The sequence below is a fragment of the Somniosus microcephalus genome, chromosome 10 (genome assembly GCF_052327205.1).
Source record: "Somniosus microcephalus isolate GS21.2 chromosome 10, FLI_Smic_1.0, whole genome shotgun sequence".
Taxonomy (NCBI): domain Eukaryota; kingdom Metazoa; phylum Chordata; class Chondrichthyes; order Squaliformes; family Somniosidae; genus Somniosus; species Somniosus microcephalus.
The window spans coordinates 5,978,282-6,050,370 of record NC_140996.1 but is presented as its reverse complement, the minus strand read 5'-3'; the positions used below and the strand labels follow the sequence as shown (position 1 = coordinate 6,050,370).

The following is a 72,089-nucleotide window of genomic DNA, read 5'->3' as shown; positions in this document are numbered from 1 at the left end:
GTCGGAGGGGCAGTACTGAGGGAGCGCCGCACTGTCGGAGGGGCAGTACTGAGGGAGCGCCGCACTGTCGGAGGGGCAGTACTGAGGGAGCGCCGCACTGTCGGAGGGGCAGTACTGAGGGAGTGCCGCACTGTCGGAGGGGCAGTACTGAGGGAGCACCGCACTGTCGGAGGGGCAGGACTGAGGGAGCGCCGCACTGTCGGAGGGGCAGTACTGAGGGAGCACCGCACTGTCGGAGGGGCAGTACTGAGGGAGCGCTGCACTGTCGGAGGGGTAGTACTGAGGGAACGCCGCACTGTCAGAGGGGCTGTACTGAGGGAGCGCTGCACTGTCGGAGGGGCAGTACTGAGGGAACGCCGCACTATCAGAGGGGCTGTACTGAGGGAGCGCCGCACTGTCGGAGGGGCAGTACTGAGGGAGCGCCGTACTGTCGGAGGGGCAGTACTGAGGGAGCGCCGCACTGTCGGAGGGGCAGTACTGAGGGAGCGCCGCACTGTCGGAAGGGCAGTACTGAGGGAGCGCCGCACTGTCGGAGGGGCAGTACTGAGGGAGCGCCGCACTGTCGGAGGGGCAGTACTGAGGGAGTGCCGCACTGTCGGAGGGGCAGTACTGAGGGAGCACCGCACTGTCGGAGGGGCAGTACTGAAGGAGCGCTGCACTGTCAGAGGGGCAGTACTGAGGGAGCGCTGCACTGTCGGAGGGGCAGTACTGAGGGAGCGCCGCACTGTCGGAGGCGCAGTACTGAGGGAGCGCCGCACTGTCGGAGGGGCAGTACTGAGGGAGCGCTGCACTGTCAGAGGGGCAGTACTGAGGGAGCACCGCACTGTCGGAGGGGCAGTACTGAGGGAGCGCCGCACTGTCGGAGGGGCAGTACTGAGGGAGCGCCGCACTGTCGGAAGGGCAGTACTGAGGGAGCGCCGCACTGTCGGAGGGGCAGTACTGAGGGAGCGCCGCACTGTCGGAGGGGCAGTACTGAGTGAGTGCCGCACTGTCGGAGGGGCAGTACTGAGGGAGCACCGCACTGTCGGAGGGGCAGTACTGAGGGAGCGCTGCACTGTCAGAGGGGCAGTACTGAGGGAGCGCTGCACTGTCGGAGGGGCAGTACTGAGGGAGCGCCGCACTGTCGGAGGCGCAGTACTGAGGGAGCGCCGCACTGTCGGAGGGGCAGTACTGAGGGAGCGCTGCACTGTCAGAGGGGCAGTGCTGAGGGAGCACCGCACTGTCGGAGGGGCAGTACTGAGGGAGCGCTGCACTGTCAGAGGGGCAGTACTGAGGGAGCGCTGCACTGTCGGAGGGGCAGTACTGAGGGAGCGCCGCACTGTCGGAGGCGCAGTACTGTGGGAGCGCCGCACTGTCGGAGGGGCAGTACTGAGGGAGCGCTGCACTGTCAGAGGGGCAGTACTGAGGGAGCGCTGCACTGTCGGAGGGGCAGTATTGAGGGAGCTCCACACTGTCGGAGGGGCAGTACTGAGGGAGCGCTGCACTGTCGGAGGGGCAGTACTGAGGGAGCGCTGCACTGTCGGAGGCGCAGTACTGAGGGAGCGCTGCACTGTCGGAGGGGCAGTACTGAGGGAGTGCTGCACTGTCAGAGGGGCAGTACTGAGGGAGCGCTGCACTGTCGGAGGGGCAGTATTGAGGGAGCTCCACACTGTCGGAGGGGCAGTACTGAGGGAGCACTGCACTGTCAGAGGGGCAGCACTGAGGGAGCGCTGCACTGTCAGATGGCATTACTGAGGGAGCGCCGCACTGTCGGAGGCGCAGTACTGAGGGAGTGCCGCACTGTCGGAGGGGCAGTACTGAGGGAGCACTGCACTGTCGGAGGGGCAGTACTGAGGGAGCCCTGCACTGTCGGAGGGGCAGTACTGAGGGAGTGCCGCACTGTCGGAGGGGCAGTACTGAGGGAGCACTGCACTGTCAGATGGCATTACTGAGGGAGCGCCGCACTGTCGGAGGCGCAGTACTGAGGGAGCCCTGCACTGTCGGAGGGGCAGTACTGAGGGAGTGCCGCACTGTCGGAGGGGCAGTACTGAGGGAGCACTGCACTGTCGGAGGGGCAGTTCTGAGGGAGTGCTGCACTGTCGGAGAGGCAGTACTGAGTGGAGAACCGAGGGTCTAGCGAGAATGAGGAACTGAAAGAAATTACTATTAATAAAAAAAAGTACTGGAGAAGTTAAGGGCACTCATAGCCGATAAATCTCCTGGACCTGATGGCCTACATCCTAGGGTTTTGAAAGTGTTTGCTATAGAGATAGTGGATGCATTGGTTGTCACCTTCCAAAATTTCGTAGATTCTAGAATGGTTCCCACAGATTGGAAGGTAGCAAATGTAACCCCACTATTTAAAAAAAGGAGGGAGAGAGAAAACGGGGAACTACAGATCAGTTAGCCTGACATCAGTAGTGGGGAAAATGCTGGAATGTATTATTAAGAACGTGGCAATAGAACATTTAGAAAATAATAATAGAATTGGGCAGAGTCAACACGGATTTCTGAAAGGGAAATCATGTTTGACAAATCTGTTAGAGTTTTTTGAGGTTGTAACTAGCAGAATAGATGAGGGGTGTGCCTCAATGAATCCGAGACTCAACGTTAACGGAGCAAAGCAAGGCTTTTATTAACTCAGAAAGTAATACACAGTGGAGAAGTGTCTCTCATCCAGAGATCTGCTGTACTGCCTGTGAGACACGCTGGGGCCTGCTTAAGTAGGGGCCAGGTATGGGCGGAGCCCTACACACAATACAATACCGGTAAGGAAATGAAACTGAAACTAAACTCCCCTGCTTGTCACAGTCACAGGCACAATCAAACACAGAGAATACAGAGTGCCTGATGAATGGCATATTTCATCACAAGGGGGAACCAGTGGATGTGGTGTATTTGGATTTTCAGAAGGCATTCGATAAGGTGCCACACAAGAGGTTATAAAACAAAATTAGGTCTCCTGGGATTGGGGGTAATATGCTAGCATGGATTGAGGATTGGTTAACGGACAGAAAACAGAGAGTAGGAATAAACGGGTCATTTTGGGTTGGCAGGCTGTGACTAGTGGGGTACCGCAAGGATCAGTGCTTGGGCCTCAGCTATTCACAATCTACATCAATGATTTGGATGAGGGGACCAAATGTAATATATCCAAGTTTGCTGATGGTACAAAGCTGGGTGGGAATGTAAGTTGTGAGGAGGCTGCAAGGAGGCTTCAAGGGGATATAGACAGGCTAAGTGAGTGGACAAGAACATGGCAAATGGAATATAATGTGGAGAAATGTGAAGTTATCCACTTTGGTTGGAAAAATAGAAAAGCAGAGTATTTTTTAAATGGTGAGCGATTGGGAAATGTTGGTGTTCAGAGGGACCTGGGTGTCCTTGTACACGAATTACTGAAAGTTAACATGCAGATACAGCAAGCAATTAGGAATGCAAATGGTATGTTGGCCTTTATTACAAGAGGATTTGAGTGTAAGAGTAAAGACGTCTTACTGCAATTATACAGGGCCCTGGTGAGACCACACCTGGAGTATTGTGTACAGTTTTGGTCTCCTTACCTAAGGAAGGATATACTTGCCATAGAGGGAGTGCAACGAAGGTTCACCAGACTGATTCCTGGGATGGGGGGATTGTCCTATGACGAGAGATTGAGTAGACTGGGCCTATATTCACTAGAGTTTAGAAGAAAGAGAGGTGATCTCATTGAAACATACAAAATTCTTACAGGGCTTGACAGAGTAGATGCAGGGAGGATGTTTCCCCTGGCTGGGGAGTCTAGAACCAGGGGTCACAGTCTCAGAATAAGGGGTCGGACATTTAGGACTGAAATGAGGAGAAATTTCTTCACTCAGAGGGTGTTGAATCTTTGGAATTCTCTGCCCCAGAGGGCTGTGGGGGCTCATTCGTTGAGTATATTCAAGCCAGAGAGCGATAGATTTTTGAATATTAAGTGAATCAAGGGATATGGAGATAGTGCAGGAAAGTGGAGATGAGGTTGAATCTTCTTGATTGGCGGAGCAGGCTCGAGGGGCCGAATGGCCTACTCCTGCTCCTATTTCTTATGTTCTTATTACCTCGCAGGTATACAATACTGTCGTTAACACACCGTTATTGTTCCAGAAAGTTCTGGACTAATATCTGAAAAGAGAAACTCTTAGGCACCAACCTGTGAGATGTGGACAAATTCTCAGAGAGTCCTGGCACAGTAGCTCACTTGATGGCTTCAGGGGTCAGTGTGCTCAATCCACAGCCTTTCTCAACTTCAGTCATTAAAAGTAACAACCAGAAAATTGAGAGGGTCACAAATTGACCGAACTACCTTGTGATATTCACCCCTGTATGGTTAGTGCTGGCGTTAGTGTTAGGGTTAGGGTTAGAGTTAAAGTTAGGATTAGAGTTAGTGTTAGAGTTAGGATTAGAGTTAGTGTTAGGGTTAGGATCAGGGTTAGGGTTAGGGTCAGGATTAAGGTTAGAGTTAGAGAAAGGGTTAAAGTTAGGGTTAGGGTTAAGGTTAGGGTTAAAGTTAGGGTTAGGGTTATTTTCAGGGGGTTATGGTTAGGATTAGGGTTTGCGTTAGGGGGTGAGGGTTAGGGTTCGTGTTAGAGTTAGGGTTTGGATTAGGGTTGGAGTTAGAGTTAGGGCTAGGGTTATGATTAGGGTTAGGTTAGGGATACGGTTAGGGTTAGGGTCAGTGTTAAGGTTAGAGTTAGAGAAAGGGTTAGGTTTAAAGTTAGAGGTAGGGTTAGGGTTAAAGTTAGAGTGAGGGTTAGGGTTCGGGTTAAGGTTAGGGGGTTACGGTTAAAGTTAGAGTAAGGGTTAGGGTTAGGTTTAGGGGTTAGGGTTACGGTTTGGGTTAGAGGGGTTAGGGTTAGGGTTAGGGTTAGGGGGTTCAGGTTAGTGTTAAGATTAGGTTTAGGGTTAGGGTTAGGGTTAGGTTTAATTTTAGGGGGTTAGGGTTAGGGGTTAGGGTTAGGGGTTAGGGTTAGAGATAGGGTTCGGGTTAGGGGTTAGGGTTAGGGTTAGGGTTAGGGTTAGGTTTAATTTTAGGGGATTAGGGTTAGGGGTTAGGGCTAGGGATAGGGATAGGGTTCGGGTTAGGGGGTTAGGGTTTGGGTATGGGTTAGGGTTAGGGCTAGGGTCAGGGTTCGGGTCAGGGTTCAGGTTAGGGTTATGGTTGGGGTTAGGGTTGGGGTTAGGGTTGGGGTTAGGGTTAGGGTTCGGTTCAAGGTTAGGGTTAGGGTTACCTCGATTTTCATTCAACCTCAGGGCTGTCATTATTATTCCTTTATTTTTTTGAGTTAATTAAATTAACTTTGTACAGAATCTTACAGGGAATGAGTTTGGATTATTGCTCCATTTGGAGTTTGACTCCTATTCCAGTGTGTAGCTGTGGCTATCACAATTTACAACATATTTAGGTCTCATTAAAAAGGGTGCAATCTCAAGTCTAATTGCTAATAATTAAGAGCAATGCAGAAGACTGAGTCAAGGCAGGAAAGTCCAACAACGCCAGGCGAATTTTTGAAACACGTGTTAACATGAATCCTGAATACATTTATTCCTTAAACAACCGTCTGAATTTCCTAACTGTTATGAAACTTCCCCTTTGTGGTAAACCACTGTTATACCTGTCTGTATGTGTATGTGTATTCCACTAGGTACAGGTCTGGACATGCCTCGGCTGACTCCTCCCACTATTCCAGGTATATAAGTGACTACCTCCCAGTCCCTTAGTATTCTGGACGGGTCGACCACTCGAGACAAGACCTTCATTCTTTAGTTAATAAAAGCCTGGTTGTTACTCGCTCAACCTCAGTCTTTGGAGTAATTGATGGCGCATCAATTTTATTAACTAAATTTTTTATAATGGAGAAGATCCTCACACCAGCATGCCTGGACCTGGACACTCGGGAAGCGGACGCTTCCACCAAGTTTGCTCACTGGCTCACGTGCTTCGAGACATTCCTGACTGCCTCCACTGCGGTCGAAACGGATGCGGACAAACTGTCTGTCCTGTTCTCCAAGGTGAACCACCGAGTGTACTCAGTCATCCGGGACGCGACCTCGTACACAGCCGCCCTCCAGCTCCTCAAGACCCAGTACACGCGCCCTGTGAACGAAGTATACGCTAGGCACCTTCTGGGGAGTCGCAAGCAACAACCTGGGGAATCGACTGAGGAATACCTCCAAGCACTGTCCGTGCTTGGCCGGGCCTGTGGGTGTAAGGCGGTAACGCCCACTAAGTACACGGAGGAACTGATCCGGGATGCCTTCGTAGCGGGCCACAGGTCCAACTACACCCGACAGCGACTGCTGGAGCAGAGTGACCTCACCCTCGACAAAGCCTCCGACATCGCACTAACGCTGGACGCAGCCTTCCGGGGCATGGATGCCTACTCCTCTGCACCGTGGACGCCGTGGGGAACAACAACCTGGGACACGGTAGGACAGCCCCATAGCACCGTGCCACCCCAGCCACAGCCCAACAACGGCCCAACTACCGCAGCAGTGTCCCAAAGCCAGACAGCAGTATCCCAAGGCCAGAAATGCTACTTCTGTGGCCAGGCCAAACACCCCAGAGCGCGCTGCCCGGCGAAGAATGCGACCTGCTCGGGCTGCGGGAAAAAGGGACACTACGCCAGCGTCTGCAAGGCCAAAGCCACCCCGAACGCCAGCAGCGCCGCGTGTGGGCCGTGCGAGCCGCCATCTTGGGCCTCCCCAGCCATGTGCGAACCACCGCAGCAGCAGCCATCTTGGACGACTCCAGCCACATGGGAATCATGGACGCCGCCATCTTGGACACCAGCCGGGACGCAGCAGACCACCAACCCCCCCCCATCTGATACTCGCAGCGACACACCGACCCCTACGCTGGCCTCTGTGACGCTGGACCAAACGAGACCGCACCAGCTAGCTCGGTCCAAAATGGACGTTAAGGTAAACGGCCATGCAATAAACTGCCTTTTTGACTCCGGGAGCACAGAGAGCTTCATCCACCCCGACACGGTGCGGCGTTGCTCTCTCCCAGTCCTGCCTGCGCACCAGCGGATTTCTATGGCCTCCGAGTCCCAGTCAGCGGACATTGGCGGCTACTGCGTGGTGACACTAGTAGTAGACGGGACTGTGTTCAATAATTTTAAACTCCTGGTCCTGCCCGACCTCTGCGCTGCCGTTCTACTGGGGTTGGATTTCCAGTGCCACCTCAAAAGCGTTACGATGGCGTACGGTGGCCCCCTCCCCCCACTCACAGTCCGCAGCCAGCAGCCTCCAAATTGCCCGCCGCGCACCAGATGCAACCTCTCCACACTCAGAGTCCCACCCCCCCCACTGTTTGCTAACCTCACCCCCGACTGTAAGCCCATCGCCACAAAGAGCAGGCGATACAGTGCCAGGGACAGGGTTTTCATCAAAACCGAAGTGGAACGGCTCCTGAAGGAGGGGATTATTGAGGGCAGCTCCAGCCCCTGGCGAGCCCAGGTTGTGGTCGTTAAGACCGGCGAGAAACAACGCCTGGTCATCGACTACAGCCAAACAATAAACCGCTACACCCTGCTGGACGCCTACCCACTCCCCCACATAGCTGACATGGTCAACCAGATCGCGCAGTACCGCGTCTTTTCGACCATTGACCTGAAATCAGCGTACCACCAGCTCCCCATCAGCCCTGAAGACCGCCAGTATACTGCTTTTGAGGCAAACGGCCGCCTCTATCACTTCCTTAGGGTTCCCTTCGGCGTTACCAACGGGGTCTCCGTCTTCCAAAGGGAGATGGACCGGATGGTCGATCAAAACGAGCTGCAGGCCACTTTCCCTTACCTAGATAATGTGACCATCTGCGGCCATGACTTGCAGGACCATGACGCAAACCTCGAGAAATTCCTCCGCACCGCCCAACTCCTGAACCTGACATATAACAAGGAGAAGTGCATATTCCGCACAGACCGCCTCGCCATCCTTGGCTGTGTTGTAGAACACGGGGTCATCAGTCCCGACCCGGACCGGATGCGTCCCCTTATGGAACTCCCACTGCCCCACTGCCTAAAAGCTCTGAAGAGGTGCCTAGGGTTTTTTTCCTACTACGCTCAGTGGGTCCCCTACTATGCAGACAAAGCCCGTCCGCTGATCAAGTCCACCTCTTTTCCCGTGACGGCAGAGGCCCGCTTAGCCTTCCACCGTATCAAGGAAGACATTGCCAAAGCCACCATGCACACAGTGGACGAATCCATCCCCTTCCAGGTGGAAAGCGATGCGTCCGACTTCGCTCTGGCCGCCACCCTTAATCAGGCGGGGAGACCTGTGGCATTCTTCTCACGATCCCTCCAGGGCCCGGAGACCAGACACTCCGCGGTCGAGAAGGAGGCCCAGGCTATCGTGGAGGCTGTGCGTCATTGGAGGCACTACCTGGCCGGAAAACGATTTACCCTGCTCACTGACCAGCGTTCAGTTGCTTTTATGTTCAACAACAAGCAGAGGGGCAAAATCAAAAATGACAAGATCTTGAGGTGGAGAATCGAACTTTCCACCTACAACTACGAGATCTTGTACCGGCCTGGGAAGCTCAATGAACCCCCAGATGCCCTATCGCGTGGCACCTGCGCCAGCGCGCAGATCGATAGGCTGAGGGCCCTCCACAATGACCTCTGCCACCCGGGGGTCACCAGGTTCTTCCACTTCATCAAGGCCCGCAACCTGCCTTACTCCATCGATGAGGTCAGGACCATGACCAAGAACTGCCAAGTCTGCGCTGAGTGCAAACCGCACTTTTATAGACCAGACAGAGCCCACCTGATAAAAGCCACTCGCCCTTTCGAACGCCTGAGCATCGATTTCAAAGGGCCTCTCCCCTCCTCCGACCGCAATGTGTACTTCCTCAACATCATTGACGAGTACTCCCGGTTCCCGTTCGCTATCCCCTGCCCGGACATGACCAGTGCCACGGTCATTAAATCTCTGAACAGCCTCTTCACCCTGTTCGGTTTCCCCAGCTATATCCATAGCGACCGGGGCTCATCGTTTATGAGCGACGAACTCCGCCAGTACCCGCTCGCTAGGGGTATTGCCACAAGCAGGACCACCAGTTACAACCCCCGGGGGAACGGACAGGTGGAAAGAGAGAATGCAACTGTTTGGAAGGCCGCCCTACTAGCCTTAAAGTCTAGGGGCCTTCCGACCTCCCGCTGGCAGGAGGTGCTCCCCGATGCGCTCCACTCGATTCGGTCACTTCTCTGCACTGCCACCAATGCCACCCCTCACGAGAAAATGTTTGTCTTCCCAAGGAAGTCCACATCGGGGACATCGTTACCGCCATGGCTGACGTCCCCAGGGCCGGTACTACTGAGAAGACACGTGAGGGCCAATAAAACAGACCCCCTGGTCGAGAGGGTCGACCTCCTCCACGCCAACCCCCAGTACGCTTACATTGCGTACCCGGACGGGCGGGAGGACACAGTCTCCATACGAGACCTCGCACCCTCGGGGACCGCTGTAACCCACTACCCATTACCACCCCCCCCACGACACCCTCGGGGACCGCTGTAACCCACTACCCATTACCACCCCCCCCCACGACCCGATATCCAACCCCAGCAGCCGGCTCGCCTTGGACCGTCACCCACGAGGACTACACTCCAGTGCCCCAGCCTACACGGGACGCGACGCCGGAAGCTCCACCACCCCTGCCGTCGCCACGTTGATCACAGCGGCAGATAAGACCTCCAGAGAGACTCCAATACACGAACTTTTAAATACACTTCACCCCGCCGGACTCATTTTTAAACAAGGGGTGAATGTGGTAAACCACTGTTATACCTGTCTGTATGTGTATGTGTATTCCACTAGGTACAGGTCTGGACATGCCTCGGCTGACTCCTCCCACTATTCCAGGTATATAAGTGACTACCTCCCAGTCCCTTAGTATCCTGGACGGGTCGACCACTCGAGACAAGACCTTCATTCTTTAGTTAATAAAAGCCTGATTGTTACTCGCTCAACCTCAGTCTTTGGAGTAATTGATGGCGCATCAACCCTTCATCTAATTTTTGTTTAGTTTGCAGGAGAATCTGTGCCCCTTTAGGTCTTCAATGCTTTAAATATAGCAAGTCAAACTTAAGTTCAGTGCTCAAAGGGGCTGGTCTGATAAGAGTGATTGAATCGGGGACAGTGCAGTAGCTGAGTGGGCCGATTTTATTTTAAATCCACAGACAGAAGTTTTGGGCAACTTGATTTAACAACAAGCAGCTCGTGGATGATCTCATCAGAACCAAAAATCTGAAAGAATGTAAGGCAGTTTGCAGGCAATTCAACCTGTTAACCTTTGTGGTTCAGTGGGCAGTACCCTCACCTCTGAGTTAGTAGGTTGTGGGTTCGAGCCCCTCTCCATGAGACTTGAGCCCAAAATCCAGGCTGAGACTCCCAGTGCAGTACTGAGGGAGCGCTGCTCTGTCGGAGGTGCCGTATTTCAGACGAGACGTTAAACCGAGGCCCCATCTGCTCTCTCAGGTGGATGTAAAAGATCTCACTGCACTATTTAAAGAAGAGCAGGGGAGTTCTCCCTGTGTCCAATATTTATCCCTCAACCAACATCACTAGAAAGCAGATTATCTGGTCATTTATCGCATTGCTGTTTGTGGGAGCTTGCTGTGCGCAAATTGGCTGCCGCGTTTCCTACATTACAACAGTGACTACACTTCAAAAAGTAATCCATTGCTTGTGGAGTGTATCGGGACTTCCTGAGGACATGAAAGGTGCTACAGAAATGTAAGTTCTTCCTTTCTTCTTTCTGCTAAAATGTTTATGTTCCGATGAGATCGAGTATGGATGAAGCTGGGAGCACAGGCTTCCATTGGACTGATGTCAGTTTGTAGAAGGGCACGAAAAAAGTTTGCAGGCAATATTTCTGGAACGTTGTCTTCTATCTCCAGGAGCTTAGCAATGCAAATAGACCCAACTGCAACTTGCCTACTTTGTACTGTTGTTTTGGAAGGGCTTGCCTTCTCTATAATTTATGAATAATCATTATGTTCAAATTGTAAGAACTTCTATTGTCCCTGTTATCTGAAACTTCTATGATGCAAGAACACTCCTGTTAATAGCAGGGACCTTGAACACTGTGAGTAGAGATTAATTTGATGCTATCTGTTGCCTAGGATCCTGTTTTTCCATTATTTAATGCAACATTATTAATCAGGTGTAACCTCAGAAGTGTCCTGCGATCAGAGACCGTAGAACAGTTTGCCTTTGTTACTTTGAGTAATTCGTGTTGATAGTAAACTTGCTGCAGCAATTGAGGTCAGACGGACTGCGAGGGTTGTTGTGCTGATACCTGATCAGGCGTATCCTGGTGTCTCTGCTCCCCTTCCTCCTCTTCCTCCCTCCTGTGCAGCTGATCTATATGTTCTCAGAGTTTGTGATATCCACGAAAGTCCCAGGAGCAACTCTTCCCCAGTCGGTTGATGTTCCACAGAGGGCGTGAAATTGGATTTAGGCAGGGGCACGAAACAGGCGGAAACACTGTCCGCCCGTTAGACCACACAACCAATATTCACTTCTCTGGAAATCAACGGAACCAAATTTCGGACCAGCGACCAATTTGATTTCGCCTGTTTTGCCTCCCTGGCCATGTGCAACTTCTCCCCAGACTCTCTCAGGCAGCGTTCACACTATAACTGAAAGACCCCGATTAGATGTCCCTTTAACTGTCTAAGCTCAAGGATATACAACTGAGTTTATACAACCTAACCTCATAATTTAACCTTTTAGCCCCGGTACAATTCTGGTGAACCTGGTTCTGAGGCCAATGTCTCCTCCCTGAGGTGTGGTGTCCATAACTGAACACAGTGCATAATGAGACATTTTTTAAATGGTGAGAGATTGGGAAATGTTGGTGTTCAGAGGGACCTGGGTATCCTTGTACACGAATCACTGAAAGTTAACATGCAGGTACAGCAAACAATTAGGAAAGCAAATGGTATGTTGACCTTTATTACAAAAGGATTGGAGTATAAGAGTAAAGACGTCTTACTGCAATTATATAGGGCCCCGGTGAGACCACACCCGGAGTATTGTGTACAGTTTTGGTCTCCTTACCAAAGGAAGGATATACTTGCCTTAGAGGGAAGGCAACAAAGGTTCACCAGACTGGTTCCTGGGATGGGGGGATTGTCCTATCCGGAGAGATTGAGTAGACTAGGCCTATATTCCCCAGGGTGGATGCAGGGAAGATGTTTCCCCTGGCTGGGCAGTCTAGAACCAGGGGTCAAAGTCTCAGAATAAGAGGTCGGCCATTTAAGACTGAGATGAGGAGAAATTTCTTCACTCAGAGGGTGGTGAACCTGTGGAATTCTCTACCCCAGAGGTTTGGATACTATGGGAACCAAGAGATATGGAGATAGTGCAGGAAGGTGGAGTTGAGGTAGAAGATCAGCCATGATCTTATTGAATGGCAGAGCAGGCGTGAATGTTGTAATGTAGGAAACGCAGCAACCAATTTGCGCACAGCAATGTCCCACAGATAGCAATGTGATCATTTCCTACATTACAACAGTGACTACACTTCAAAAGTACTTCAATGGCTGCATTGGATTTCCAGAAGGCATTTGATAAGCTGCTGCATAAAAGGTTACTGCGCAAGATAAGAGCGCATGGGGTTGGGGGTAATATATTGGCATGGATAGGGGATTGGCTAACTAACAGAAAACAGAGAGTCGGGATAAATGGGTCATTTTTAGATTGGCAACCAGTAACTAGTGGGGTGCCACAGGGATCAGTGCTGGGGCCTCAACTATTTACAATCTACATTAATGACTTGGATGAAGGGACCGAGTGCACTGTAGCCAAATTTGCTGATGATACAAAGATAGGTGGGAAAGCAAATTGTGAGGAGGACACAGAGTCTGCAAAGGGGTATCGATAGGTTCAGTGAGTGGGCAAAAATTTGGCAGATGGAGTATAATGTGGGAAAATGTGAGGTTATCCACTTTGGAAGGAAGAATAAAAAAGAAAATTATTATTTAAATGTAGTGAGACTACAGAATGCTGCGGTACAGAGGGGTCTGGGGGTCCTCGTACATGAAACACAAGGTTAGCATGCAGGTACAGCAAGTAATTAGGAAGGCTAATGGAATGTTGGCCTTTATTGCAAGGGGGATGGAGTATAAAAGTAGGGAAGTCCTGCTACAACTGTACAGGGTATTGGTGAGACCGCACCTGGAGTGCTGCGTATAGTTTTGGTCTCCATATTTAAGGAAGGATATACTTGCATTGGAGGCAGTTCAGAGAAGGTTCACGAGGTTGATTCCTGGGATGAAGGGGTTGTCATGAGACGAAAGGTTGAGCAGGTTGGGCCTATACTCATTGGAATTTAGAAGAATGAGAGGTGATCTTATTGAAACATATAAGATTCTGAGGGGGATTGACAGGGTGAATGCTGAGAGGATGTTTCCCCTCGTGGGGGAATCTAGAACGAGGGGGCATAGTTTCAGAATAAGGGGTCGCCCATTTAAGACGGAGATGAGGAGGAATTTCTTCTCGGAGGGTCGTGAATCTTTGGAATTCTCTACCCCAGAGAGCTGTGGAGGCGGAGTCACTGAATATATTCAAGGTGGGGATTGACAGACATTTGAACTACAGGGGAGTCGAGGGGTCAAGGGGTATGGGGAGAGAGTGGGAAAGTGGAGTTGAGGCCAAGATTGGATCAGCCATGATCTCATTGAATGGCGGAGCAGGCTCGAGTGGCTGATTGGCCGACTACTGCTCCTGTTTCTTATGTTCTTCTTAAAGCACTTTGGGACATCCTGAGGTCATGAAAGGCGCTGTAGAAATGCAAGTCTTTTTTTTAATGACGAGATCATCTGTTTTTTTCAGTGATGTTGGCTGAGGGGTAAATATTGGCCCCAGGACACCGGGGAGAACTCCCCTGCTCTGCTTCAAAATAGTGCTGTGGGATCTTTTACATCCACCTGAGAGGGCAGACGGGGCCTCGGTTTAACGTCACATCCGAAAGACGGCACCTCCAACAGTGCTGCACTCCCTCAGTACTGACCCTCCGACAGTGCAGCACTCCCTCAGTACCGCCCCTCCGACAGTGCAGCACGCCCTCAGAAATGCCCCTCCGACAGTGCAGCGTTCCCTCAGTACTGCCCCTCCGACAATGCAGCGCTCCCTCAGTACTGCCCCTCTGACAGTGCGGCGCTCCCTCAGTACTGCCCCTCCGACAGTGCGGCACTCCCTCAGTACCGCCCCTCCGACAGTGCAGCGCTCCCTCAGTACTGCCCCTCCGACAGTGCAGTGTTCCCTCAGTACTGCCCCTCCGACAGTGCAGCGCTCCCTCAGTACTGCCCCTCCGACAGTGCAGCGTTCCCTCAGTACTGCCCCTCCGACAGTGCGGCGCTCCCTCAGTGCTGCCCCTCCGACAGTGCAGCGCTCCCTCAGTACTGCCCCTCCGACAGTGCAGCGCTCGCTCAGTACTGCCCCTCCGACAGTGCAGCACCCCCTCAGTACTGGCCCTCCGACAGTGCGGCGCTCCCTCAGTACTGCCTCTCCGACAGTGCAGCGCTCGCTCAGTACTGCCCCTCCGACAGTGCAGCACCCCCTCAGTACTGCACTGGAGTGTCAGCCTAGATTTTTGTACTCAAGTGCTCTGGAGTGGGTTTCTCTACTGAGAAAACCATAATCGCAATTAAGAACCAGTCCAGGAATTCTGGTTACCAAAAACCCAATTCAAGCACCAGAGAGAAGACCCAGGAGATTGATCCCAGTGATTGATCCCAGTGATTGATCCCAGTGATTGATCCCAGTGCTGGGGGTTTAAGCTATAAGAAAAGAATGGAGAGACTCAGCCTTTCAACCTGGAATGGAGGAGCCCAAGAAGGACATGTTATCGTTAAGGGTATGGAAATGATTCATCCAGAATACTACATTAGATTAAGGTGTGGGAGTAGAACAAAGACACATAAGTTCAAACTAGTCAAAGGTCATTTTAGGACTGATAGCTGAACTTTTCTTTTTGTCGTCAACACAAATAATGATTAAAAACCCAGATAAAATGGTAGAGGTGAAACCCCAGTAGGGTCTTTCTGGTTGGATGAATTAAGATGGTCCGAATGGCCTTCCTCATCTATAAGGATCTTGAGACAGGAACATAGGAACAGGAGTTCAGTGAGCCCCTCGAGGCTGTTCCACTATTCACTGAGATCATAGCTGATCTGCGACCTAACTCCATATACCTGCCTTTGGTCCATATCCATTAATACCCTTGGTTATTTGTTAATTGTTATTTGGTTATTAGTACCTTTGTGGAAGAGAGTTCCAAACTTCTACCACCCTTTGTGTGTAGAAGTGTTTCCTAACTTCACTCCTGAAAGGTCAGGCTCTAATTTTTAGACTCTGCCCCCTAGTCCTAGACTCCCCAACCAGCGGAAATAGTCTCTCAGTTCACCTTCATACCTTGAAAACTTTGATCAAACCATCCATTAACCTTCTAAATTCTAGTTTGTGTATTTGCTCCTTGTAATTTAACTCTTGGACTCCAGGAGCTGGATTTTAATTTCCGAGGCGGGTTGGAGTCGGGTTGCATGGTGGGCGGGTTCGGGAGCCGCTTCGGGCGGGATCAGCTGCTGATGTCCGATTTTGATTCACTGAGCTTGCTGATTTCAATGGGACGCACTGGCCGGTCCAATGAGTGGGATCGGGTCGGCTGGCCGCCTCTCATGATGTCATAATAGCAGCAGCTTTCAAAGCTGCCATCCAGCCTCAGCCTTCCTCTTGTGGATTCCTGGGCTTGATTTATACGCTATGACTTCTTCCAGAGGCAAGGCAGCTCCTCGTTTTAATGAAGAGCCCCTCCAAGTACTTGTGGATGCTGCCAGAGGGCGCAGGGAGATTCTCTTCCCTCCTGATGGCCGGAGGAAGCCTCCTCAGCTGACCAAGGCAGCCTGGCTGCGCTTTGCTCAGGAGATGAGCGCAAGGTCCATATGTTCACGCTCATGGATCCAGTGCCGAAAAAGGTTTAATGATCTTGTGCGAACATCAAAAGTGAGTATTCCATCACACTTGCCTTCAATCTTCTTCCCTTCTCTTCTCATCACCAGCACTCTGCGTTGTAAGCCTCCTCCTTCACATCCCACCTTACTCATACTTCCATTGTACCCTTACCTATCCATCTCTGTCTCTGCACTGAATCACTTCAGCATCCTGCTTATACACCCCTTAGACTCGCTCTCACTGTCATGCAGTGACAACAACTAACAATGCGCAGGGAGCTAGCTTCCTCTTGGCACCTTACCCCATCTTCGTCTCCCTCAAAGCTTCTATGGTAGGGATTATTCACACTCAATCCATCACTGTGGCTGAAACACTGCTTGTGTCCCTCCTTTCAGGAAAAGATAGCCCACAATAAGAGGGAGAGAGCAATGACTGGAGGATGAACACCTACCCTAGCAACATTGACCAGTGCTGAGGAGGCTGCAAATGAGATTGTTGGCGGTGGTGAGGACCTGGAAGTGGGCGATGAAGAGACGGGCACACTAGAGGAAGCTGGTGACATAATAGAGTTTCATCCCTCTCAGACTGCAATGGCATATGATGTTCATAGAGAATCGCATTATATCATCTGCTCAAAAGGATGTGTCTGCTACATCAATATCAGATGTCTAAATCATGCCTTTACTGTCCCACAGGACCATCGAGCGCCCCCCTCCCCACGATCCAGGATGAAGAGCTGGACATCTCCTCAGAGGAACCTGAAGCCTCTGAGGGACCAGCGTCACCAGGACTCAGTGCACCCAGCACCAGCGCAGCAACGCACACCTCGGTGGAGCCCTCGCGAGTTAGAGTAGTGTTGCCACCTGGTTTATCACAGTGCACAAGTGAGCATCAGCAGATGGTGGAGACAGCAACAGCAGTGGAGAGTCCTCGGCGGAGGTCGCAGGACTCTCCTAGCTCTGCTGAGCTGCATGCAGACGCTGTGACTCTGGGGCCATCCAGAAAAAGAGCATCTCGGGAAATACAGGAACAAGTGCAGGAGTCTCTGGAAGGGTTTGCCTCCAGGGTTAGTGCGAGTGTGGAGAGAATGGAGGAGTCCATCTCTAACATCAGCACTGCCAGAGTCAGGAAAACATGGTGACTGTTCAAAATAGAATGTCATCTCTTGAGGAGCGATGGGCAGTTATTGAGCAGAGAGACCAGAGCTTCATGGACATCCTTTTGATGAGGACTGCCAGTGCAGATACGGGTCCTCACGGTCCCCCTGAAGCGCAGCAAGGTGCTCTCCTGCAACTTGCCAGCACTGAGGTGCGGCTGACCCATGAGAAGGATGTTGTTGGCAGGACAGAAGGTAGTGTGGGCTCCTCTCAAAGCCCTCCCACAACCATGCCACTGCGGAGCCCTTGGTCAGAGATCCACTTTGCAGAGACAACTGAGATGGCCGTTTCAGCCCCTGCACAGCCGCAGGAAGAGCAGACTGTTGAAGAGCCCTCCCAGGCTCCCAAACCCAGAGGACGCCCGCCAAAGGTGTCTAAGCAGGCGCAGCATCCTAGTCAGCAAGGTGCCTCTACATCTGCTGAAGCCACAGGGGAAGCACCACGTAGAAGCACGCATAAGAGAAAGGTTAAGCACCTATACTCACAAGGAGACTCACTTGGGTGATTTATCTTATTTTTCTGACTATTGTTGGTTTATGATCCTTTTGTCATGTGTAAAAGAAAAATTATGGCAAACAGTTGATTGTGTGGCCTATGTGTTCTGGGAAATGGCAAAAGCGCATTGAGGGCTCAGGGCGACTTGCTTTTGTAATGCTGATGGTAAAAGTGATAGGAAATAACAGGGTATAGCAGAGATGAAGTATGATGTTGGACAAGTGTCGCCTGCAATTACAGAGCCATATGGTTGAAGAGTAAGCTTATGCTAATGTGGCATGGCAGTGTGCATACCCTGCTTGACGGGCAGCAGTGACTTGGAGGCATGCTGCTCTGGTCACAATAGGGCATGCAAGGCGCCCCTCATCCTCCTCCTACTCCTCTTCCCAGGAAGATCTGCGCTGAGCCACATGGCTGCTACTCCTCCGATTATGAGGACCAGGATGAGAGGGCATATATGTTTCCCACTCCCTTGCAATAGATTTCATTTGAGGCAACAAGCTTGTCGAAGTGGCCTGAAATTATTCCATTCAAGTCACACTGCAGATGGGTGTCAGCTTGAACAGTCAGAAGGTCAGTAGGTGTGCAAAATCTTATCCCTTACCTACACCGCAAAGTTTGAATTTGAATGTCAGCCATGTTTCAGGGGCATTTTTAAAGCACTCCACCAATGACTACAAATCATGTCCTCCAGCAACTTGTCTCCTTGAACCTGACCTGTTTCTGACAAGTCGGGAAACAGGTGCCAGAAGCACGAAAATGGGAAACCACAATCAAAATAGGATTAGCAAGTCAGTGAACAGGCTGTTAACTGCCTTAACTACCTGTCCCACCGGTTCCAGTCGGGTCAGTTTGGGAGCGGCTGAACAGACACTCACGAAAATTGGGTGGGGGCGGGATGGAGGTGGGTTGGGTGTCTGAAGCCATTTTTTTCGATTGTCGCGACAGACCCGCCTCCAAACCTGCCTCCTCAGGGCTATTAAAATCGAGCCCCAGATATCATTCTGGTAAACCTACGCTGCACTCCCTCCAAGGCCAATATATCCTTCCTAAGGTGTGGTGCCCAGAACTGCTCCCAGTGCTCCAGGTGTGGTCTACCCAGTGTTTTGTACAGCTGCAGCATAACTTCTACCCCCTTGTATTCTAGTCCTCGAGATATAAAGGCCAGCATTCCATTAGCCTTTTTGATTATTTTCTGCACCTCTTTATGACATTTTAATGACCCCCAAGCCTCTTTTGGACCTCCACTGTTTTTAGCCTTTCACCATTTAGAAGGTACCCTGTTCTATCCTTTTTAGGTCCAAAGTGGATGACCTCACATTTGCTTACATTGAAATCCATTTGTTACGGTTTTGCCCATTCACTGAATCTATTGATATCTTTTAGAAATGTTATGCTTTCTTCTACACTGCCTACAATGCTGATTATCTTTGTGTCATCAGCAAACTTGGATATGTGGCTTTCTATCCTATCATCTAAGATGTTAATAAGTACGGTGAATAGTTAAGGCCCCAACACAGATCCCTGCGGGACACCACTAGTCACATCCTGCCAATTTAAGTACCTACTCATTATCTCTACTCTCTGTCTCCTGCCGCTCAGCCAATTTCCTAACCAGGTCAATAATTTGCCCTCAATTCCATGGGCTTCAACTTTAGCTAACAGTCTCTTATCATAGAATAGTACAGCACAGAAGGAGGCCATTCAGCCCATCGAGTCTGCGCTGGAGGGACTTATGAGGGATTTTATCAAATACCTTCTGGAAGTCCATATAACTAACATCCATAGACATTCCCCTGTCCACTACTTCAGTCGCCTCTTCAAAAAACTCAATCAGGTTCGTCAGGCATGACCTGCCCGTTACAAATCCATGCTGGCTCTCTCTGATCAACCGAAAAGTTTCAGTGTGTTCAGTCGCCCTATCCTTAATTTTGACTCTAGTAATTTCCAACAACAGATGTCAGGTGACTGGTGGGGATAATGGGAAGTACCGTAAAGTTTAAAAAAATCAATTATGAATCATCTAATATTGCACAATGTGTTGGGCTGGAGGATTAAATGAGAACATGTTTAACAGATAATTTGTTCCTGTACATTATGCTGCTCACATTCCTCACTGTATTACTCTATTGCATCAGAGTTGGCACCTTTTTTGTATATTCATTTCCTCTTGATCTCTTCCCAGAAACGAACGAGGTTCAATTATTGAAGAATAGCACCTCTTCCTTGACACCTTTCCCTTGTGGAGAGTTGTAGAGCTGGTATTAAATAATTGCCTTTGAGAGGAAATAGCGGAGGCTCTGACCATCATTTTCCAATCCTCTCTGGCTACAGGTGTGGTGCCGGAGGACTGGAGGACTGCTAACGTAGTACCGTTGTTTAAAAAGGGAGAAAGGGATAGACCAAGTAATTACAGGACAGTCAGCCTAACCTCGGTGGTGGGAAAATTATTGGAAAGAATTCTGAGGGACAGGATAAATCTTCACTTAGAAAGACATGGATTGATCAGGGACAGTCAGCATGGATTTGTCAAGGGAAGGTCGTGTCTGACTAAGTTGATTGAATTTTTTGAGGAGACAACAAGGAGGGTCGATGAGGGTAGTGCGTTTTAAAAAAAATATTCGTTCATGGAATGTGGGCGTCGCTGGCAAGGCTGACATTTATTGCCCATCCCTAAGTGCCCTTGAGAAGTGGTGGCGAGCCACCTTCTTGAACCTCAGAGGGCAGTTAAGAGTCAACCACATTGCTGTGGGTCTGGAGTCACATATAGGCCAGACCGGGTAAGGACAGCAGATTTCCTTCCCTGAAGGACATTAGTGAACCAGATGGGTTTTTACGACAATCCGGTAGTTTCATGGTCACCATTACTGATACTAGCTTTTTATTCCAGATTTATTTAACTGAATTTAAATTCCCCAGCTGCCTGTGGTGGGATTTGAACTCACGTCTCTGGATCATTAGTCTAGGCCTCTGGATTACTGGCCCAGTTTGAGGTAGTCTATATGGACTTTAGCAAGGCTTTTAATAAGGTCTCGCATGGCAGACTGGTCATGAAAGTAAAAGCCCATGAGATCCAAGGCAAAGTGGTAAGCTGGATCCGAAATTAGCTCAGAGGCAGGAAACAAAGGGTAATGGTCGAAGGGTGTTTTTGTGACTGGAAGGCTGTTTCCAGTGGGGTTCCGCAGGGCTCAGTACTGGGTCCTTTGCATTTTGTGGTATATATCAATGATTTCGATTTGAATGTAGGAAGTATGATTAAGAAGTTTGCAGATGATACAAAAATTGGCCGTGTGGTTGATAATGAAGAAGAAAGCTGTAGACTGCAGGAAGATATCAATGGACTGGTCAGGTGGGCAGAACAGTGGCAAATGGAATTCAACCCGGAGAAGTGTGAGGTGATGCATTTGGGGAGGGCTAACAAGGCAAGGGAATACACATTAAATGGTAGGACACTGAGAAGTGTAGAGGAACAGAGGGACCTTGGAGTGCATGTCCACAGATCCCTGAAGGTAGCAGGACAGGTAGATAAGGTGGTTAAGAAGGCATACGGGATACTTGCCTTTATTAGTCATGGCATAGAATACAAGAGCAGGGAGGTTATGCTTGAACTGTATAAAACACTAGTTAGGCCGCAGCTAGAGTACTGCGTGCAGTTCTGGTCACCACATTACAGGAAGGATGTGATTGCACTAGAGAGGGTGCAGAGGAGATTTACGAGGATGTTGCCTGGGCTGAGGAATTTTAGCTGTGAGAAAAGGTTGGATAGGCTGGGGTTGTTTTCTTTGGAACAGAGGAGGCTGAGGGGAGACCTAATTGAGGTGTATAAAATTATGAGTGGCCTAGATAGAGTGGATAGGAAGGACCTATTTCCCTTAGCAGAAGGGTCAATAACCAGGGGGCACAGATTTAAAGTAATTGGTCAGAGGTTGAGAGGGGATTTGAGGAGAAGTTTTTTCACGCAGAGGGTGGTGGGGGTCTGGAACTCACTGCCTGAAAGGGTGGTAGAGGCAGGAACCCTCATCACATTTAAAAATGACTTGGATATGCACCTGAAGTGCCGTAACCCACAGGGCTACGGACCAAGAGCTGGAAAGTGGGATTAGGGTGGATAGCTCTTTTCGGCCGGCACGGATACGATGGGCCGAATGGCCTCCTTCTGTGCTGTAAATTTCTATGATTCTATGATTCTAATACTAGGTCTAATTTGAATTTACATCTTTTCTGTTTATCATCTCTCTTTCTTTGTTTCTTCCTCTCTTCCTCCCATTCCTGTATCTGATGTTTCTCACCCTCTCTATGATGTTCACTCCGCTTTCTCAGAATCATCCTTGGCTCAGTGGAGAAATACTTGAAAAGAAAAACATTTTGCAGGGCTGTGGGGAAAGAGCAGGGGGGAGTGGGACTAATTGGAGAGCTCGTTCAAAGAGCCGGCACAGGCTCGATGGGCCGAATGGCCTCCTTCTGTGCTGTATGATTATATGCTAGAAATTCGTTTTAGCCAAGAAATGGGCAGTGTTTTTGGACTAAAAATAGTTAAGTAGCGCTACCTGAAAATTGTCTGGAATGCACGCAAAATTCACCCCCGCTCCTCATTAAAATGATTGCAGTCATGATTCTAGTCTAAAAACCCAAGCTCATTGGCGTTACACTGAAAAGATGGACCAATATCAGATGGGGGAAGAAGAAGAAGAAGAAGAAGAAGAAGAAGAAATAATAATAATTTGGAGAAGGGGGGAAGGAGTTGTTGCTTTTTGCCTCCACTACTTGTAGTGCTTTGTCTTACAGGTAGATATTTAATTTCAGTTCTCAAAAGAGTGGTGTGGGAGGAAGGGGTTTCGGTTCATGGGGCACTGGCACCAGTATTGGGGAAAGAGGGAGCTGTTCCGTTGGGACGGGCTCTACTTAAACCGTGCTGGGACCAGTGTCCTGACGAACCGAATAACTAGGGCAGTAGACTGGGCTTTAAACTAATGGGGTGGGTGGGGGAGCAGGGGCGGGAGGATTTAGGAAAGAGTAAAGTTAAAAGCAGCGAGAGAAATGTCAAGGCTCTAGAGCAGAGTATAGGTTTGGTTAAAAATAAGCAGAGTGGGTCAGGAAGGGACAGAGAGAGTAACAAAGGTAATAAGGCATCAGTGACTAAGGTAACATCAGGGAAAAAGAGAAATAAGTCAAAGCTAAAGGCACTATATCTGAATGCGCAAAGCATTTGCAACAAAACAGATGAATTAATAGCGCAGATCAAAATGAACAGGTTTGATCTAATAGCCATAACAGAGACGTGGTTGCAAAGTGGCCAAAGTTGGGAACTAAATATTCCAGGATACTTAACTTTTAGAAGAGATAGGCAAAATGGAAAAGGAGGAGGGGTAGCCCTGATAATAAGGGATGGGATAAAGACAGCAGAGAGAAAGGATCTTAGCTCCGAAAATCAAGAAGTAGAATCAGTTTGGGTGGAGCTAAGAAACAGCAAGGGGCAGAAAACATTGGTGGGAGTTGTTTATAGGACCCCCAAACAGTAGTTGTAATGTAGGGCAGAGTATAAATCAGGAAATTAGAGGCACATGTAACAAGGGTAATACAGTGATCATGGGGGACTTTAATCTACATATAAACTGGGCAAACCAAATTTGCAGTAATAGTGTGGAGGATGAATTCATAGAATGTATGCAAGATAGTTTTCTAGATCAGTGTGTTGAGGAACCAACTCGGGAACAGGTTATTTTAGATCTAGTATTGTGCAATGAGAAAGGGTTAACTAATAACCCTGTAGTAAAGGGGCCTTTAGGGAAGAGTGACCATAATATGATAGAATTTTATATTGAGTTTGAAAGTGACTTAGTTAAATCCGAAACTAGGGTCTTAAGCCTAAACAAAGCAAACTACATAGGTATAAGGGGCAAGTTGGCTAAGGCAGATTGGGAAAATACATTAAAAGGTTTGACAGTGGTCGAGCAATGGCTAGCATTTAAAGAATTAATACATAATTTACAACAAATATACATTCCTTTAAGGCACAAAAACCCCATAGGAAAAGTGGTCCAACCGTGGCTAACAAGAGAAGTTAAAGATAGTATTAGATCAAAGGAAGAGGCTTATAATGCTGCCAAAAAAAGTAGTAAGCCTGAGGATTGGGAGGATTTTAGAATTCAACAAAGAAGAACCAAGATATTGATAAAGAAAGGGAAAATAGAATATGAGAGTAAACTAGAGAGAGACATAAAAACAGCCTGTAAAAACTTCTATAGGTATGTAAAAAGGAAAAGATTAGCGCAAGTAAATGTGGGTCCCTTACAGGCTGAGACAGGAGAAATTATAATGGGGAGTAAGGAAATGGCAGAGAAATTAAACAAATACTTTGGCCCCGATTTTCTGCCAGCCGTTGGGCGGCTTTCCAGGCGGCCGGGGGCCGAAAATCGCCGAAAAAGCGGGTCGTGACCCCCCCCCGCCTGATTCCCCGCCCCGTCCAACTTTCAGACCGCCGTTTCTCCGCAACCCACTTCAGTCCCGGCCGCCGCTGGCGGGACTGGCCGTCGGAACACAAATCACCAATTGTTACCTTGTTTAAGTAGATTTTAAGGGGCCGTTGCGATTTTGGGGCTTTCCCCACGTGAAACACGCCTGCGGGGAACCCGCTGATGAGACCTGGTGTGAAAACAGTTGGCTTGCTTGCTTGCAGCTGCAGGTCAATGAGGACTGAAGAGATTTAAACAGGCAGCATTTGCAGGCTGCAGGACTTTGTTGATGAAGGCTTGGGGGAACTTTTTGAAGGCTTAGGCACAGCTGTAGAAAGTTGGAGCCTCACACACTTCTCCAGTGTGAGCTCCTGGGAAGCCCCTCTCACCACCCTAACTCAGCACCTCCTCAACGGAGGCATCTGCCAGAAGCATGGGAGGCCGTTGGTACCTTCCCTTCCTGGCATTAGAGGATCTCCAACAGCAGAGGAGGCTGGAGCAACTCCAGCAACAGCATCACCAGCAACACCAGCAGGAGTGGCAGGCTGCGGCTCACCCACCTGAGGCAGCACAGGCCAGAAGGGGTCAGCGCATGGAAGGCCGTCGGCGCAGAAGATACCCCACAAACAGGGTGTACAGACACAGGGTCAGCTACCTCAACATGACTGAGCAGCAGTGCCAGAGGCGGCTCCGACTTTCGCAAGAGGTTGTGACTGACATCTGCGCAATGCTGCGGCAAGGCCTGGAACCCAGAGGAACAGGTCCACACTACTTGCCAGTGGCCATCAAAGTCACCACCGCACTCAACTTTTAAGCCTCGGGCTCCTTCCAGGGATCAGCAACAGACATCAGCGGCATCTCCCAGGCTGCCGCACACACATGCATCACCCAGGTAACCGATGCCCTCTTTGCCATCGCGCACAATCACATCCATTTCACCAGGGATCGCGCAAGTGTGAGGGCGCGAGCGCGTGGATTCGCTCAGCTGGCAGACTTTCCAAGGGTGCAGGGCATCATTAACTGCACACATGTGGCCCTTAGGGCACCCCACCGCAATCCAGGAGTTTTTGTCAACCGCAAGGGCTTCCACTCCCTTAACGTTCAGCTGGTGTGTGACCACAAGAAGGTGATTTTGCATGTATGTGCCAGGTTCCCTGGTGTTATATTCATTAATAAATAGACATTTTTATTATGAACACAGCTAGCTTTTGCTAGTTACTTTATTGAGCCATGTGGACTTGGTACAGTATCTGTAGAGATGCAGCATTGTGCTCCTGTGTGCAGGCTGCCATCTTGACTATTGCCTTCTGGGTAGCCTAGCCTCATGGGTAATGTAGTCTTAATGTATGTATAGCTGGGTAGTGTAGTTTTATACATACAGCTATATACAGCTCTACTGCTCCACCTAGTGTCCACCACAGAATGACATGTTATTGATCACTACACCCTGGCAGCTGCCATGACTCCTTCATACTGCGCCAGTCTACTGTGCCTCTGCTATTCAGTCCGCCAAATGAACTTCAAGGATGGCTACTTGGAGACAAGGGATATGCCCTGCGCTCTTGGCTAATGACGCCGTTGAGGAGACCAGCCAGCGAAGCTGAGGAGCGCTACAACTCCAGCCACATTACCACCAGATGCATTATCGAGCAAACCATCGGATTGTTGAAGATGCGCTTCAGATGCCTCGATAGATCAGGTGGAGCCCTACAGTACTCATCAGCCAGGGTCTCCAAAATCGTTCTGGTATGCTGTGTGCTTCACAACATGGCACAGCGTCGTGGCTTGCCGATTCCGCAGGACCAAGAGGCTCCTTCACAGAGCCGCCTCGGATGAGGATGATGCTGATGAGGAGGAGGAGGACAGAAACGAGCATCCTGCAGAGGCCCGCCAACCAGCGGCACCAGTGCGCGAGAACATTGCTGGGCGGAATGCAAGGAACGCACTCATCCTGGGCAGATTTGCGTAGCCTGGAACACCAAACACTGCAGCCTCACTGCTTCTGAATTGACCATGGACAGTGGCCCATGCCTGCACTTTCCAACAACTTTGACCAGCTTGCAGTCATCTGCAAGTTATCCTAAGGCCTCTATGTGACATCCCCATTCGCCAAATGACAGACGCCATAACTGCAGCAGCTGGCACCAGATTTTTTATGTACAGGAAAATGATGGCATTAAAACTATTTACAAGACTGGATGGTGGAATAGTTATGTGAATGTGAGCAGCGAGAGAGACGGAATGGGTAAGGGTGCATGGATGTGACTGTGAAGTGGGATGTGGAAGAAGGGATTGCTGAAGCTGAGTGCTGTTGGGGAAAGGCAATGGGGATCAGGTTGAGGGTGATGGAAACTTCATACTTGCTTTCCCTGTGCGGTGAAGGTCATGGAAGCGCTTCCTGCACTGCAGCCAGGTGCGACGGGTGACATCCAGAGAGTTTACCCCTGCTGCCCCCTCCATCCAGGCAGCTGTGGACTCTTTGGGAGGCCTCTTCCTCTCTGAGTGAGGGTAGAGGACCTCCCTGTGGGCCCTTACCCCATCCACCAAGGCCTGCAATGATGTCTCGTTGAATTTGGCCACAGCTCGGCCTCTGCCGCTGGCAGCAGCTGGTGCAGGCTCCTCTGCCATTGTGCAAGAGCGGTTGAGAAGCCTGCAGAGGTGGAGAAGCTTGCTGGACACTTTGAAAGCAGCACGAATGATGACATCATACTGTGGGGCTTTCTGACACGAATTGGACAATTAGCAAGGCTGCCCACATGCTGGGAATTAATTGGCCACTTGAGGGAAAATTGCGTGGAGCTGGCTGACACATTTTTTGTGTGTGTCAGAAACCCCACATTCGGGGAAACCCGACCATTTCCCACACAAGCCAAAAATCGGGCCCTTTGTGTCTGTCTTCATGGAAGAAGACGCAAAAAACTTCCCGGAAATAGCGGAGAACCAAGGGTTTAGCGAGAATGAGGAACTGAAAGATATTAGTATTAGTAAAAAAGTAGTACTGGAGAAATTAATGGGACTGAAAGCCAATAAATCCCCTGGACCTGATGGCCTACATCCTAGGGTTTTGAAAGAATTTGCTATAGAGGTAGTGGATGCATTGGTTGTCATTTTCTAAAATTCCATAGATTCTAGAACGGTTCCCGCGGATTGGATGGTAGCAAATGTAACCCCACTATTTAAAAAAGGAGGGAGAGAGAAAACGGGGAACTACAGACCAGTTAGCCTGATATCAGTAGTTGGGAAAATGCTGGAATCTATTATTAAGGACGTGGTAACAGGGCACTTAGAAAATAATAAGAGGATTGGGCAGAGTCAACACGGATTTATAAAAGGGAAATCATGTTTGACAAATCTGTTAGAGTTTTTTGAGGTTGTAACTAGCAGAATAGATGAGGGGGGAACCAGTGGATATGGTGTATTTGGATTTTCAGAAGGCATTCGATGAGATGCCACACAAGAGGTTATTAAACAAAATTAGGGGGAGAAATTCAGTATCGCCTCATTTGGGGCGCAATTATCGGCTGGGCGCAAAGATTAGCGCCTTGCGCTAATTATCGCCTCTGACTGCAAACTTGGCTTTTATCGCCCCTGGAGGTGATTGGAGCGCTAAATCAGGCGCTACACACCTGTCTTAAGGTGGAAAGGCCGAGGAGCGAGGCGCTACCTCAGAGCGCTGGCGAAGCTCTTGTGATGTCAGTCAGCAATGGAACACAGACACACTGGCGCCAGCCTGGTCTTAAAGGGGAGTTCTGACGAAAGGTCATCGACCTGAAACGCTAACTCTGTTTCTCTCTTCTCAGTTTCTCCAGCATTTTTCTGTTTTTATCTTAAAGGGGAGGGTTGATTTTGCACTCCATCCACATCCTGCTCATTGCAGCCTTGAATCTCGGCCTGAATCTCAGCCTGGAGAGACCTGTACATCAAATCTGCTGGAAAGAACAATGGAGAGGCCCAGGGAAAGAACTCAGAGTGCAGCCCCCACAGTCTCTTCTAAATCGATACCAGGAAGGGCAAATCAAAACCAACCTGCAAAGTGCTGCTCAGTACCCTGATGCGCCTCAATAACTTCAAGGCTCAAAGTTAACTGGATAAAACAAGGCTTTTATTAGCAAAGAAAGATGCCTGTGTCTTCACCTAGCTTCACCTAGCATTCTGGTGTTCTGCTGCAAGACAAGCCTGGGCTTGTCTTAAGTAGGGCCAGGTATGGGCGGAGCCAACACACCCAATGGGGAGAAAGGGGGCGGTGCACTATATACAATACAAGGTAAAACACAGGAGCAGGCAATACAAACACAGGAGCAGGCAATACAATATATGTAGTTAAATACAGAGTCTGATGAATGACATATTTCATCACATTCACCCCTTCTACAGATTTAGTCTGTCTGGGGGTGTGATAGTCCTCTGTGACCGACGTAATGGTTGCGGTGCCGCGGGTGCCGGCTGGGTGTCCCGGGTGACCTCCTGGGTCTCTGCCGGGGGCGCCACCGGGGTTGTTGAAGGAGTAGGTGGTGGGGGTACCGTTGGCTGGTGTTCTTCCGGGGGTGATGAAAAAATAGTGGGTGGAGTGGGTGGGTAATAGTTGTTGTGGTTGTTGTCGTTGTTGCTGTTGTTGTTGTAGTCATTGTCATTGTTGCTTTTGTTACCGGCTGGGGCGAGGTCTTTTATGGACACAGTGTCCTCCCGTCCGTCGGCGTGCCGGACATACGCATATTGTGGGTTGGCGTGGAGCAGGTGCACTGGCTCCACGAGAGGGTCCGTCTTGTGGCCCCTCACATGCTTCCGCAAAAGTACCGGACCTGGGGTGGAGAGCCATGACGGTATGGATACGCCTGAGGTGGATTTCCGGGGAAACACAAACATTAGCTCATGAGGCGTGGCGTTAGTGGCGGTACACAATAGTGACCGTATTGAGTGGAGCACATCTGGGAGGACTTCCTGCCAGCGGGAGATAGGGAGGCCCTTGGTCCTTAGAGTTAGGGTGACTGCCCTCCATACTGTCCCGTTCTCTCGCTCCACCTGACCGTTACCCCGGGGGTTGTAGCTGGTGGTACGGCTCGTGGCAATCCCCTTGGACAGCATGTACTGGCGTAGCTCTTCACTCATGAAGGACGCCCCCCTATCCGTGTGGATATAGCTTGGCATACCGAACAGGCAGAACAGGCTGTTGAGGCATTTAATGACTGTGGCGCTGGTCATGTCTGGGCAGGGGAAGGCGAATGGGAAACGGGAGTATTCGTCCACAATGTTCAGGAAGTAAATATTGCGGTCGACGGACGGGAGGGGGCCCTTGAAATCTAAGCTAAGCCGCTCAAAGGGCCGTGTAGCTTTGATTAGGTGGGCTCTATCAGGGCGGTAGAACCGAGGCTTGCACTCAGCGCAAGTGCGGCAGTTCCTGGTCAGAGACCGAACTTCCTCAATCGAGTAGGGTAAGTTGCGGGACTTTATGAAGTGGAACAGCCGTGTGACCCCTGGGTGGCAGAGGTCGTTGTGGAGGGTCTGTAGCCGATCCCCGGTGGCGTTGGCACACATCCCTCGTGAGAGGGCGTCGGGGGATTTGTTAAGGGCCCCCGGCCGGTATATGATGTCGTACTCGAAGGTGGAGAGCTCGATCCGCCACCTAAGAATCTTATCATTTTTAATCTTCCCCCTCTGTTTATTATTGAACATAAACGCTACCGACCGCTGGTCGGTAAGTAGGGTGAAGCGTTTGCCAGCTAGGTAGTGCCGCCAGTGGCGCACTGCCTCCACGATGGCTTGGGCCTCCTTTTCCACGGAGGAGTGTCTGATCTCGGGCCCCTGGAGGGTGCTCGAGAAGAAAGCTACGGGCCGCCCCGCCTGGTTGAGGGTGGCCGCCAAGGCAAAGTCAGATGCATCACTTTCCACTTGAAAGGGAGTGTTCTCGTCCACTGCCTGTAGCGTGGCCCGCTCAATATCCTGCTTAATGCTTTTGAAGGCAGCATGGGCCTCAGCAGAGAGCGGGAAAGAGGATGCTTTCGAGAGGGGGCGCGCTTTATCGGAGTAGTTAGGGACCCATTGGGCATAGTACGAGAATAACCCCAGGCACCTTTTCAGGGCTTTGGGAGTGTTGGGCAGGGGGAGCTCCCGTAGGGGGCACAATCGGTCGGGTCTGGTCCGATTTCCCCATTCTCCACCACGCTGCCTAGTATGCAGAGGCGCGTGGTGTTGAAAACGCACTTGTCCTCGTTGTAAGTGAGGTTGAGTTTTTGTGCGGTTTTCAGAAACCTCGCGAGGTTTGAGTCGTGGTCCTATTGGTTGTGGCCGCAGATGGTGACGTTGTCGAGATAGGGGAAGGTTGCCTGCAAGTGGTGGTCATGCGGTCCATCTCCCTCTGAAAGACCGAGACCCCATTCGTCACCCCAAAGGGGACTCTGAGGAACTGGTAGAGGCGTCCGTTTGCCTCGAAGGCGGTGTACGAACGGTCCTCTGGTCTGATAGGGAGCTGGTGGTACGCTGACTTGAGGTCGATAGTGGAGAACACCCGGTACTGGGCAATTTGGTTCACCATCTCGGATATGCGGGGTAGCGGGTAGGCGTCTAGTTGGGTATAGATGTTGACTGTTTGACTATAGTCAATCACCATCCGCTTCTTCTCGCTACCCCTCACCACCACCACTTGGGCGCGCCACGGGCTGTTGCTGCGTTCAATAATGCGCTCCCTCAGGAGCCTGTCTACCTCGGTCGCGATAAACCGCCTGTCCTCCCAGCTGTACCTCCTGCTTTTGGTCGCTATTGGCCGGCAGTTAGGGGTAAGGTTCGCGAATAGCGAAGGCGGCTTTACCTTCAGAGTAGCCAGACCGCACACTGTGAGGGGCGGCTGGGTCCCACCGAAATTGAGCGTGATGCTTTGGTGGTGGCACTGAAAATCCAGGCCCAAGATCACGCTCACACATAAATCCTTCATAATTAACAGTTTAAAATTATTATATACAGTGCCTTTAACGGACAATCGTACCGCGCAGTAACCCGCAATAGTCGATATCTGGGTTTTGTCGGCCATAGAGATCGTGCCCTGAGTAGGGACTATAGTCAGAGAGAGTCGTTGTACCAGACCAGGGTGAATGAAGCTCTCCGTGCTCCCGCTGTCAATTAAACATTTAACCTTGCACCCGTTTACCTCGATGTCCACCATCGATTTGGATAGTGGGTGCGGTCTGGACTGGTCCACTGTGATCGACGCCACTGTAGGGCCCTGATCGGGACAAGATGGTGGGCCACACGAGGCCGGGTAAGATGGCGTCCACGATGTCTGCTCGCGAGATGGCGGACCCCACGAGGTCGGACAAGATGGCGTCCAAGATGGCCGCTCCCACGGCGCGCACGCGGCGGTGGTGGGTTTGCCTGCGGGGTTCCCTCTGCACACCTTCCCAAAGTGCCCCTTATTACCGCACTTACAGCAGGTGGTGCCTTTCGCCGGGCACAGGTTCCTGGTGCGCTTCGGCTGCCCGCAGAAGTAGCATTTGGGGCCCCAATGCGTCGCGCCGGTCGTAGGGCTTCTGGGAGGAGAGCAGGGCCCCGACGGTGTTGGGCTACCGGGCGGGGAAGCAGAGGCGGCGTGGGCTGCGCGGCCTGAAGAGTAGGAGTCAGAGTTCTTCTGAGCCACATCCAGCGATCGCGCTGTGTCCACAGCCTGTGTCAGATCTAGGCCCGTTTTCTCTAGCAGTCTCTGCCGGATGTAATTAGAGCTAAGGCCTGTGTGATACGTTTATCAATTATTGCATAAAAGGCGATGAATTAGGAAAGTAATGAAAAGGTTTTTATTAACTAAAGAACAGAGCATGCCTCTCGTGGACGACCGGTTCCAAGAAGGAAGTGGGCTGCCGAGCAGCCACCTTTATACCAGGCCATGTAGGCGGAGCCATGGGCGGAGCCAGCTGAGGCATGCCTTGGTACACAGTGAGTGGCAAGAGGTAACAATGTGCAATAACGATAACAGTAGTGAACAACAGTGAACAACAATGAAAACGATAACAGTGGTTTACCACATTCACCCCTTGTTTAAAATTGAGTCCGGCGGGGTGAAGTGCACTAAAAGTTCCTGTAGGTAAGTCTATCAGGAGGCCTTGTATGCCGTCCTGATCGTCGTAGCAGCGGTGGTGGTGGTGCAGTATCCAACGTCGAATCTGGTGTCTGGGTGGTCAACGGAGGGTCCTGGGCCTCCGGCATGCCGTCTACAGGGGTTGGATTGGGAGAAGTGGTGGAGGATAATGGTGGTGATTCAGGGGCGCCCGAGGGTGCGAGGTCTCGTATGGAGACCGTGTCCTCCCGCCCGTCTGGGTATGCCACGTAGGCATACTGGGGGTTGGCGTGTAGGAGGTTCACCCTCTCGACCAGGGGGTCTGTTTTATGGGTCCTCACGTGCCTCCGCAGTAGGACGGGCCCAGGAGAAGTCAGCCATGTCGGTAGCGAGGTTCCCGATGTGGACTTCCTGGGGAAAACGAACATTTGCTCATGAGGGGTGGCATTAGTGGCAGTACAAAGCAGTGACCGGATGGAGTGGAGCACCGCAGGGAGGACCTCCTGCCAGCGAGAGGTCGGAAGGCCCTTAGATTTTAAGGCTAAGAGGACGGCCTTCCAAACCGTCGCGTTCTCTCTTTCCACCTGGCCGTTCCCCCGGGGGTTGTAGCTGGTGGTCCTGCTCGTAGCAATACCTCTCGCGAGCAGGTACTGACGAAGTTCGTCGCTCATGAAAGATGAGCCCCTGTCGCTATGTATATAGCTAGGGAACCCGAACAAGGCGAAGAGGTCATTCAGACATTTGATGACCGTGGTACTGGTCATGTCTGGGCAGGGGATGGCGAAAGGGAAACGGGAGTACCCGTCAACTATGTTGAGGAAGTACACGTTGCGGTCAGAGGAAGGGAGAGGCCCCTTAAAGTCGATGCTCAAGCGCTCGAAGGGGCGAGTGGCCTTGATCAGGCGTGCTCTGTCTGGCCTATAAAAATGCGGTTTGCATTCGGCACAGATTTGGCAGTTCCTGGTCATAGTCCTGACCTCCTCGATGGAGTAGGGCAGGTTGCGGGCCTTAATGAAGTGGCAGAATCTGGTGACCCCGGGGTGGCAGAGGTCATTGTGGAGGGTCCGCAGTCTATCAACTTGCGCGTTGGCGCATGTACCTCGTGATAGAGCATCTGGGGGCTCATTGAGTTTCCCGGGCCGGTACAAGATATTGTAATTGTAGGTGGAGAGTTCAATTCTCCACCTCAAGATCTTGTCATTCTTGATTTTGCCCCTCTGCTTATTATTGAACATAAAAGCAACTGAACGCTGGTCAGTGAGCAGGGTAAATCGTTTTCCGGCCAGGTAATGCCTCCAGTGTCGCATCGCTTCCACAATAGCCTGGGCCTCCTTTTCGACAGAGGAGTGTCGAATCTCGGGGCCCTGGAGGGTCCTTGAGAAAAAGGCCACGGGTCTCCCCGCCTGGTTAAGGGTCGCAGCTAGGGCGAAGTCGGATGCATCGCTCTCCACTTGGAAGGGGATGGACTCATCCACTGCGTGCATTGTGGCCTTCGCAATATCACTCTTAATAAGAGTGAAGGCTGCACACGCCTCTGATGTCAGGGGGAAGGAGGTGGATTTGATGAGGGGTCTGGCTTTGTCCGCATAGTTGGGCACCCACTGAGCATAGTAAGAGAAAAACCCCAGGCATCTCTTCAGTGCTTTTTGGCAGTGGGGGAGGGGGAGCTCCATAAGGGGGCGCATTCTATCGGGGTCGGGCCCGATGACTCCATTCTCCACTACGCAGCCGAGAATGGCCAGGCGCGTGGTGCGAAACATACATTTCTCCTTATTGTATGTTAGGTTCAGCCGCTGGGCCGTACGGAGGAATTTTTCTAGATTAACGTCATGGTCCTGCTGGTCGTGGCCGCAGATGGTGACATTATCCAGATAGGGAAAGGTGGCCTGCAGCGCGTTCTGGTCAACCATCCGGTCCATCTCCCTTTGGAAGACCGAAACTCCGTTGGTGACGCCGAAGGGAACCCTAAGGAAGTGGTAGAGGCGGCCGTTTGCCTCGAAGGCAGTATACTGGCGGTCCTCATGGCGGATAGGGAGTTGGTGGTATGCTGACTTAAGGTCAATGGTGGAGAATACCCTGTATTGCGCAATCTGATTGACCATATCAGATATGCGGGGAAGGGGGTATGCGTCCAGCTGAGTGTACCGGTTTATGGTTTGGCTGTAGTCAATGACCAGGCGGCGTTTATCGGTGGTCTTAACGACTACAACCTGGGCTCGCCAGGGGCTGGTGCTCCCTTCGATAATGCCCTCCTTCAAGAGCTGCTCCACCTCAGAGCTAATAAAAGCTCTGTCCCCGGCGCTGTACCGCCTGCTCTTGGTAGCGATGGGTTTACAGTCGCGGGTGAGGTTAGCGAACAAGGGAGGGGGGGGAACTTTGAGTGTGGAAAGGCTGCAAGTGGTGTGCGGCGGGCGATTTAAAAGGTGTTGGTTGCAGACTGTGAGTGGGGGGAGGGGTCCATCGTATGCCAATGTGACACTTTTAAGGTGGCACTGAAAATCCAACCCTAGCAGAACGGCAGCGCAAAGACGGGGCAGGACAAGAAGTTTAAAATTTTTATATTCTGTGCCCCTAACCGAAAGGGTCACCACACAGTAGCCGCCGACGTCCGTTGAATGGGACTTAGACGCCATAGAAATCCGATGGCGCGTTGGCAGGACCGTGAGGGAGTGGCTACGCACCGTGTCGGGGTGAATAAAACTCTCCGTGCTCCCGCTGTCAAACAGGCAAGTAGTGGCGCGGCCGTTTACCGTGATGTCCATCATGGACCTGGACAGATGATGAGGGAGAGCTTGATCCAGCGTAACGGAGGCCAGTGTATGGCTGAGTGAGTCGATATGGTCGTCCGACGAGACGGTGGTCGAGTCCGGAGACAAAATGGCGGTTGAGTACAGCGGACAAAATGGCGGCGGCCATGATTCCGATCCCCACGCGGCCGGAGGTGCACAAAATGGCGGATAAGATGGCTGCCCCCACGGTTCGCATGCGGCGCTGCTGGCGTTCGCGGGTTTCCCCCTGCAGGCATTGGCGTAATGGCCTTTCTTCCCACAGCCCGAGCAGGTAGCGGTCTTCGCCGGGCAGCGCGTTCTAGGGTGTTTTAACTGGCCACAGAAATAGCATTTTTGGGCCTGGTTACGGGACATCGCTGCAGTAGTTGGTACCGGGGGCGGCGGTCCCAGTTGATTTCGGGACATCGCTGCAGTAGTTGGTACCGGGGGCGGCGGTCCCATGTCCCAAGGTCGCGATGACCATGGCGCGGCACCGTTACGTGAGTATGCTTCGAGGTTTCGGTGGGCCGCATCTAACGAGAGCGCGAGGGCTACGGCCGTCTTCAGGTCGAGCTCCTTGCTTTCGAGCAGTCTCTGCCGGGAGTAGTCGGACTGGAGGCCCTTAACGAAGGCATCACAGATAAGTCCCTCTGCGTGCACCGCAGCCGTTACCGCCTTACAGTCGCAGTCCCTGCAGAGTGTCTGTAACGCCCGTAAAAATGCCTCTACCGATTCCCCCGGTTGCTGCCTGCGGGATCCCAGGAGGTGTCTGGCGTAAATCGTATTCACTGGGCGCGTGTATTGCCCTTTTAGTAGGTCGAGGGCCGCCGTGTACGTAGTAGCGTCCCGGATGAGTGTATATACTTGAGGGCTCACCTGGGCGGTCAGAACTTTTAATTTGTTCTCCTCCGATGTCACGGCGGAGGCTTCTAGGAAGGATTCAAAGCAGCTCAGCCAGTGTTCGAAATTGGTAGATGAACCCGACGCTTGAGGGTCGAGGTCCAGGCATGCTGGTCTGAGGGCTCGCAGCAATGCCTGCTGTTGTTGCTGTTGTTGCTGCTCAGGTGCCAACATTTTAATTTTAGTTAATAAAATTGATACGCTTATCAATTATTCCATAAAAGGCGATGAATTAGGAAAGTAATGAAAAGGTTTTTATTAACTAAAGAACAGAGCATGCCTCTCGTGGACGACCGGTTCCAAGAAGGAAGTGGGCTGCCGAGCAGCCACCTTTATACCAGGCCATGTAGGCGGAGCCAGCTGAGGCATGCCTTGGTACACAGTGAGTGGCAAGAGGTAACAATAGTGAACAACAGTGAACAACAATGAAAACGATAACAGTGGTTTACCACACTGCGATAAAGGCATCCCGAATAAGCTCGTCTGTGTATATCGTGGCTTTCACGTCTTTGCATTTGCAGTCTTTGCCAAGCACTTTTAGGGTGACTAGAAAGTCCTCTAGCGACTCTCCGGGTCGCTGTGTGCAGGTAGCAAGCAGATGCCTGGCGTACACCTCGTTGGTAGGCCGCTGATAGTGGGCCTTTAGAATGTTGCAGGCATCCAGGTAGGTGGCGTCTTGGATGAGTGGAAAAACCCGGTGGCTTACCCGATTCTGCAGGATCCCGAGTTTCACATCTCCGGTGGCTTTAGAGGCTGTGACGGCTTCGGAGTTGGCCATAAAAAATTCCAAGCACTGGAACCAGTGTCCAAACCGTGCCGATGCATCCGAAGCATGCGGGTCCAAATCCAAGCGTTCCGGTTTCAAAAGTTGATCCATCGTTGAAAGTTTGCTAATAAAATTGATGCGCCTCAATAACTTCAAGGCTCAAAGTTAACTGGATAAAACAAAGCTTTTATTAGCAAAGAAAGATGCCTGTGTCTTCACCTAGTATTCTGGTGTTCTGCTGCAAGACAAGCCTGGGCTTGTCTTAAGTAGGGCCAGGTATGGGCGGAGCCGACACACCCAATGGGGAGAAAGGGGGCGGTGCACTATATACAATACAAGGTAAAACACAGGAGCAGGCAATACAAACACAGGAGCAGGCAATACAATATATGTAGTTAAATACAGAGTCTGATGAATGACATATTTCATCACATACCCAAAGCTCCTTCACACAGCGTTGAATCTCTCCAGAAGTCTCTCTCTCTCTCTCTCTCTCTCTCTCTCAGAATGCGTGGTGCAAAAATGTCACCGACAAAAAAAGGCAGGAAGCGGTCGCCTTTAAATAGCGCTCCCCCAGTCCCTTTCTGACAGCAAAACGCTCCCCTCTACCTGTCGTTGCTAGCAGGCAGTAAGGCAGGGGCGCCACTCAATATCCGGTCCGGGGCGCTACCGGGGCATTGCGCACTCGACTGACGTCATGATCTGCCGGCGCAGGAGATCGTGGCGGCAGTGTTTAGCGCCGCTGCAAAATGTCTAGTTAATTTCGCAAGCGGCACAAACATCGCCACGTCCGGGCACTAGTTACTTTGCGCCCCATTAGCGCCCTCTTAAGGTGCTAACGGGAGGAGCAAACAACTGAATTTTTCCCCCTTAGTGTTCATGGGATTGGGGGTATTATACTAGCATGGATTGAGACGGCAAACAGAGAGTAGGAATAAACGGGTCGTTTTCAGGTTGGCAGGCTGTAACTAGTGGGGTACCGCAAGGATCAGTGCTTGGGCCTCAGCTATTCACAATCTACATCAATGATTTGGATGAGGGGACCAAATGTAATATTTCCAAGTTTGCTGATGATACAAAGCTGGGTGGGAATGTAAATTGTGAGGAGGATGCAAGGAGGCTTCAAGGGGATGTAGACAGGCTAGGTGAGTGGGCAAGAACATGGCAATTGGAATATAATGTGGAGAAATGTGAAGTTATCCACTTTGGTAGGAAAAATAGAAAAGCAGAGTATTTTTTAAATGGTGAGAGATTGGGAAATGTTGGTGTTCAGAGGGACCTGGGTGTCCTTGTACACGAATCACTGAAAGTTAACATGCAGGTCCAGCAAGCAATTAGGAAAGCAAATGGTATGTTGGCCTTTATTACAAGAGGATTTGAGTATAAGAGTAAAGACGTCTTACTGCAATTATATAGGGCCCTGGTGAGACCACACCTGGAGTATTTTGGACAGTTTTGGTCTCCTTACCTAAGGAAGGATATACTTGCCATAGAGGGAGTGCAACGAAGGTTCACCAGACTGATTCCTGGGATGGGGGGATTGTCCTATGAGGAGAGATTGAGTAGACTAGGCCTATATTCTCTAGAGTTTAGAAGAATGAGAGGTGATCTCATTGAAGCATACAAAATTCTTACAGGGCTTGACAGGGTAGATGCAGGGAGGATGTTTCCCCTGGCTGGGGAGTCTAGAACCAGGGGTCACAGTCTCAGAATAAGGGGTCGGCCATTTAGGACTGAGATGAGGAGAAATTTCTTCACTCAGAGGGTGGTGAATCTTTGGAATTCTCTGCCCCAGAGGGCTGTGGAGGCTCAGTCGTTAAGTATATTCAAGATTTTTGAATATTAAGGGAATCAAAGGATATGGGGATAGTGCAGGAAAGTGGAGATGAGGTCGAAGATCAGCCATGATCTGATTGAATGGCGGAGCAGGCTCAAGGGGCTGAATGGCCGACTCCTGCTCCTATTTCTTATGTTCTTATGTTCTAAGAAGAAATGGTCGCCCTCGGGAGAGAGCCCAGAGGTTCTTCGATGCAGCGGTGGAGACTTTGGTTTTCACAGGCGAGTGAAGGTGGGCGGTCCTGTACCAACTGGCTGGAGGCCCTCGCCACACGTGTCCCGCACTATGTGGAGGGAGGTGACACAACACATCACGGGCAGCACTATGCTCCCCAGGTCCCACACCCAGTGCAGGAGGAAGTTTAACGAGCTCACACGGGTGGTCAGGGTGAGTGAAGGCTTCAACAAATGCTGCATACCACCATCTGTACCACAAGCTTCATACACTGCTCAATGCACCACACCCCCAGCACTCACCCACCAACAATCGCTACCTAGCAACACTCACACCCACACCCCAGCACTCACCCACCAACAATCGCTACGTAGCAACACTCACCCCCACACCCCCAGCACTCACCCACCAACAATCGCTACCTAGCAACACTCACCCCCACACCCCCAGCACTCACCCACCAACAATCGCTACCTAGCAACACTCACACCCACACCCCCAGCACTCACCCACCAGCAATCGCTACCTACCAACACTCACACCCACACCCACACCCCCAGCACTCACCCACCAACAACCTCTACCTAGCAACACTCACACCCACATCTCACACCTTGCACACAATGATAGCTATTCAACTATGGCAGGAACATCACCCAAACACATTGCTCCACACTCACTCACACACTTTCCTTTCTCTTGCAGGCCAAGGCGGCTCACAACAAGAGGGAGCAGGAGTGGACAGGCGGGGGCCAAGTCCATGCTGAAGAGCTGAGCCAGCAGGAGCTGAGAATGCTGGAGATCATTGGGCGCCAGGTCATGGTCACCGTGGCCACCAGCGACATGGACTCCCTTGGGGACAACAACGGTATGTTCATTCCTACTCCTTCTTCTCACATCCCACTTCCCCCTCACCCCACAACATTTTCTCACTTTCCAGCTAATCAAGCTGTAAGCATGCATTTCTCCCTTCCTGCCCACCTCCCCTCACCATAACCCGAATCTTGTGTCTTTATGCATTCAGATAATCAGCAAGCACCTGAGCAGCCTGTCCCTGAGGGCACTGCAGAGAGCGAGCGGGGAAGAGGAAGAGGGGGAAGTACACAATGCGCCCCTGCATTTGTCACCCGCAGGCACCAGCTCAGATACTGGCATTGCGCGTTCTTTAGAGACCAGTGTAGTAGCGGAATCTGCACAGGGTGAGGCACCGGGCACGAGTGGGCTGCAGCAAGGCCAGGGGGAAAGGGTAGCTCAGGGGCCAGCTCCCCGGAGGGCCAGTTCGTGCGCGAGTTCTGCTCCACATGACTCAGATGAGGACCTCAATGGGGAGGCCTTTAGAAGAAGTGTGGTGGGCATGCACACGGAGATCATAGATGCAATGGCAATGCTGCCAGAGAGCCCCTCGGCAATGGCAAGGAGCGTGGAGGAGTCCGCCTCCAACATTGCACAAGGCTCTGCAGCCCATCATTTCCAGTCTGCAAATGATGGCAGACTTCCAGACAGACAGTGGCCACCCAGACGTGATGGCGTGCATGATGAGCGATGTCACAGCTTCCATTGCAGCACAGGCGGAAGCGACCCAATGTCTTAGTGCTGCAGTGGAAGCTCAGACTGCTCTCATACAATCTCAGCATGATGCCACACAAGCTCTGATTGCTGCCATCATCACTGGGTCTACCGCCATCAACTGGGGCTTTCACGGTGTCGCAGCAGGTCAGCAATCTGTGCTGCAACAGATCGCTAGGGATGCTGAGGTGCTGCGCCGGGGGAGTGGCAGTGGGTCAGTGGAGCAGGAACCTGCTGTCTTCTCTCAGGATGACAGCGTTCCTTCTCCCACCACTGCCACTCTGCCATTGCCCTTGTCGCTGCCTGTCATCCAGCCAGCCCAGACTGCTGCTGCACATGCTGAGGTGGTGCAGTCTACAGCCGGGCCTTCCAGGCCCAGAGCTGGTCGAGGGTGTTCTGCAGTGCTGCAGCCACTGGGGAAGCACTGCGTAGGAGCACTAGATTAGGAAAAGGCACACAAACAGCAGGCACTAAGGGATTGTACAAGGATGATTAGTTAATAGTCTTGATGTAAAATGTGTGATATGTGTATAGATAAATGTATTAATTGTGGTTGGAATCTTTTGTGGTGTCTCTCATTTCAGCTTTGCGCCCAGGAGGATGCTGTGATACGGCCTGAGACAGGGATGGTATGATGGGGATGTGGTGAGCAATGGGGATCTGGAGTTTCATTCATTCGAATCGGAGTCTAATGAGCCAGTCATGGACAGCCCGGCCGGAAGGCCGATTGTCTGGCTGCCTCCTCCCTCCCTCCTCGTCCTCCTCCTCCTCGTCTTCCTCCTCCTCATCCTCCTCTCCTTCGTCCTCCTCCTGAGGTGGTCCCGCAATCCCTGCTGGCAAGGGCTGGGCCCTCATGATGGCCAAGTTGTGGAGCATGCAGTAGACCACCACGAAATCGGACACCCGCTCCGGCGAGTACTGGGAGGCTCCTCCCGTGCGGTCAAGGCAGTGGAACCGTTGCTTCAGTTGGCCGATGGTCTGCTCAATGATGTTCCTGGTAGCAGCATGGCTCTCATTATATGAGTGCTGGGCAGGAGTGTTGGGGTTGCAGAGGGGAGTCATGAACCAGGTGGAGAGCGGATAGCCCTTGTCTCCGAGCAGCCACCCTCGAGCGTGACTTGGTGGCTGGAAGAGTGCTGGCACACCGGACTGATGCAGGATGAAGGCATCATGGCTGCTGCCAGGATAGCGGGCATTGACATTGAGGATTCGCTGTCTGTGGTCACACACCAACTGCACATTAAGCGAGTGGTAGCCTTTGTGGTTACGGAAGATCTCAGGATTGTTATGCGGTGCCCACAAAGCCATGTGGGTGCAGTCAATGGTGCCCTGCACCATGGGGAAGCCCACTATCCTGGCAAAGCCACATGCATGCTCGTCCTGCTTCTCTCTGGTGATCGGGAAGGCAATGTAGTCCCTTCTCCTGCTGTAGAGAGCCTCAGTGACCTCCCAGATGCAGCAATGGACAGCAAACTGGGAGATGTTAGCTATGTCTCCTGCTGCAGACTGAAAGGATCCGCTAACAAAGAAATTGTGGGCCACGGTGACCTTGACTTCCACTGGGAGAGCTGTGATTGCCCTGGTCTGAGGCTGGAGCTCTGGTTGCAGAGTTCTGTGACCACCTGCTTGGTGAAGCAAAGTATCCTAATACAGGAAACTCTTTTAACCGGCACCTAAATATCCGGAAATCTCTCTTAACCGGCAAAATTCAGGAGTAGGTTCAGGTAAGTTTTACTATATATTAGTGGCCGTGTAACCGGGGTTCCTGCACCTGTGGCCATGCAACAGGGACTCCTGGATCTGTGGCCGTGTAACCGGGGCTCCTGCACCTGTGGCCGTGTACGAGGCTCTCGTAAGTATACCTCTCTGTAATCCGGACTTTTTGATCAACCGGCACCACGCCGGTCCCGTCGGTGCCGGTTAAAAAAGAGTTTCCTGTACACTGCTCCTCGCTTAATTGAAGGTAGGAGAAGTGCTGTCGGAAGACCTTCAGAGGGTAAGGCCTCCTGCTGAGAGCCCTGATGGCCCTCCTCCTCCCTCTGCGCACATGTTTCTGTCTTTCTCGCTGCCTCTGCTCCCTCCGCTTTAGATCCTGGTGGGTGACATTGACTGCCAGTACAGCCCCCATGACTTTTAGCAAGTGTTGTAGTTTGAAGCATTTCAAAAATAATGAGGGTGTTTTGTACTTGCCAGGACATTCCCTGATACCAAATCACCTTGAAACTAAAGAAAACTCTTGCAGTAGCAGGAAGTGGCACACAGACACTCAAACTGCAAAACCCTGACAGGTGCGAGTGATGGGTGAGGATCCCTTTAAATAGCGTCGCTGGAGCCGGCTTCCTGCTGCTGTTGCCACCTCTACCTGTTGTTGTTTTCTCCAGCCGGTAAGTTCAATGGCCAAAACAAAGTTGGGAGATCGGGCGTCAAGTGAGCGTTGCACACTCACTGACGTCATCATCTCCATGATTGCGATGTCCCCGGCAATCGAGTTTACCGGCAGCGCTACCAGCAAGACAGATATGGCGTGCAGCACTGGAACCGTCATCAGCTGGCGGTAGAGCTCTGAGCGGTGTTTTAGCGCCAGGCGCTAATGTGTGGTGTTAAACACACGAATTTCTCCCCTATTTTAAAGTGTAGTCACTGTTGTAATATAAATAAATACAAACAGCATTGAGGTAAACAAATAGATAGGCCGGAATTTTCTCAAGGGAGGTGGGTTGGGGGCGGGTGGGAAACCGGTGAGGCCGGGTCTCCCGCAGGCCCTGCAGACTTCACTGGCAGGGCCTGGTTTGAATGCGAGGCCTCGGATTCCCGCCCGCAGCCAGCCAGATTGAGAAGGGAAAGGGGTCGCGGGGTCAGCGTGGTCAGGGATCATGGTGGGGGTTGGGGGGGGGAGTCAGAGATCAACATGGCAGTATCGGGGATCGGGGGGGGTCGGGGGGTCGACGGCTTGAGGGGGGTCAGCCACAATTTTAAAATTCTCGCCCTTGTGTTCAAATCCCTCCATGGCCCTTGCCCCTCCCTATCTCTGTAATCTCCTCCAGCTCTACAACCCTCCAAGATCTCTGCGCTCCTCCAATTCTGGCCTCTTTCACATCCCCGATTTCCATCGCTCCACCATTGGCGGCCGTGCCTTCTGTTGCCTGGGCCCTAAGCGCTGGAATTCCCTCCCTAAATCTCTCTGCCTCTCTCTCCTCCTTTACGATGCTCCTTAAAACCTCCCTCTTTCAATTGTCCTAACATCTCCTTATGTGGTTCGGTGTCAAATTTTGTCTGATAATCACTTCTGTGAAGCACCTTGGGATGTTTTACTACGTTAAAGGTGCTATATAAATGCACTTTGTTGTTGTTGTACTTCTAACTGATCTCTTCTCAGTGACCTTCTTTCAAGGCCAAAGAGCTTGGTTTCTCTAGCCTTTCTCAATAGTTTCAACTTATGACACGAGGGATCAACCAAATGGCTCTTTGCCGTTCTACACCCAGGACCTAAACATTTCCCATATATCCCAGTGACCAAAGCTGAACACAGCACTAAAGGGATGGTCTGACCAGAGAACTACGGTGGAAAAATTCAGTATCGCCCCGTTTGGGGCGCGATTATCAGCCGGGCGCAAAGGTTAGCGCCTGGCGCTAATTGTCGCCTCCGACTGGAAACTTGGCTTTTATCGCCCCTGGAGGTGATTGGAGCGGTAAATCAGGCGCTTCACACCTGTCTTAAGGTGCTAACGCCGAGGAGCGAGGCGCTACCTCAGAGCGCTGGCGGAGCTCATGTGATGTCAGTCAGCAATGGAACACAAACACACTGACGCCGGCCAGTTCTTAAAGGGGAGGGTCGATCGTGCTCTCCATCCACACCCTGCTCATTGCAGCCTTGAATCTCAGCCTGGAGAGACCTGTACATCAAATCTGCTGGAAAGAACAATGGAGAGGCCCAGGGAAAGAGCTCAGAGTGCAGCCCCCACAGTCTCTTCTAAATCGATACAAGGAAGGGCAAATCAAAATGAACCTGCAAAGTGCTGCTCAGTACCCAAAACTCTTTCACACAGCGTTGAATCTCTCCAGAAGTCTCTCTCTCTCGCTCTCAGAATGCGTGGTGCAAAAATGTCACCAACAAAAAAAGGCAGGAAGTGGTCACCTTTAAATAGCGCTCCCCCAGTCCCTTCCCGACTGCAAAAACGCTCCCCTCAACCTGTCGTTGCTAGCGGCAGGCGGTAAGGCAGGGGGCGCCACTCAATATCCGGTCCGGGACGCAACCGGGGCGTTGCACGCTTGACTGACGTCACGATCTGCTGGCGCAGGAGATCGTGGCGGTAGTGTTTAGCGCCGGCCCAAAATGTCTAGTTAATTTCGTGAGCGGCGCAAACATCGCCACGCCCGGGCGCTAGTTGCTTTGCGCCCCATTAGCACCCTCTTAAGGTACTAACGGGAGGCGCAACCCAACTGAATTTTTCCCCCTATACGTCTTAGCATGACATTTTCTGACCTGTACCCTACAGATTTATCAATACAAGAAGAGGTTTGACTCTGTGGTGTGTAAGGTTGTTCTGCATGGGTGAATTAAGATGGGCTGAACGGCCTGCCTCATCTGCAAATATTGTGGTACAAGAAAGAGAAGTTACAATCGTGAAGAAAACCTCAATAAATTGGGGACTTTTTTCATTGGGGCAGAGATTTGCATTCGCCCCCCACCCCCCCCCCCCCCAGCTTCCCCGCCAGAGGTGCAGCCTTCAGTCATCACACGCCAATCATTCACTAATTCTTTTCCTAAACTGCTCCGTTCTCACTATGCCCATCTCCACTTTCAAAGGCCTTCTGACCTCACCATTGATCACCTCCCCAAGCAGAGATATATTTAAGGGGAAGCTAGATAAACACATGAGGGAGAAAGAAATAGATGAATGCATGGCTGGACAGATGGTGCAGGAGGGAGGGCTTCAGATTTCTGGGGCATTGGGACCGGTTCTGGAGAGGTGAAACTTGTACAGAATCTATCTGGCTAGAGTTAAATAATAGAGGTGCCATTACACTACTAGGTGTATTCTATAGACTACCAAATAGTGGGAAAGATATGGAGGAGCAAATGTGCAGAGAAATTACAGCGAGGCAAGAACTATAGAGTAGTAATAATGGGGGACTTCAACTATCCTAATATAGACTGGGATCATAATAGTGTTAAGGGCAAAGAAGGGGAAGAATTTTGTAAGTGTGTTCAGGAGAACTTTCTTGATCAGTATGTTTCTGGCCTGACATGGGAGGAGGCATTGCTGGATCTAGTTCTGGGGAATAAGGTGGGTCAAGTGGAGCAAGTGTCAGTGGATGAACATTTAGGGAACAGTGATCATAGTATCCTAAGGTTTAGACTAGCTATGGAAAAGGACAGGGAGCAATCTAGAGTAAAAATGTTTAACTGGGGGGAAGGCCAATTTCAGTGGGATGAGAACGGATCTGGCCCGGGTAAACTGGAATCAAAGATTGGCAGGCAAAACTGCAGTAGAACAATGGGCTGCCTTTAAAGAAGAAATAGTTTGGGTACAGTCGAGGTTCATTCCCACGAGGGAGAAAGGCAGGGCAACTAAAGTCAGGGCTCCCTGGATGATGAAACAGATAGAGAGTAAGGTGAAGCAGAAAAAGAGCGAGTATGACCGATGTCAGGTTGCAAATACATCTGAGAATCAGGTTATATATAGAAAGATCAGAGGAGAAGTGAAAAAAATAAGAGGGGCAAAGAGAGGGTATGAGAATAGAATAGCAGCCAACATAAAGGTAATCCAAAAGTCTTCTATAGGCATATAAATAGTAAAAGGGTAGCAAAAGGAGGGGTGGGGCCGATTAGGGACCAAAAAGGAGACCTACGCATGGGGGCAGAGGGTCTGGCTGAGGTACTAAACGAGTACTTTACATCTGTCTTCACCAAGGAAGAGGATGCTGCTAAAGTCATAGTGAAGGAGGAGGTAGTGGAGATACTTAATAATAATATAATAATAATAATAATCAACTTTATTGTCATTGTTAGTGCACAAGTGCAGTACAACGAAATGTAGGCTTGCGGCTCCCGAGAGTGTACATTTTGATTAAGACATTTAACATTCAACATTCATTTGGCTTGTAATACATAAACATAAACATAATAAAGTGCATTGGCAGATGTGCAGGCTTTAGAGTTTATTTGTGGAGTTCAGTAGGATGACAGCCCTGGGAAAGAAGCTGTTCCTAAATCTGGTCGTTCGGGTGCGAATGCATCTGTAGCGTCTCCCAGATGGCAGGGGGGCGAACAGACTGTGGCTGGGGTGGGTAGGGTCTTTGATGATGGTCAGTGATAAAGATTGATAAAGAAGAGGTATTAAAAAGGCTGACTGTACTTAAAGTAGATAAATCACCAGGAGCGGATGGGATGCATCCTAGGATGCTGAGGAAATTGAGGGAGGAAATCGCGGAGGTACTGACCATAATATTCCAATCCTCCTTGGATACGGGGGTGGTACCAGAGGACTGGAGAATTGCAAATGTTACACCATTGTTCAAAAAAGGGTATAAAGATAAACCCAGCAACTACAGGCCAGTCAGTTTAACCTCGCTAGTGGGGAAGCTTTTAGAAACTGTAATCAGGGACAAAATTAACAGTCACTTGGACAAGTGTGGATTAATTAAGGAAAGCCAGCACGGATTTGTTAAAGGCAAATCGTGTTTAACTAATTTGATCGAGTTTTTTGATGAGGTAACAGAGAGGGTTGATGAGGGTAATGTGGTTGACATGGTGTACATGGACTTCCAAAAGGCATTCGACAAAGTGCCACATAATAGGTTTGTCAGCAAAGTTGAAGCCCATGGAATAAAAGGGACAGTGGCAGCATGGATACGGAATTGGCTAAGTGACAGGAAACAGAGAGTAGTGGTGAACGGTTATTTTTCGGACTGGAGGAAGGTATACAGTGGTGTTCCCCAGGGGTCGGTACAAGAACCACTGCTTTTCTTGATATATATTAATGACTTGGATGTGGGTGTACAGGGCACAATTTAAATATTTGCAGATGGCCCAAAACTTGGAAGTATAGTGAACAGTGAGGAGGAGAGTGATAGACTTCAGGAAGACAGACAGGCTGGTGAAATGGGTGGACACGTGGCAGATGAAATTTAACACAGAAAAGTGTGAAGTGATTATTTTGGTAGAAAGAATGAGGAGAGGACATATAAACTAAGAGGTATAATCCTGAAGGGGGTGCACAAACAGAGACCTGGGGGTATATGTGCACAAATTGTTGAAGGTGGCAGGGCAGGTTGAGAAAGCAGTTAAAAAGGTTTACGGGATCCTGGGCTTCATAAATAGAGGTATAGAGTACAAAAGTGTGGAAATTGTGATGAACCTGTATAAAACACTGGTTCGGCCCCAACTGGAGTATTGTGTCCAATTCTGGGCACCACACTTTAGGAAGGATGTGGAGGCCTTAGAGAGGGTGCAGAAAAGATTTACGAGAATGATTCCAGGAATGAGAGACTTCAGTTAAGTGGATAGACTGGAGAAGCTGGGGTTGTTCTCCTTGGAGCAGAGAAGGTTGAGAGGAGATTTGATGGAGATGTTCAAAATCATGAGGGGTCTGGACAGGGTAGATAGAGGGAAACTGTTCCCATTGGCAGAAGGGTCGAGAACCAGAGGACTCAGATTTAAGATGATTGATAAAAGAACCAAAGGCGACATAAGAAGAAACTTTTTTACGCAGCGAGTGGTTAGGATCTGCAAATGCACTGCCTGAAAGGATGGTGGAGGCAGACTCAATCACGGCTTTCAAAAGGGAGTTGGATAAGTACCTGAAGGGGAAAAAATTGCAGGGCTCCGGGGAAAGGGCGGGGGAGTGGGACTGGCTGAGAGTCGGCACGGCTCGACGGGCTGAATTGGCTTTTTCTGTGCTGTAACCATTCTATGATTCTATAAAAAGGATATGTTGATGGGGTGAGATGATATAGAGTGGGAGGAGGCTCGTGTGGAGCATAAACACCGGCACAGACCACACCCTCCTCCGCCTGACTGAGCTTGTTCTCACATTGAACAAATTCTCTTTTGACTCCACTCACATCCTCCAAATAAAAGGGAACCTGCATGACTCCCACAGCTACCTTGACTACACTTTCTCCCACCCCGCTTCCTGTAAGGACTCTATTCCATTCTCCCAGTTTCTCCGTCTCCGTCGCATCTGCTCCGACGATGCCACCTTCCATACAAGTGCTTCCGATATGTCTTTCTTTTTCCTCAACTGAGGATTCCCCTCCACCGTGGTTGACACAGCCCTCTGTTCCATTTCCCGCACTTCTGCCCTCACCCCTGCCCCTCCCTACCAGAACCATGATTGGGTTCCCCTTGTTCTCACCTTTCACCCTGCCAGCTTTCACATTCAACGGATCATCCTCTGCCATTTCCGCCACCTCCAGCGTGATCCCACCACCAAACACATCTTCCCCTCACCTCCCCTTTCAGCATTCCGAAGGGACCACTCCCTCCGCGACACCCTGGTCCACTCCTCTATCACCCTCAACACCCCTTCACCTTCGCCCAGCACCTTCCCGTGCAAGCGCAGGAGATGTGGCAGCACGGTGGCATAGTGGTTAGCACTGTTGCCTCACAGCGCCAGGGATCCGGGTTCAAATCCGGCCTCGGGTGACTGTCTGTGTGGAGTTTGCACATTCTCCCCGCGTTTGCGTGGGTTTCCTCCGGGTGCTCCGGTTTCCTTCCACAGTCCAAAGATGTGCGGGTTAGGTTGATTGGCCATGATAAAAATTGGCCCTTAGTGTTAGGGGGGATTAAATATGTGGGGTTACGGGGATAGGGCTTGGGTGGGATGGCTGTCGGTGTAGGGACCGAGTGCTAGGGTTTGGATGATCAGCCATGATCTCGTTGAATGGTGGAGCAGGCTCGAAGGGCCGAATGGCCTACTCCTGCTCCTAGTTTCTATGTAACACCTGCCCTTTTACCTCCCCTCTTCCCACTGCCCAGGGCCCCAAACACTCCTTCCAGCTGAAACAGCGATTTACTTTTACTTCTTGCAATCTAGTATTACTGTATTCACTGCTCACGATGCGGTCTCCTCTACATTGGGAAGATCAAACGCAGGTTGAGTGACCACTTTGCGGAACACCTCCGTTCAGTCCATAAGGGTGACCCCGAGGTTCTGGTCGCCTGTCACTTTAATTCTCCGCTCCACTCCCACTCTGACCTCTCTGTCCTCGGCCTTTTACACTGTTCCAATGAAGCTCAATGTAAGCTCGAGGAACAGCACCTCATCTTTCGATTAGGCACTTTACAGCCTTCTGGACTCAACATCGAGTTCAACAATTTCAGACTATAACCTCGGCCCCTATTTTTTCACATGGCAGCTGTTGATGATTCTGATATTCCCATTTACACCTCCTCTAGACCCATCTTTTGTTTCTTTACTTGTCCCATTACCATCTCCTTTTGCCTCGCACCATCATCCCTTTTGTCATTTAATCTCTCCCGCCTTCCACCCTATCGCAGGGGGATGGGATTAGATTCGAAAGATCCAGTGTAAGAGCTAGCACAGGTACAGGATGGGCAGAATGGCTCCTTCTGTGAGGTAATTCCTGTGATTCTATGATAAGGGAATACGCTGTCATTGAGCAACGCCGATGAGGTTCTTTCCTACATTAGGTCACATTCAATTTTAGATGAATTGCTCTTTAAGTTAACAGTAATTTGCAAAGTTGGGAGATTGCACTTGCCTGCAGTGGGGTAAAGGAATCCCCCCGTGCCCCCCAGTGGTCCAGCCCTGTCCTCGGGTGGGATGGGGTAAAGCCCTCCTGGTCCAGCCCTGTCCCCGGGTGGGGTGAGGGTAAAGCCCCCCTGGTCCAGCTCTGTCCCCGGGTGGGGTGGGGGTAAAGCCCCCCAGTGCCCCAGTCCTGTCCCTGGGTGGGATGGGGGTAAAGCCCCCCAGTGCCCCAGTCCTGTCCCCGGGTGGGGTGGGGGTAAAGCCCCCCTGGTCCAGCTCTGTCCCCGGGTGGGGTGGGGGTAAAGCCCCCCAGTGCTGTCCCCGGGTGGGATGGGGGTAAAGCCCCCCAGTGCCCCAGTCCTGTCCCCGGGTGGGTTGGCGGTAAAGCCCCCCAGTGCCCCAGTCCTGTCTCCGGGTGGGATGGGGGTAAAGTCCCCCTGGTCCAGTCCTGTCCCCGGGTGGGATGGGGTAAAGCACCCCTGGTCCAGTCCTGTCCCCGGGTGGGGTGGGGGTAAAGCCCCCCAGTGCCCTGCTGGTCCAGTCCTGTCCCCGGGTGGGATGGGGTAAAGCACCCCTGGTCCAGTCCTGTCCCCGGGTGGGACTGGGGTAAAGCCCCCCAGTGCCCCAGTCCTGTCCCCGGGTGGGGTGGGGGTAAAGCCCCCCCAGTGCCCCAGTCCTGTCCCCGGGTGGGGTGGGGTAAAGCACCCCTGGTCCAGTCCTGTCCCCGGGTGGGACTGGGGTAAAGCCCCCCAGTGCCCCAGTCCTGTCCCCGGGTGGGGTGGGGGTAAAGCCCCCCCCCCTGGTCTGGCTCTGCCCCCGGGTGGGTTGGGGGTAAAGCCCCCCATTGCCCCCCTGGTCTGGCTCTGTCCCCGGGTGGGGTGGGGGTAAAGCCCCCCATTGCCCCCCTGGTCTGGCTCTGTCCCCGGGTGGGATGAGGCTGGTGTGAAAGCCTGAAGACAGCGTCATGCCTGAGATGCAGCGAGTGGGAGGGCGGCTGGGGGCTCCGACAGGAGCAGCCTGCCCACACCGGGCTGCAAGGACCGAGCTCCCGCTAACCTTGGACCATGTGCAGGGGGCCATGGGTTGCACCCCGACCAAGTCCAGAGCCACCTACACACAGGACAAGGTCTGCAGGAATCTGGACACTTGCTCCACTTTGGTTTCGGGTTTTAAGAGCTCGGTGTCGACCCCGGAGAGACCGACCCCCGGACCCTGCCCGGGGCGAAGCAAAACTTCTTAAACGGTGAGTCTGAAGCCAAAGCAAATCGACCTCAAACCAGAGTCAGTCCGGGTTCCGCCGGGGAGTTTAACCTCCAGAACAAATCGGCTTAATTCATTCAAAAATCCAGGTTGCTTTTATATTTTCCTTAGTTAGTCGGGAGGTGTGTTAACTCTGAGCGTGTGTTTGTATCTGTATCTCCCTGTGTTGTATCTGTATCTGTGTTGTATCTATCTCAGTGTGTTGTATCTCAGTGTGTTGTATCTCTATCTCTCTGTGTTGTATCTCTATCTCAGTGTGTTGTATCTCTATCTCAGTGTGTTGTATCTCTATCTCTCTGTGTTGTATCTCTATCTCAGTGTGTTGTATCTCTATCTCAGTGTGTTGTACCTCTATCTCTCTGTGTTGTATCTCTATCTCAGTGTGTTGTATCTCTATCTCTCTGTGTTGTATCTCTATCTCTCTGTGTTGTATCTCTATCTCAGTGTGTTGTATCTCTATCTCAGTGTGTTTTATCTGTATCTCTCTGTGTTGTATCTCTATCTCTCTGTGTTGTATCTCTATCTCTCTGTGTTGTATCTCTATCTCGGTGTGTTGTATCTCTATCTCAGTGTGTTGTATCTGTATCTCTGTGTGTTGTATCTGTATCTCGGTGTGTTGTATCTATCTCAGTGTGTTGTATCTCTATCTCAGTGTGTTGTATCTCTATCTCAGTGTGTTGTATCTCTATCTCAGTGTGTTGTATCTGTATCTCAGTGTGTTGTATCTATCTCAGTGTGTTGTATCTCTATCTCTGTGTTGTATCTGTATCTCAGTGTGTTGTATCTATCTCAGTGTGTTGTATCTATCTCAGTGTGTTGTATCTGTATCTCAGTGTGTTGTATCTGTATCTCAGCGTGTTGTATCTGTATCTCAGTGTGTTGTATCTATCTCAGTGTGTTGTATCTCTATCTCTCTGTGTTGTATCTGTATCTCAGTGTGTTGTATCTATCTCAGTGTGTTGTATCTGTATCTCAGTGTGTTGTATCTGTATCTCAGTGTGTTGTATCTGTATCTCAGTGTGTTGTATCTATCTCAGTGTGTTGTATCTATCTCAGTGTGTTGTATCTGTATCTCAGTGTGTTGTATCTGTATCTCAGCATGTTGTATCTGTATCTCAGTGTGTTGTATCTATCTCAGTGTGTTGTATCTCTATCTCTCTGTGTTGTATCTGTATCTCAGTGTGTTGTATCTATCTCAGTGTGTTGTATCTGTATCTCAGTGTGTTGTATCTGTATCTCAGTGTGTTGTATCTGTATCTCAGTGTGTTGTATCTATCTCAGTGTGTTGTATCTATCTCAGTGTGTTGTATCTCTATCTCTCTGTGTTGTATCTCTATCTCAGTGTGTTGTATCTATCTCAGTGTGTTGTATCTCTATCTCAGTGTGTTGTATCTCTATCTCTCTGTGTTGTATCTCTCTGTGTGTTAGAACATAAGAACATAAGAAATAGGAGCAGGAGTAGGCCATTCGGCCCCTCGAGCCTGCTCCGCCATTCAATAAGATCATGGCTGATCTGATCCTAACCGCCAATCCACTATCACAGAACCATCTCCTGAATCTAACAGAATTAGACACACGAAATAGGAGCAGGATCAGGCTACATGGCCCCTGGGCCCGCTCCGCTACCCACAGGGCCATGACCGATCCGAACCTAGACTCATGTCCAAATTCCTGCCCGCTCCCCGTAACCCTTAATCCCCTTTACTTCTAGGAAACTGTCTATTTCTGTTTTAAATTTATGTAATGATGTAGCTTCTACAGCTTTTTGGGGCAGCATATTCCATGGACCTACCACCCTCTGAGTGAAGTAGTTCCTCCTCATCTCAGTTTTGAGAGAGCAGCCCCTTATTCTAAGACTATGCCCCCTAGTTCTAGTTTCACCCATCATCGGGAACATCCTCCCCGCATCCACCTGATCCAACCCCTTCACAATCTTATATGTTTCAATAAGATCGCCTCTCATTCTTCTGAACTCCAATGAGTAGAGTCCCAATCTACTCAACCTCTCCTCATATGTCCATCCCCTCATCCCCGGGATTAACCGAGTGAACCTTCTTTGTACTGACTCGAGAGCAAGTATGTCTTTTCTTAAGTATGGACACCAAAACTGTACGCAGTATTCCAGGTGCGGTCTCACAAATACCTTGTACAACTGAAGCAATACCTCCCTATTTTTATATTCTATCCCCCTAGCAATGAAAGCCAACTTTCCATTGGCCTTCTTAATCACTTGCTGCACCTGCATACTAACCTTTTGAGTTTCGTGCACCAGGACCCCCAGATCCCTTTGTACTTCAGTACTTTCCAGTTTCTTGCCATTAAGATAATAACTTGCTCTACGATTTTTCCTGCCAAAGTGCGTAACCTCACACTTTCCAGTATTGTATTCCATCTGCCAGATCTCTGCCCACTTACTTAGCCTGTCTATGTTCCCTTGCAGGTTTTTTATGTCCTCCTCACTCACGACTTTCCCTCCCATCTTAGTATCATCTGCAAACTTTGATATGTTACACTCGGTCCCCTCCTCCAAATCGTTAATATAGATTGTAAAGAGTTGGGGACCCAGCACTGACCCCTGCGGAACACCACTAGTTACTGATTGCCAGTCTGAGAATGAACCATTTATCCCAACTCTCTGCCTTCTGTTAGATAGCCAATCCTCTATCCAAGCCAGAATATTACCCCCAATCCCGTGATTTTTTATCTTAAGCAATAATCTTTTGTGTGGCACCTTGTCAAATGCCTTTTGGAAGTCTAAATACACTACGTCCACTGGTTCCCCTTTATCCACACTATATGTTACTTCCTCAAAGAACTCCAGCAAATTTGTCAAACATGATTTCCCCTTCATAAAACCATGCTGACTTTGTCCTATTAAATGATGATTATCCAAATGCCCTGTTACTGTCTCCTTAATAACGGACTCCAAAATTTTACCTACCACAGATGTTAGGCTAACCGGTCTATAGTTTCCAGCCTTCTGTCTACTGCCCTTTTTAAATAAGGGTGTTACATTAGCAGTTTTCCAGTCTGCCGGGACCTTTGCCGAGTCCAGGGAGTTTTGGAAGATTATTACCAATGCATCCACAATCCCTACCGCCACTTCCCTCAAGACCCTAGGATGTAAGCCATCAGGTCCAGGTGATTTATCCGCCTTGAGTCCCATTATTTTACCGAGTACCACTTCCTTAGTGATTTTGATCGTGTTTAGCTCCTCCCCCACTTTAGCCCCCTGTTTGTCCAGTGTTGGGATATTCTTAGTGTCTTCTACTGTAAAGACTGATATAAAATATTCATTCATTCATTGTATCTCTCTCAGTGTGTTGTATCTGTATCTCAGTGTGTTCTATATGTACCTCTGTGTTGTATCAGTATCTCAGTGTGTTGTATCTGTATCTCAGTGTGTTGGACCTGTACCTCAGTGTGTTGTATCTCAGTGTGGTCTATCTGTATCTCAGTGTGCTGTATCTGTATCTCTGTGTTGTATCGATCTCAGTGTGTTGTATCTCTCTGTGTTGAATCTATCCCTGTATGTTGTATTTGTATCACAGTGTGTTGTGACGTAATAAAACTCACTATGCACCTGGGTCGAGTATAAAGCAAGGCTTTAATCAGCTTGTTTCAAAACATGGAGGTCTAGTTGTACTTCACTAGTTCCTGTCTTACAAAATGTCCCTGGGAAAGCTGGGCCCACACCTGAGTATTTATACTCCTTGGACGGCGCCACCAGATGGCCATCCAGCGTTATTTAATGAGTCGTTTCTTCATGATGATGAGATTTATAACATGTTTATCTGTATTGCTCTGTGTTGTATCTATCTCAGTGTGTTGTATCTATCTCAGTGTGTTGTATCTGTACCTCAGTGTGTTGTATCTGTACCTCAGTGTGTTGTATCTCTATCTCAGTATGTTGTATCTGTATCTCAGTTTGTTGTATCTGTATCTCAGTGTGTTGTATCTCTCTGTGTTGTATCTGTATCTCTCTGTGTTGTATCGATCCCTGTATGTTGTATCTGTATCACAGTGTGTTGTGACGTAATAAAACTCTCTACGCACCTGGTTCGAGTATAAAGCAAGGCTTTAATCAGCTTGTTTCAAAACATGGAGGTCTAGTTGTACTTCACTAGTTCCTGTCTTACAAAATGTCCCTGGGAAAGCTGGGCCCACGCCCGCGTATTTATACTCCTTGGACGGCGCTGCCAGTTGGCCATCCAGCGTTATTTCATGAGTCGTTTCTTCATGATGATGAGATTTGTAACATGTTTATTTGTATCGCTCTGTGTTATATCTGTATCTCAGTGTGTTGTATCTATCTCAGTGTGTTGTATCTGTATCTCAGTGTGTTGTATCTGTATCTCAGTGTGTTGTATCTGTATCTGTGTGTTCTATCTGTATACCAGTGTGTTGTATCTATCTCAGTGTGTTGTATCTGTATCTCAGTTTGTTGTATCTGCATCTCAGTGTATTCTATCTATCTCAGAATGTTGTATCTGTATCTCAGTGTGTTGTATCTCAGTGTGTTGTATCTATCTCAGTGTGTTATAACTGTATCTCTCTGTGTTGTATCTGTACCTCAGTGTGTTGTATCTGTATCTCAGTGTGTTGTATCTATCTCAGTGTGTTGTATCTGTATCTCTCTGTGTTGTATCTATCTCTCTGTGTTGTATCTAGCTCAGTGTGTTGTATCTGGATCTCAGTGTATTGTATCTGAATCTCAGTGTGTTGTATCTCAGTGTGTTGTATCTATCTCAGTGTGTTGTATCTATCTCAGTGTGTTGTATCTATCTCAGTGTGTTGTATCTATCTCAGTGTGTTGTATCTGTATCGCAGTGTGTTTTATCTGTATCTCTCTGTGTTGTATCTGCACCTCAGTGTGTTGTATCTGGATCTCAGTGTATTGTATCTGAATCTCAGTGTGTTGTATCTCAGTGTGTTTTATCTATCTCAGTGTGTTTTATCTATCTCAGTGTGTTGTATCTGTATCTCAGTGTGTTGTATCTGTATCTCAGTGTGTTGTATCTGTATCTCTGTGTTGTATCGATCTCTCTGTGTTGTATCTATCTCAGTGTGTTGTATCTCTATCTCAGTGTGTTGTATCTGTATCTCAGTGTGTTGTATCTGTATCTCAGTGTGTTGTATCTGTATCTCAGTGTGTTGTATCTATCTCTCTGTGTTGTGTCTATCTCAGTGTGTTGTATCTGTATCTCTGTGTTGTATCGATCTCTCTGTGTTGTATCTATCTCAATGTGTTGTATCTATCTCAGTGTGTTGTATCTGTATCTCAGTGTGTTGTATCTGTATCTCTCTGTGTTGTATCTATCCCTGTATGTTGTATCTGTATCACAGTGTGTTGTGACGTAATAAAACTCACTATGCACCTGGTTCGAGTATAAAGCAAGGCTTTAATCAGCTTGTTTCAAAACATGGAGGTCTAGTTGTACTTTACTAGTTCCTGTCTTACAAAATGTCCCTGGGAAAGCTGGGCCCACGACTGAGTATTTATACTCCTTGGACGGCGCCGCCAGTTGGCCATCCAGCATTATTTAATGAGTCGTTTCTTCATGATGATGAGATTTATAACATTTTTATCTGTATCGCTCTGTGTTGTATCTGTATCTCTGTGTTGTATCTGTATCTCAGTGTGTTGTATCTGTATCTCAGTGTGTTGTATCTGTATCTCAGTGTGTTGTATCTGTATCTCAGTGTGTTGTATCTGTATCTCTGTGTTGTATCTCTCTGTGTTGTATCTATCTCTGTGTTGTATCTATCTGTGTGTTGTATCTGTATCTCAGTGTGTTCTATCAGTATCTGTGTGTTGTATCTGTATCGCGGTGTGTTGTATCTGTATCACAGTTTGTATTTGTATCTCAGTGTGTTCTATCTGTATCTCTCTGTGTTGTATCTATCCCTGTATGTTGTATCTGTATCACAGTGTGTTGTGATGTAATAAAACTCACTACGCACCTGGTTCGAGTATAAAGCAAGGCTTTAATCAGCTTGTTTCAAAACATGGAGGTCTAGTTGTACTTCACTAGTTCCTGTCTTACAAAATGTCCCTGGGAAAGCTGGGCCCACGCCCGAGTATTTATACTCCTTGGACGGCGCTGCCAGTTGGCCATCCAGCGTTATTTCATGAGTCGTTTCTTCATGATGATGAGATTTATAACATGTTTATCTGTATCGCTCTGTGTTGTATCTGTATCTCAGTGTGTTATATCAATCTCAGGGTGTTGTATCTGTATCTTAGTGTATTGTATCTCAGTGCGTTGTATCTGTATCTCAGTGTGTTGTATCTGTATCTCTCTGTGTTGTATCTGTATCTCTCTGTGTTGTATCTGTATCTCAGTGTGTTGTATCTGTATCTCAGTGTGTTGTATCTATCTCAGTGTGTTGTATCTGTATCTCAGTGTGTTGTATCTCAGTGTGTTGTATCTGTACCTCAGTGTGTTGTATCTCTCTGTGTTGTATCTGTATCTCTCTGTGTTGTATCTATCCCTGTATGTTGTATCTGTATCACAGTGTGTTGTGACGTAATAAAACTCACTACGCACCTGGTTCGAGTACAGAGCAAGGCTTTAATCAGCTTGTTTCAAAACATGGAGGTCTAGTTGTACTTCACTAGTTCCTGTCTTACAAAATGTCCCTGAGAAAGCTGGGCCCTCGCCCGAGTATTTATACTCCTTAGACGGCGCTGCCAGTTGGCCATCCAGCATTATTTCATGAGTCGTTTCTTCATGATGATGAGATTTATAACATGTTTATCTGTATCGCTCTGTGTTGTATCTGTATCTCTCTGTGTTGTATCTGTCTCAGTGTGCTGTATCTGTATCTCGGTGTTTTGTATCTATCTCAGTGTGTTGTATCTATCTCAGTGTGTTGTATCTGTCTCAGTCTGTTGTATCTGTATCTCTCTTTGTTGTATCTGTATCTCAGTGTGTTGTATCTCAGTGTGTTTTATCTGTATCTCTCTGTTGTATCTATCTCAGTGTGTTGTATCTATCTCAGTGTGTTGTATCTATCTCAGTGTGTTGTATCTATCTCAGTGTGTTGTATCTATCTCAGTGTGTTGTATCTATCTCAGTGTGTTGTATCTATCTCAACGTGGTGTATCTGTGTCTCTCTGTGTTGTATCTGTATCTATCTCGGCCACTTCACTCACTGTAATCAGATATCAATCTGGCATAGGCACGATGTACCGAATAGCATGCTGTGCTGTATCATTCTAGGATTAGGACAACAACAACTTGCATTTATATAGTACCTTTTAATTTAGTAAATCATCCCAAGGCGCTTCACGGGAGTATTATAAAACAAAATTTGACACCGAGCCACGTAAGGAGATACTAGTGCAGATGACCAAAAGCTTGGTCAAAGAGGTAGGTTTTAAGGAGCGTCTTAAAGGAGGAAAGGTGGAGAGGTTTAGGGAGGGAATTCCAGAGCTTAGGGCCTTGCAGCTGAAGGCACGGCCGCCAATGGTGGAGCAATTAAAATCAGGGATGCTCAAAAGGCCAGAATTGGAGGAGCGCAGAGATCTCGGATAGTTAAAAGACTGGAGGAGATTACAGATATAGGAAGGGGTGAGGCCATTGGAGGGATTTGAAAAGGATGAGAATTTTAAAATTGAGGCGTTGCTTAACCAGGAGCCAATGTAGGTCAGCGAGCACAGGGGTGATGGGTGAACGGGACTTGGTGCGAGTTAGGGCACTGGCAGCCGAGTTTTGGATGAGCTGAAGTTTATGGAGGGTATAAGAACATAACATAAGAAATAGGAGCAGGAGTAGGCCAATCGGCCCCTCGAGCCTGCTCCGTCATTCAATAAGGTCATGGCTGATCTGATCCTAACCGCCAATCTACTATCACAGAACCATCTCCTGAATCTAACAGAATTAGACACATGAAATAGGAGCAGGATCAGGCTACACGGCCCCTGGGCCCGCTCCGCTACCCACAGGGCCATGACCGATCTGAACCTAGACTCATGTCCAAATTCCTGCCCGCTCCCCGTAACCCTTAATTCCCTTTACTTCTAGGAAACTGTCTATTTCTGTTTTAAATTTATGTAATGATGTAACTTCTACAGCTTTTTGAGGCAGCATATTCCATGGACCTACCACCCTCTGAGTGAAGTAGTTCCTCCTCATCTCAGTTTTGAAAGAGCAGCCCCTTATTCTAAGACTATGCCCCCTAGTTCTAGTTTCACCCATCATCGGGAACATCCTCCCCGCATCCACCCGATCCAACCCCTTCACAATCTTATATGTTTCAATAAGATCGCCTCTCATTCTTCTGAACTCCAATGAGTAGAGTCCCAATCTACTCAACCTCTCCTCATATGTCCATCCCCTCATCCCCGGGATTAACCGAGTGAACCTTCTTTGTACTGACTCGAGAGCAAGTATGTCTTTTCTTAAGTATGGACACCAAAACTGTATGCAGTATTCCAGGTGCGGTCTCACCAATACCTTGTACAACTGAAGCAATACCTCCCTATTTTTATATTCTATCCCCCTAGCAATGAAAGCCAACTTTCCATTGGCCTTCTTAATCACTTGCTGCACCTGCATACTAACCTTTTGAGTTTTGTGCACCAGGACCCCCAGATCCCTTTGTACTTCAGTACTTTCCAGTTTCTTGCCATTAATATAATAACTTGCTCTACAATTTTTCCTGCCAAAGTGCATAACCTCACACTTTCCAGTATTGTATTCCATCTGCCAAATCTCTGCCCGCTTACTTAGCCTGTCTATGTCCCCTTGCAGGTTTTTTATGTCCTCCTCACTCACTACTTTCCCTCCCATCTTAGTATCATCTGCAAACTTTGATATGTTACACTCGGTCCCCTCCTCCAAATCGTTAATATAGATTGTAAAGAGTTGGGGACCCAGCACTGACCCCTGCGGAACACCACTAGTTACTGATTGCCAGTCTGAGAATGAACCATTTATCCCAACTCTCTGCCTTCTGTTAGATAGCCAATCCTCTATCCATGCCAGAATATTACCCCCAATCCCGTGATTTTTTATCTTAAGCAATAATCTTTTGTGTGGCACCTTTTCAAATGCCTTTGGAAGTCTAAATACACTACGTCCACTGGTTCCCCTTTATCCACCCTATATGTTACTTCCTCAAAGAACTCCAGCAAATTTGTCAAACATAACTTCCCCTTCATAAAACCATGCTGACTTTGTCCTATTAAATTATGATTATCCAAATGTCCTGTTATTGTCTCCTTAATAATGGACTCCAAAATTTTACCTACCACAGATGTTAGGCTAACCGGTCTATAGTTTCCAGCCTGCTGTCTACTGCCCTTTTTAAATAAGGGCGTTACATTAGCAGTTTTCCAGTATAACTTGAGAGGTTGGCTAGGAGTGCGCTGGAATGGTCAAGTCTGGAAGTAACAAAGACATGGATGAGGGTTTCAGCAGCGGACAAGCTGAGGCAGTGGAGGAGTCAGGCGATGTTCCGGAGGTGAAAATAGGCGTTCTTAGTGGTCGGAAGCTCATCTCGGGGTCAAATACGACACCAAGTTTGCGAACAGTCTGGTTCTGACAGTGGCCAGGGAGAGGGATGGAGTCGGTGGTTAGGGAACGGAGTTTGTGGCGGGGACGGAAGACAATGGCTTCGGTATTCCCAATATTTAATTGGAGGAAATTTCTGCTCATCCAGAACTGGATGTCGGACAAGCAGTCTGACAATTTAGAGACCGTGGATAAGTGATTAGGAGGTGCACAACAGAGGCATGTCTCTCTCTTTGCTCTTTCCCTCTAGCTATGAGGTAGCATTTCACCTCATTCCTCCTAAGGACTAGCTTAGACAGTTGTAGCGACGTGCTGTCTCTGTATCTTTGTGTTGCATGTTACGTGATGGAAACGATTGCACTTAACTATGGTCACTGTCTTGTTTCAGTTCCTACATGCAATTACCACGGCCGCAGTCTGAGCCGGACTATTAGTCCAGATGAATGGAGCTCACAGAGTTCACACAGCGAGACACGGAGTGGCATCAAGCCGAGTATCAGTGACAGCGATTCTTCAGACACTGAGAGTCCACAGAGACACCAGCAATGACAGACTCCGCTGCAAATTCTGTCAGTGATTCACATGGAATATTCATACCAGAACTGAAGTGGGAGCCTCTCTTCAAGAAGCGAAATGAATGTTGTCATTTTTTAAACTCTTAAATTAAATGTCTGTCCAGCATTTACAATGCACAGCTCAAACTTTTAGCATCGAATACCTGCTGCTTCTGTCTGAAAATGCTTTCGATCCATGGCTGTCCTGAAATAGAGGTACGCCTGGTGTCCCACAGTGCAATGATGCTCCAGTGAGTTGGTTAAACATAACCTCAGAGCTGGAACTTCCCACAAGGCAAGTTTACTGACGTTACACACAGGTGGGGTGAGGTACAGCATGGGAGGCTTGGCATTTTCCATAGGAACAGGAGGAGGCCGTTCAGCCCCTCGAGCCTGCTCCGCCATCCAATTAGATCACAGCTGATCTGTATCTTAACTCCATCTACCCGCCTCGGTTCTGTAACCCGCAATACCCTCACCCAGCACAAATCTTTGCCAAGGTCAGAGGAGAAAGTGGGAGAGTGGGTTTTCCTTGGGGGCTGCTCTTGATCACTTCCTGGCTCAGGGCTGATATTACTGGTGTTCCTGGGTGTGGGGAAGGGAACCTGAATCCAACTGGGGAAAAATACATTATAAACTCAAACATCTTATTGGAGGAGAAAGTACTTTTTGAGATTTTAGGAGGCAGTGGACATATTTCAGCACAACAATGCTAGGACTAGAATATCCTAATGTGAAATACATTAACATTGACTACATAGAAACATAGAAGATCGGAGCAGGAGTAGGCCATTCAGCCCCTCGAGCCTGCTCCGCCATTCAATGCGATCATGACTGATCATCCAAATTCAGTACCCTGTCCCTGCTTTCTCCCCATATCCCTTGATCCCTTTAGCCATAAGAAATATATCCAACTCCTTCTTGAATATATTTAATGAATTGGCCTCAACTGCCTTCTGTGGTAGAGAATTCCACAGGTTCACCACTCTCTGGGTGAAGAAATTCCTCCTCATCTCAGTCCTAAATGGCTTACCCCTTATCCTTAGACTGTGACCCCTGGTTCTGGACTTCCCCGCCATCGGGAACATCCTTCCTGCATCTAGTCTGTCTAGTCCTGTTAGAATTGTATAAGTTTCAATGAGATCCCCTCTCATTCTTCTAAACTCTAGCGAATACAAGCCCAATCGACCCAATCTCTCTTCATACGTCATTCCTGCCATCCCAGGTATCAGCCTGGTGAATCTTCGCTGCACTCCCTCCATGGCAAGAACATCCTTCCTCAGATAAGGCGACCAAAACTGCACACAATACTCAAGGTGTGGTCTCACCAAGGCCCTGTACAACTGCAGCAAGACATCCTTGCTCCTGTACTCAAACCCTCTCGCTATGAAGGCCAACATACCATTTGCCTTCTTAACCACCTGCTGCACCTGCATTCTTACCTTCAGCGACTGGTGCACAAGGACACCCAGGTCTCGTTGCACTTCCCCTTCTCCCAATCTATTGCCGTTCAGATAATAATCTGTCTTCCTGTTTTTGCCACCAAAGTGGATAACCTCGCATTTATCCACATTATACTGCATCTGCCACGCTTCTGCTCAATCGCCCAACCTGTCCAAATCGTACTACTACAATTCCTTATGGGTGTTAAGATAATTTTGTGATAGAAATATTTAAATATTTATGGATTAGATTTTATAAAAGTTATTTATGCTAATCAGAAGGATAAAAGAAGACTACTTGTCAGTTTACATATAGCTTGAGTCCAGTTGGTCACGGATCAAAACACGAGATTCAATTTTCTATAGATTTTAAATACCAAATGTTCACTGAAGATTGATGCTGAAGGAATGTTTCCATTATCGGATCCTCTTGTTAATCCGCAACAAAATGTGAATCAATAATTCTTCCATAACATTATCTCAAAGCTCTTTGGTGGATTTAGCATTTATTTTTAATATGGTGCATTATACAACTGATAAAAACAGGGCAGCTAAATGTTTGGTTATTGTATTCCAGTGTTAACGCAGAGGAGAAATTGATCTTGGGAGTGCAAAACGGTCAATAGCGGATTCGGCCGCCCCTTATTTAAGGAGGGATATACTTGCATTGGAAGCAGTTCAGAGAAGGTTCACGAGGTTGATTCCTGAGATGAAGGGTTGTCTTATGAAGAAAGGTTGAGCAGGTTGGGCCGATACTCATTGGAGTTTAGAAGGATGAGAGGTGATCTTATTGAAACGTATAAGATTCTGAGGGGACTCGACAGGCTAGATGCTGAGAGGATGTTTCCCCTCGTGGGGGAATCTAGAACGAGGGGGCATAGTTTCAGGATAAGGGGTCACCCATTTAAAACAGAGATGAGGAATTTCTTCTCAGAGGGTTGTGAATCTTTGGAATTCTCTACCCCAGAGAGCCGTGGAGGCGGAGTCATTGAATATATTCAAGGCGGAGATTGACAGGGGAGTCAAGGGGTCTGGGGAGAGAGCGGGAAAGTGGAGTTAAGGCCAAGATCAGCCATGATCTTATTGCATGGCGGAGCAGGCTCGAGGGGCCAAATGGCCGACTCCTGCTCCTATTTCTTATGTAGCCTTAGCTCCTGTGGATAGTGCGAGGAATATAACACACTGCAAGCTGGAGACAAGGAAAATTCTGTGAATTGAAAAAATTTTATAAAAATGGTTGAAACTAAACTTGCTGTCATGTTAAATTCTGTGGGATAGTTTCAGTTTTTGCACCAGATTAAGTATCAGTCGCTAGGTGATTACATTTTAATGCAACAGATTGTCAAACATGGTAATCATTCCTACCAATGCCCTTTTTATGATTTCCAGCATCCACAGTATTTTGCCCTTTTTCTGGGGTTTGTAATTCTGTTACCTCAATTTCCCAAGACGTTTAATATTTCTCCATTTTCTCCGTGCCATCCTGTTTTTAATCCTAGGTTGCCTCAGTTTCTCCCCCTTTGCTCAGTCTCTTTCTCCTCCATCTTTTAAATTAATTTCTCCCATGATTTGAAACGCCTCTTGGCCTCCTGTTAGCAATTGTCAGCTTTGGTTGAATGTATTCCTGGAGGTTTAATTACATGATCTCCTGCCCCCACCCCCAGACTCCCCCCATTGGCTGCCTGACATGTCCATCCTCAGGACGTCCCGCCTTCCCACCCCAATTGGACAGCAAACAGATTCTTCATTACCTGATTGGATGGTTTTTGACTGAACACTTCCACTTGCTAGTTACAATAATATCAAAGAAAATGTTTTAAAAAAACACAAATGTTTAATTGCCCCGATGACTTTTCTCCCGGGTTTTGCTTGCACCAGGGTCTTGGAGTTTCATCTTTAATTCCCTAGAAACTCCCGGGCAATCCTGGGGAATTGGCAACCTTCCGGTTTACATAAGAAATAGGAGCAGGAGTAGGCCAATCGGCCCCTCGAGCCTGCTCCGCCATTCAATAAGATCATGGCTGATCTGATCCTAACTGCCAATCCACTATCACAGAACCATCTCCTGAATCTAACAGAATTAGACACACGAAATAGGAGCAGGATCAGGCTACACGGCCCCTGGGCCCAATCCGCTACCCACAGGGCTATGACCGATCCGAACCTAAACTCATGTCCAAATTCCTGCCCGCTCCCCATAACCTTTAATTCCCTTTACTTCTAGGAAACTGTCTATTTCTGTTTTAAATTTATGTAATGATGTAGCTTCTACAGCTTTTTGGGGCAGCATATTCCATGGACCTACCACCCTCTGAGTGAAGTAGTTCCTCCTCATCTCAGTTTTGAAAGAGCAGCCCCTTATTCTAAGACTATGCCCCCTAGTTCTAGTTTCACCCATCATCGGGAACATCCTCCCCGCATCCACCCGATCCAACCCCTTCACAATCTTATATGTTTCAATAAGATCGCCTCTCATTCTTCTGAACTCCGATGAGTAGAGTCCCAATCTACTCAACCTCTCCTCATATGTCCATCCCCTCATCCCCGGGATTAACCGAGTGAACCTTCTTTGTACTGACTCGAGAGCAAGTATGTTTTTTCTTAAGTATGGACACCAAAACTGTATGCAGTATTCCAGGTGCGGTCTCACCAATACCTTGTACAACTGAAGCAATACCTCCCTATTTTTATATTCTATCCCCCTAGCAATGAAAGCCAACATTTCATTGGCTTTCTTAATCACTTGCTGCACCTGCATACTAACCTTTTGAGTTTTGTGCACCAGGACCCCCAGATCCCTTTGTACTTCAGTACTTTCCAGTTTCTTGCCATTAAGATAATAACTTGCTCTACGATTTTTCCTGCCAAAGTGCATAACCTCACACTTTCCAGTATTATATTCCATCACCCACTTCACTTTCTCAATTACTTTTGTCAAACTTCCCTGTATCTCGGTTCACTGTAAAGACTTTTCTGTAAACCATCCGAACTCAACACGTTGGAGTCCTGCTCCCTGCACCAGGAATCCACAGGCTACAGAAGTCAAAGCACAACAATGGCGCACGGGGAAGAGTTAAGAACAACTTTTCTTCACATGACTGTTAAAAAATATAAGCTCATTCTAAAGGAGGAACCCAGCCAAAGTTCCATTCTTCCAATTTGCATCACTCAGCAACATACACTCTGAATGTACCAGCAGCCTAACCATGCAGTACCGCAGCACTAAACATCTTGCAACAGACCACAGGGCTGCTTTCAACTCTTTGCCTTTTCTCATGAGGTGCGAGTTGGCTGAATAATGTTCTTTAATGCCTTAGGACTTTTTACATCCACCTGAGCAGGCGGGGCCTCGGTTTAACGCCTCACCTGAAAGTCGGCACCTCTAACCGTGCAGCGCTCCCTAAGTACTGCCCCTCCGACAGTGCGACGCTCCCTCAGTACTGCCCCTGCGACAGTGCGGCGCTCCCTCAGTAGTACCCCTCGGACAGTACGGCACTCCCTCAGTAGTGCCCCTCTGACAGTACGGCACTCCCTCAGTACATAACTATCCCATTATGCCAAAGCATCAAATATTTTTGTGGTATTAAAACCCCTTTGCAGTCAGCGGGGAATGGTGGGAAGTTGGTACAAAGAGGATCTAATCTGGAGACTTTGCTGAAGTTGGTGGTCTACCTTTCATTTGTTATCCTGGACAATGTACGGGGCCTTATTCTCAGCCAGAGATCTCCTGGGCCCTGAATGACCTTGGACCTTTTGTCATTGCACCATTGTAACTTAATCAGAAACCCTGCCTACACTAAACCAGCTTTCTGCCGCACTTCCGACAAAGTTACGGAGGCCGAAAGTATAAGTAAATTCAGGGTCCCTGATCTCCCACCATAATTCCCCAGGATGATTTGTGGATCCTCCAGAGAAATGGGGTCAAAGGCCCATTCATGTTGTTTCCTTGGCGGAGGGGAGGGGGGGTGCGCCAAAATTAGCGCGGGAGATCAGGTCACCCATCAACGGGAATTTATAGCCTATATAGGCTTCTAACCCCATAGTGGTGTAAATCAGGGGAAAGAGCAGTGGGAGTGGGACTGATTGGAGAGCTCGTTCAAAGAGCCGGCAAAGGCATGATGGGCCGAATGGCCTCCTTCTGTGCTGTGTGATTCTATGAATGTAACAAGTAATGGAATCGTCCCATTGTTGAGACACTGCAAGGAAAATCACTAATAAAACATGAAGCTTTTTTTGTAGATCCCATCCTGGGAACCAGTTTGACCTGATGTAACATTACATTTGAATCCTGAGCTAGTCTAACAAGAGCGACAAATCCTTTCGCTCTGTTTTGGGTCCACTTGTGTAAATGTGGTATTGCACTGTGACGTGTTGGGTGATGCAGTAATGGATGTGTAATATTGTTTCTATACATTTGTCTAAATAACTCAGTAATAACTTTTATCTGTCTGGGTAAATTCTGCCTCCATGAGCTGCTGTGGCGTTTATTGGCGGGGAGTCTGGATTTGGTGCAGGTAAACCAGTGGAGGTGCCCTGGTCGTGACTGTAATGTAACCGTGCTAATCGTTAATCTGCTTGCTTTTGACCAACTGAAAAATAAAATTACCTCAGGAGCCACACATATTCCAGGAACGGTTTGAACTGACTCTGGGTGAAGATGGAGGGGTATTATGACTCGGTGCTTAACACGGGCAGTCCCCGCAGAGCAGCAATTAATGGACCAAGTACAAGGTTGTATTATTATTATTATTGTCAAATCGGTAGGGTGGCAGTTGGAGAAAGCTGTTCTGAGGCTGCACCGTGCTATGGTCAGGCTGCAAATATACACACACACACACATCAGAAACTTTAAGCCCATAGTAGTCATACTGGACACACAAAGCATGTAGGACCTCACACAGCACAGGTACCAAACTTCAGAGGTCAGCTATTCCACCTCCCCCCCTAATTTAATTTTAGGTCATCTGCACTTCTCAGTGAGGCTGCACTCCACAGCATTGGGGAAAGAATTGGAGACAAAAGACTTGTTGCATATGCTCTAAGTGAAGACGACTGATTCTAAAAACCGCTGGACCTCACCTGGGTCTGCAACAGGAGCTTCCCCCGCACCTGGGGGTGGGGAGGCGATGGGGCAGAGAGAATGAACAAGCTATTCAACATCACAGTTCCATTTACTAACAGAATAACAGCATATTCTCCAGGCTTCTTTATTCTCCAGGCTTCTTTGTTCTCTTAGCAGCCAGGATCATTGGGTGTGTGATGTTTGTCCTCTTGCAGTTATCTCCATCCTCCTTATGCTCTGCAATAAACCGGTTACACATTGCACACCCATTATTGGTGGCACTAAACTCAAAAAGCCTCAGACACAAGATAGCAGGAATGTTGGGTAATGCGAGACAACAGACACACCTCATTATTGTCATTTAGAGATTCAGACTTTGACTATTTCAGAATAACTAATATTTACGAGTTTTTTTAAAAACCATCCTACTGTTCCAGATGCTCATGTAAATACTTCATCGATTATTTTGCATTAAAATTTTACCGTGCATGGTTTATGTGGATCAAATTTTTTGGAACCCTATTTGTGGTAAGTTTAATGTACCTGCACACTCCTTTCTCCAGCCCCACTCACCCCATCTCTGCATCCTCCACCAGCACCACTCTCACCCCATCTCCGCATCTTCCTCCAATCCCACTCACCCCATCTCTGCATCTTCCTCCAGCCCAACCCTCACCCCATCTCTGCATCTTCCTCCAGCCCAACCCTCACCCCATCTCTGCATCGTCCTCCAATCCCACTCACCCCATCTCTGCATCTTCCTCAAACCCACTCTCACCTGGTCTCTGCATCTTCCTCCAGCCCAACCCTCACCCTATCTTTGCGTTTCAAATAGAGGCCCTTCTTAAAACATATCCCATGTAGTTTTGATGACCTTCGTCCCATGTAGGATTTTGATGCATGTAAAGGGAGGTTAGGTAAGTACATGAGAGAAAAGAACAGAATCCTGGGCTTTATAAATAGAGGCATATAAAGAATACAAAAGCCAGGAAGTTATGCTAAACCTTTATAAAACACTTCTTCTCTTAGGCAGTCCCTCGGAACCGAGAATGTTACACTTTTTCAAGGAGGCTTTGAGAGTGTCCTTGAAGCGTTTCCTCTGCCCACCTGGGGCTCTCTTGCCGTGCCGGAGCTCCGAGTAGAGCGCTTGTTTTGGGAGTCTCGTATGGGGCATGCGGACAATGTGACCCGTCCATTGGAGCTGATCGAGCGTGGTCAAAGCTTCGATGCTGGGAATGTTGGCCTGAGCAAGAACACTGACGTTGGTGTGCCTATCCTGCCAATGGATTTGCAGGATCTTGCGGAGGCAGCATTGGTGGTACCTCTCCAGTGCTTTGAGGTGCCTGCTGTACATGGTCCATGTCTCTGAGGCATACAGCAGGGCGGGTATCACTGCTGCTCTGTAGACCATGAGCTTAGTGCCGGGTTTGAGGTCCTGGTCTTCAAACACTCTCTTCCTCAGGCGACTGAAGGCTGCACTGGCACACTGAAGGCGGTGTTGGACTTCGTCATCGACGTCTGCCCTTGTTGACAGTAAGCTCCCGAGGTATGGAAAGTGGTCCATGTTGTCCAAGGCCTTGTCGTGGATTTTGATAAGCGAGGGGCAGTACTGTGTGGCGGGGACAGGTTGGTAGAGGACCTTTGTCTTACGGATGTTTAGTGTAAGGCCTATGCTCTCGTACGCTTCGGTGAAGGTGTTGACGATGGTTTGGAGTTCGACCTCCGAGTGAGCGCAGACGCAAGCGTCGTCTGCATACTGTAATTCGACGACAGAGGATGGGACGACCTTGGATCTTGCCTGGAGGCGCCAGAGGTTGAACAGTTTCCCGTTTATTCTGTAAATTAGCTCCACTCCAGTGGGGAAGCTTACTGAGGGTGAGATGGAGCATTGCAGCAAGGAAGATTTAGAAGAGCGTTGGTGCGATAACACAGCCTTGCTTGACCCCGGTTCGTACGTGAATTGGGTCTGTGGTGGATCCACTGGTCAGGATCACGGCTTGCAGGTGGAGGATGGTGGCAAACTTTTGAGGGCAGCCGAATTTGAGGAGGACACTCCATAATCCCTCATGGTTAACAGTGTCAAAGGCCTTTGTGAGATCAAAGAAGGCCATGTTAAGCGGTTGGTGCTGTTCCCTGCATTTCTCTTGTAATTGATGTGTGGTGAAGATCATGTCCGTTGTGCCCGTTAGTGGGCGGAATCCGCATTGCGACTCTGGGAGGTTAGGCTAAACCTGTATAAAACACTAGTTAGGCCCCAGCTGGAGTATTGTGGCCAATTCTGGCCAGGACACTTTAGGAAGGACACGAAGGCCTTGGCGAGGGTACAGAAGCGATTTACTAGAATGGTTCCAAGGATGAGGGACTTCAGTTATGTGGGTAGACTGGAGAAGCTGGGGTTGTTCTCCTTGGAGCAGAGAAGGCTAAGAGGAGATTTGATAGAGGTGTTTAAAATTATGAAAGGTTTAGATAGAGTGAATAAAGAGAAACGGTTTCCAGTGGCTGGAGGGCCGATAACCAGAGGGCACAGATTTAGGGTGATTGACAAAAGAACCAGAGGTGACATGAGGAAACATTTTGTTACGCAGCGAGTTATGATCTGGAACACGCTGCTTGAATGGGTAGATATAGATTCAATAGTAACTTTCAAAAGGAAATTAAATAAATGCTTGGACAAAAAATTGCAGGGATTTGGGGAAAGAGCGGGGGAGTGGGACTAACTGAATTGCTCTTCGAAAGAGCCAGTGCAGACTCGATGGGCTGAATGGCCTCCTTCTGTGCTGTACTATTCTATGATTCTACGGTTATGCCGAGAGGGTGCGATGACGTGGGGTGGGAGGAGGTTTGTGTGGAGCATAAACACCGGCATGGACCAGTTGGGTCAAATTTTTCTGCTTCTGTGCTGTAAATAGTTTGTAAGACTACGTAAGTCATATTATTTCTAGCATTTGTCAATTTTGTTATGCTTCATATTTCTATTTACTTCTGCAGAGGTAGATTTAGACAAAGTACAGCTTCCAGGTTCTGCTCCAAGGAGAACAACCCCAGCATCTCCAGTCTACCCACATAACTGTAATTTCCTCATCCTCGAAACCATTCTAGTAAATCTCTTCTGCACCCTCTCCAAAGCCTTCACGTCCTTCCTAAAGTGTCCGGGCCAGAATTCATGAACTCTGATCACCGGAACTATTACACTATGGAGAGAGAACACATTCACATCAACAATTTGAAACCATCACTCCGCATCTGGTGAGCTACAGCCCCAGTAAGGACTGTGCAGGGTCATCACAAGATTTCAGAACACTAATGGTAAAGTATTTGCTCTGCTGTGCCCAGAATCTCCACTCGTACCTGAGGGAGGGCAGATTCTTTAGCAGCACCTCCCAAACCCGCGACCTCCACCACCTAGAAGGACAAGGGCAGCAGGCGCATGGGAACACCACCACCTCCAAGTTCCCCTCCGAGTCATACACCAACCTAACGTGGAAATATATCGGCTGTTCCTTCATCGTCGCTGGGTCAAAATCCTGGAACTCCCTCCCTAACAGCACTGTGGGAGCACCTTCACCACACGGACTGCAGCGGTTCAAGAAGGAGGCTCACTGCCACCTTCGAGGGCAATTAGGGATGGGCAATAAATGCTGGCCTTGCCAGCAATGTTCCCGCTAATTTTTTTTTGTTGCGCGGCCCATTCAAATTTCTGCGCATGCGCGGTTTTTACATTTAAAAACTGTTGTGCGGCCTGTGTGGAAGCTCCAGGCCGCTGCACAGCTTAAACATAAGAATTAGGAGCAGGAGTCGACCATATGGCCCCTTGAGCCTGCTCCACCATTCAATAAGATCATGGCTGATCTTCGACCTCAACTCCACTTTCCCGCCCGATCCCTATATTCCTCGATTCTCCTAGAGTCCAACAATCTCTCTATCTCAGCCTTGGGAACATTGCTTGCCAGTGACCCCCACATCCCAAGAAGGAATTTAAAAAAAAAAAATCAAGAGTCATTGTCACACCTGCTTGACAACTGCACACAGATGGTTTCCTGCCGTTTAGCTGTCCTGTTGGACAGGATGTGACACGGTAGGCAGGTTGGCCAATACTTTCTGCACTTGTCTTGGGCGGAAGCATTACGGTGATGGGGTTTGCCATCCTGTCCAAAAATCCCCCGCTTTCATCGCTCCACCATTGGCGGCCGTGCCTTCAGCTGCCTGGGCCCTAAGCTCGGGAATTCCCTCCCTAAACCTCTCCACCTCTCTCTCCTCCTTTAAGACACTCATTAAAACCGACCTCTTTTGGTCATCTGTCCAAATACCTCATGTGGCTCAATATCAAATGATGTCTGATTTACACTACTGTGAAACGGCCTTGGGACGTTTGAGTACATTAAAGGTGCTATATAAATGCAAGTTGTTACATAAGAACT

The 72,089-nt window shown here is 49.2% G+C and overlaps 1 long non-coding RNA gene across 1 annotated transcript; it reads left to right on the top strand.

Moving 5' to 3' along the window:
* Positions 1-50,843: 50,843 nt before the first annotated feature.
* LOC147111406 (uncharacterized) lies at positions 50,844-61,318 on the top strand. The gene is made up of 2 exons (XR_015079830.1): positions 50,844-51,075; positions 61,002-61,318. It is a non-coding gene; the product is annotated as an uncharacterized LOC147111406 (long non-coding RNA).
* Positions 61,319-72,089: the final 10,771 nt, after the last annotated feature.